The sequence below is a fragment of the Salvia splendens genome, chromosome 3 (assembly GCF_004379255.2).
Source record: "Salvia splendens isolate huo1 chromosome 3, SspV2, whole genome shotgun sequence".
NCBI lineage: Eukaryota > Viridiplantae > Streptophyta > Magnoliopsida > Lamiales > Lamiaceae > Salvia > Salvia splendens.
Window position 1 is genome coordinate 32043747 of NC_056034.1, and position 72089 is coordinate 32115835.

At 37.9% G+C, this 72089-nt stretch overlaps 2 protein-coding genes and 2 long non-coding RNA genes across 6 annotated transcripts in view; 1 reads left to right on the forward strand and 3 right to left on the reverse strand.

Annotated features, from left to right (window-relative positions):
- The first annotated feature begins 15572 nt into the window (after positions 1-15572).
- Positions 15573-18875, forward strand: LOC121793803 (phosphatidylinositol/phosphatidylcholine transfer protein SFH11-like). 3 transcript variants are annotated; one of them, XM_042191838.1, is made up of 12 exons: positions 15573-15753; positions 15872-16210; positions 16285-16384; positions 16452-16718; positions 16990-17067; positions 17370-17471; positions 17605-17654; positions 17744-17852; positions 17937-18005; positions 18264-18386; positions 18484-18525; positions 18627-18875. In XM_042191838.1, exons 1-12 carry the CDS (start codon positions 15701-15703, stop codon positions 18669-18671), a joined length of 1377 nt encoding a protein of 458 aa, XP_042047772.1. In that variant the 5' UTR covers positions 15573-15700; the 3' UTR covers positions 18672-18875. The 3 variants fall into 3 exon arrangements, with proteins under 3 accessions (XP_042047772.1, XP_042047770.1, XP_042047771.1); XM_042191836.1 differs by having other exon boundaries at positions 15574-15753; positions 18261-18386; XM_042191837.1 differs by having other exon boundaries at positions 15574-15753; positions 15875-16210; positions 18261-18386.
- Positions 18876-18976: 101 nt separating this feature from the next.
- Positions 18977-19802, reverse strand: LOC121795289. Its single transcript, XR_006049447.1, has 2 exons — positions 19749-19802; positions 18977-19364 (listed from the first exon to the last, which is right to left on the reverse strand). It is a non-coding gene; the product is annotated as an uncharacterized LOC121795289 (long non-coding RNA).
- Positions 19803-30619: 10817 nt separating this feature from the next.
- On the reverse strand, positions 30620-31721 carry LOC121793682. The gene is made up of 2 exons (XR_006049144.1): positions 31194-31721; positions 30620-30913 (listed from the first exon to the last, which is right to left on the reverse strand). It is a non-coding gene; the product is annotated as an uncharacterized LOC121793682 (long non-coding RNA).
- A 38860-nt stretch (positions 31722-70581) lies between these two features.
- LOC121795059 overlaps positions 70582-72089 on the reverse strand; it is a 2076-nt gene continuing 568 nt past the window's right edge. Inside the window, exons 1-3 of the mRNA XM_042193489.1 lie at positions 72050-72089; positions 70896-71934; positions 70582-70807 (exon numbers count right to left, since the gene is read on the reverse strand). The exon at positions 72050-72089 is cut by the window's right edge and continues 568 nt beyond it. Of these exons, the coding sequence (XP_042049423.1) occupies positions 70727-70807; positions 70896-71768 (954 nt within the window). The 5' untranslated portion in view covers positions 71769-71934; positions 72050-72089 and the 3' untranslated portion in view covers positions 70582-70726. The remainder of the gene's footprint in view (positions 70808-70895; positions 71935-72049) is intronic.

Sequence of the window (72089 nt, forward strand, 5' to 3'; positions counted from 1 at the left end):
AGAAGATGCTTTATGGGCATATCAGACAGCCTACAAGACCCCCATAGGGATGTCCCCGTACCGGATTAATTTTGGAAAGATGTGCCACTTACCGGTGGGAATTGAACACCGGGCATACTGGGCAGTACAACAAGTGAATATGGATGCTACAGCCTGTGAAGAAGAAAGGAAGCTGCAGTTGCAGGAGCTTGAGGAACTTAGATTGAAGTCGTTTGACTCAGCCATGTGGTACAAGGAGCGAACCAAACTATGGCACGACAGGAATCTGAGGACCAAGGATCTCCATGTTGGGCAGAAAGTACTACTCTTCCAGTCGAGACTGAAGCTCATGCCTGGAAAACTCAAGCCGAAATGGACAGGGCCTTATGTCATCACCGCACTCCGTTCTAATGGAGCAGTGGAGATTTCAGGGAGTCTTCCTAACTCTGAACCCTTTATTGTGAATGGGCATAGGCTGAAGGTATTTAGGGCCAATAGTGATGTGGCTGTAGTGGATGAAATCCCACTGCAACCACATACTCAGGTTTCATACTGACCGGTAGGATGGGGATTGGAATTCCACTGGGCTAGCTCCTTTTAGCGTAATGTGCATATGCGGGCAAAGTAGAATTCCAATTTTCCTAAGGAAGATGTAAATATGGTACATATTTGGTAGTTAATTAATTTGAACCTTTGCATGCTAGTTAGTTTTAAGAAAAACCAAAAATATTTTCGGACCTCAAATATTAATTGGGAGTACGTACTGACCATCAGAATACCATTTTGGTGAAACTCCTATTTTATTTAAGTGTCCTTTTTACTTTATTTATAATCTAGGGAAATATAGGGGGAAATCATTAAGGGACGAATTTGAATTTGTAGACTTTCTGCAGCTTTTGCAAGGTGGCAGCGGCTGGAAGGGGCGCGTGAGCAGAGAGAGTAGACACGCCGACCAATCAGGAGTCGGTATTCTCAACCGCCTCTCCCTCGAAACGACGCGATTTGGAACCGCCTATAACCGATTGCAAACCCACAACTGCCCTATTCCAACCCATAACCAGCTGTCTCCCCAATTTTTCACTTCACAATTTCACTCTGCAAATTTTTTCTCTCTGCAAAATTTCCACCGTCACTCCACAAACACCAACCCCCACTTTATACCCAGAATTTCACAGATCTAAGCCATGGGAAGGAAGGCATTCGCAACAAAAATCAAACCCACTTCAACCCGCAGGGAAGAAAAACCAGAATCACCACCACCGCGGGAAGAACGACCACCGAGCCCACAACCGCAACCGCAACCATCGAAGCCGGCTCCTCAAGCACCAACAATGGTCTCCTTGGAAGCAATGGTGGCGTTTCTTCGACAGCAGGACCCCAATAGGGATTGGTCGGCGGCGCTGGCCGGTTTGGGTCAAACCGGGGGACAAGAGAGAGTAATCGGAGAAAGTCCTTCGGAACCGATTGTGCCATCTACAGCAACACTCCCCACCCCCATTGCGACTTCCTCCGGAATTCCACCAGAAATAGAAGCTCCATCGACTGCCCACCACCTAAGTCCTCGAAACCCTCAGAAACTCAACAACATAGTGATTCAATGGAGATTGACCCCATTTCAGCTCATTAGGATTCCGACTCGGAAGAACGTGAAGCGAGGAAAGGTCAGGAACATGGGAGCCTACATGGAGCAGTTGAGTAAGAGAAAACGCTGACGGCGGGAGTCGTTCCCCGAAAAGTGGCGAGGGAGGAGATAGATCTGAACGAATCAGCCAAGAAGTAGGGCCTAATGACCGATGAGGAATTTCAGGCTATTTTAGATGATGTCAATCGGATGGAAGATGACACTGCCGTGGTGGCTGAGGGGCTAGACCTCGCATCACGAGCAATAGGAGAGAGTGAAGAAGCCGAAGAAGGAAACCGCTCGGAAAGCCAAGCTAGGGAAGAAGAGATTATGCCGGAATCACCCCAGCCAGAAGCAGAGAGGGGTGATACATCTATTGAAGCACAGGAAACGAAAGCAAAAGAAACAGAAGCAAGACCAGAAGTACCCAACCCAGTGGCACCTCCGGTGACAAAACCGAAGGCCGTCAAGAGGAAGTTGGTGTTGAAGGGCGAACCTAAGGCTAGACAGCCAAAGCCGCAAAGGGTATCTCAACGATTATTAGGAAAGTGGGCAGCTAGTAAGGCGAAGCCGAACACGGAGGCAGATCCCGTGGAGATCTTGAGTGAAGAAGAGAGGACCACTCCCACAAAACCTGGGGAGGAGTCTTCACTTGTTACTGACCTAAAGGATACTGCAATGGAAACCGAAGCGGTCTCTCCAACACTGGGTGGCCAAAGTGAAGAGGCTGACGGGATGGCTGAGGGTCTGGACCTCACATCCAGGTCAGTAGGCCACAAGGAGACCAGTCCTACTACCCAGGATCCACTTTCGACACAAGCTGAGAATGAACCCGAAGAAGAGAAAGACAAGGATGACGGAGAGGAAGTTAGATACCGTGAAGAGAGAAAATGAAAGGGGAAGGCACCCTATGAAGAAGAAGCCCAACAACAAGAAGCCACGTACAGTGAACACTGGCATAGTCATTACCTAGTCAGTTCAGCGAGTCCAGGAACACCGGAGGGAACAAAGTGATAGTGAATACGCTGCCAGCGAGGAATCAGCCTCCGACAGCGATATCTCTTTGGAGGATGAGGAGTACGCCGAACAACAGCTTCTGGATGATCATCGGGAGTTAGTCCACCCACCGGTAGAGAGATTAAGGTACCCGAGGTGGACAGTGGACTTCACTGACGAGATAGCGGAGGAGATGAAGCTTTTCGACTCGAAGGAGCTACAAAAAGTTTTCGATAGCAAGGATGAATGGAGTAAGCAAGTAAAGAGCGGAAAAGGTACTTCATTTTCCTACTTTAGATGAGTTGGGTGCCCGCGAGCAGTTTCTCTCTTATTTGCACGCGTTAGGATTCGAATGGTTGTTGGAGAATGGAGATCCGAGTGTCCCGGTTAGATTAGCGAATGAGTTTTTCACGACCTTTAGGTTTAAGGTCACCACTGATCTAGATGAGGAATGTATCAGTTTTAGGCTATTTGGCGGAGAGATACGGATGAATCTGATTGAGTGGACCGTGCGTCTGGGAATTTGCAGTTTGGAGGAGGCCATAAGGCCTGAGTGGAGAAGTAGGTAGCGGGAATTCCCTGCAGACATGTGGAATTTGAGCCCCAGGCAGCATGGGAGGAGTTAACTCACCCAGCCTCTGGAGAATTTGCATCCACTCTCTCTCGCTCAATCCATTTCAATAACCCAATCCTACGCCTAGTCCAGCTTCCCTTGGACTTCAATTTGTTGGGACAGTCGAACTCCGCTGTTAGGACATCGATGACGGAGTTATACTTTCTCTGGTGCGCCAAGCACGGAAGGAAGTTACATCTGGGTTTTTGGACCGCCTACCAATGCCATCTAATTGCCACCCACCCAGTGAGAAACCTCACTCCCTGCCATATCTAGGGAGTGTTCGTCAGAAACAACATCATCATCACGGAGGCCGAAGACTTATCCGACCAGATCATGGTGGATCCTCCTGGTCTCTTTGATACACCTTTGTTCGTCCGAACGAACACCGTTTACATGAGGCAGGGCGTACCACGTTTCTACGCAATGGGAGAAGAAGCTATACCGACTGGGAGATCTGCAGCACATCCGGGAACACAAAATCAGTAGCAGAGACAGGAAAGGCTAGAGAAGGCAGTGCAAGAGTTGGCGGAAGAGAATCAAAGAGCAAGAGCGGAGTTAAGCCGTTTGGCAACTGTGATGGAAGGAATCTTGAAAGAGTTGGGAACCGGTAAGTTGGTCCGTGAATCTGGACCGAGTGGCCATGGAGGCCGAACTAATGAACCAAGAGTATCAGAGGAGGTATTAACCGAGACGAAAGAAGCAGAGCAGAAAGAAGAGGCAGAACAAGAGGAAGGAGACGCCGAAGAGTTGGCAGAATCTGGGAACAAACAGTCCGAGAATGAGGAGGAGCAACCGGAAGAACCACCTGCACCACAACCTGCCCCGCGAAGGAGCAGGAGGAACAAGTGACCACCACCCCACCTGACCAATTAGTTTTCTTTTTATTTTCAGTTTTTAGTTTTTCGTATTTTAATTGTGTTTTGTTTTTTTTAGGTAGTATAATCTGTGTAGTACGTGCGCAAACCCCTTTCATAACACTTAGCCTACGCAATAGTCTAAGTGTGAGAAGTAAAGGGTTTGCTATTTTTGGCGCATGTGTTTGTGTTTTTTTTCTGTTTTCCTTTCTTGTATGCAGATCAACTCACACTTAGCCTATTTATAGTCTAAGTGTGAGGAGTTTGTTGTATATACATGTTTCATTTTGTTGGTTTCTGTTTAGATTTTTAAACTCTCCCACTTAGCCTATTATATAGTCTAAGTGTGAGAAGCTTTTAGTATAAGTATGTTTTGTTGAGTTTTGGTATTTCTGTGCGTCAACCATACTGGCCATTACCTTTTTCCACTTCACAGCCCCATCTGAGGACAGACATTGTGAAGTGGAAAGGGGAATGCACTGGCCAGTATGACATTTGTACATATATGTTATCTGTGTGTTTGCGTAGTGTCTAGGTCTAGTTTTTATTTGATTGGGCTTAAAACTCAACTGTCTTGAGCTGACGGTGAGGGGAATTGAGGGAGATAAGACATGCTGGAAAATGGAAACCACCCCCCTTAGTATCTCCTAGTCAGTATGAATGATGCGAGTATGAGAGAAAAGCCCACACTTAGAGCCAAAACACAAAAGCTCTCTTTAAATGTGAGTTAAAAGCCTAAAGTGAAACCACTTTCCACTAATTCAGAAAAGAAAAGACTGGCTGCCACAAGGTGCCTAGGGTGAAGTGACTGCGTGTAGCAACACTGAAGGCAGTAGGAAACCCCCCCTCCTCCCAAAAAAAAATATTTATTTTCCAACCCTTAGAACCCCATTTTCTAGCCAGACACATACCAGATATAACCCCTTGCCCCTGGAATTGTGTGTGCAAGGCATAAGGCAAGAAGGCAACTGACCAGAAGGTGTACAAGAAAGCAGAATCCAACTGGGCAAGAGTGATTGAAGGCCCAAGGAAGAAAATCGACCAGGGAGTCATCCCAGGTCCCAAAAAAAGAAGGAATAAGGGTGGCGAAGCCACAAAGAAAAAAAAAAGAAGAATATGAAGAAAAATGGTCAGAAAAACTTGACCACAAAAAAGAAAGAGAAGGAATATCAAAGCCAGAAGCGCCAGCCAAGAGAAGCAACAACCAAGAGCCCAAATGCACACAGTTCCCCCACATCAAATAAAATAGAAGTTTTTGAACCTTAGAGCCTTATAAACCAAAACACTATAAACCAATAGCCCCGTTTCAAGCCTTTAAGCCCTTCAGTAGCTGCACGTGAAATCTAAGTCCGAAGCAATTGTGGTCGAGCAATATGAGAGAATGCAGTCCTAACATTCCCGGTGAAGGTATGAGTGACTGAGTGAACCTAGTGTTTGGCCGAGAGTTTGGGCGATCTTGACGAGCGGATATACTGACTGGGAGAGAAAAGGGGGGCGGCGGAAGTTCAAGGCTGTCTAAGGCCGGATTGCACCTGATCCCGAGGGAAGGGATGGTTGAAAATATAGCCCAATTACTGTGTTTATGTGTCTAAGTGTTTTAGTTTTCTTTTATGTGTTTGTCTTTGTTATGTGTTTTTCTTTGCGTCATAGTTAGAGTCTAGGGTAGGATAGAGTCGGTCAGGGGAGTAACCAGGCTAGAATTCGACTTACTTCTTTTTGTTTGTTCTTCACGCTTGAGGACAAACATGTGGTATGTGTGAGCAGTTTGATAAGTCGTATTCTAGGCCTTGGTTACTAGTCAGTATGATGTGCATAATTGATTATATCTGCAAAACAGTTGCTCAAAGTGTGCAGGTTGAGTGTTCTAGCCAGTAGGCAAAGCTTCGGATACTTCAGGCGAAAAGAGCATCGGGATGTTGTTATCCTGACCCGTATGCATGCCAAAAAGGCTCGAGATAGAGAAGAAGGATAGCTGGGAAGATCAGCCACAAGCAAGGGGGCAAAAGAGTCATTTCATGTTCGAAGTCTACCCTAAAAATCAAGGGAGGCCTCCCTATAAAAGGAATCCACTTGGAGAGAAGATGGGAATTAGTTAGTTAACTCCTACGCTTAGTTAGCAATTTCTCTTCGGTAGATCCCTCCTTCAGCATTATCCTTCGTAATTCTCGTTCCTCGCCACAGCCATGGTCACTTGAAGATCATCAGTTCGCCGGAGTTCCATTCTCTCGTTCCAGTCAGCACGATCGTAGTTAGCAGTTCCATTGCCCGGAGTGGGAAAAACAATCTTTATTTGCTTTCTAGTTAATCTTGTTTGTTTTCTCTACGTTGGATCTTTCGCATTTCCAGTATTTTGCTTATTTTGAAGTCTTGGTTGTGATCCAAACGTTTTCTAAATGCTATGAAGTTGTTTTCCAGCATCGGTTCATGTTTGTTTTCGTTTATTTCTGCCTAGATAGCTTAGATCTAGCTGTTACGGTAATTTCCAGTGTGGAATCGCATGTTTTAACTTCTGTAGTTAATCTCTCTGAGTTTGCAAGTCTAGATAGCTGTTAGATTTTAGATCTGAATTAGTTAAGTGTGAAAACCCAGTTTACGTGATTTCTGCCACCCTGCATGTTGACCAGTAAGCATAATTGCAGTTTCAGTGTTCGATCATTTGATTCGAAGTTTTAATTGTAGATCTGAGCTGTGAAGTTTGTTAATTTGTGTTTCTCATTCATGAAATCTGAGATTGTTGATCTGAGTTTATTCATGTTGAAGAAGATAACATCTACATCCAAGTTTGAGACCACTTTTACTTTTTAGTTACTTTTACTTTTGTCCTTTACTTTTCTACCTTTTCAGCTGGTACCCTACAGATCTGTCAGTCTAGTCACCTAACTACCTCTTTTCCTCTGATATTCTGTTTAACCTTTTATAGTAAACTAGTACTTTCCATATACTTCCTGAAAACCATGTTCCCCACTTTCCACGTACACAACCGCCTGTCCAACACCTTTCCCACCTCCTAGTCAGTAGAGTACCACCTTAAATTCCAGTCTAGATAAGTCTCAACCCAAAGCGTGGTAGCTAACCAAACCTTTCCAGAATATCACCACAATTCCCAAAACGCATTCATCTCTGTGGATTCGACCCCTACCTTCACTATACTACCCAGTAGAAGAGGGTTGAGGAATTATTGATACCGGGTTCAGGTTTAGCAGGGACTTCCATACTGATCAGTAGGATTCACCCTTTGCTTGAAACGACACCTGCACAAACCTGCTCTTTCACTGTGGTATAAATTACCACCCAGGCAAAGCCAATGTGTTAGCAGATGCCTTGAGCAGAAAGACTACGCCTCAAGTGGCTACTTTCCTCACATAAGAAAGAGGAAGAGCTTATCCGGGAATTCGCCAAGATGCGATTGGAGATAGTAAAAGCCCCGGAGACAGTGGACAACAAGATTTCCACCTTGGTCATAGAACCAGATTTAAGAGCCAGAATCATTGACGCCCTGAGATACGATGAAGCCCTAGAAAAGGTTCGTCTCAGAGTGAGGACCGGAAAGGGAGATGGTTACCGCGAAGAGGCGGATAATTCTCTCGCTTTCAAAAGGAGATTATGCGTACCCAACGAGGAGGCACTTAGGAACGATATCATGAGTGAAGCTCATGAGACACCCTACACTGCCCATCCTGGAAGTACGAAGATGTATCAGGACTTGAAGAAGCAATTTTGGTGGGATGGCATGAAGAGAAGCATAGCATCGTTTGTAGAGAGATGTCTGGCTTGCCAGCAAGTGAAGGCTTTGCATCAACGACCCTATGGGAAGTTGCAGCCTCTCGAGATTCCAGAATGGAAATGGGATTATATAGCAATGGATTTTGTGACAGGATTGCCAAAATCACAGCGAGGAAACACTGCCATCTGGGTGATTATAGATCGCCTCACCAAAAGTGCTCACTTCATACCAATTCGTATCACATACGGATCGGACAAGTTGGCACAAATTTATGTGCAAGAGATCGTGCGCCTGCATGGCGTACCAGTAACGATCACCTCAGATCGGGATTCAAAATTTACTTCTAGATTTTGGATGAGCCTACAGCGAGAGTTAGGCACTCGGTTGAATTTCAGCACAGCATTCCATCCACAGACGGACGGACAGTCCGAAAGGACGATTCAGACATTGGAAGATATGTTAAGAGCCGTGGTGCTTGACCGTGGGGTAAGCTGGGAGACAGTACTTCCACTTATAGAGTTTGCTTACAACAACAGTTACCAGACAACTATTGATATGGCCCCGTATGAGGCACTCTATGGGAAAAAGTTTAGATCACCACTTTACTGGGATGAAGTTGGTGAGAGAAGGATTCTCGGACCGGACTCGGTAGAGGAAATAATAGAAATTGTCCGACAGATCCGAGGAAGAATCAAAGAAGCTCAAGATAGACAGAAGTCCTATGCAGATGCTCGCAGAACGGATTTACAGTTCAAAGCAGGGGACAAGGTCTTTCTGAAAGTATCCCCATCGAAAGGGATAACCAGATTTGGCGTCAAGGGCAAGCTGAAACCACGTTTTATCGAACCTTACGAGATCCTAGAAACAGTCGGCCCTGTGGCGTGCAGATTAGCACTCCCGCCAAGTTTCGGGAATGTTCACAATGTGTTTCATGTATCACAGTTGAGGAAGTATGTATTTGACCCCAAGCACATAGTACACCAAGAAGAAATAGTGTTAGAACCAGATTTGAGCTATGAGGAAAAGCCAGAAGCAATTCTAGACAGAAAAGTTAAAGAGTTGAGGAATAAAAATATTGTAACAGTGAAAGTCCTATGGAAGCATCACGGCCGCGAGGAGGCGACGTGGGAGCTCGAGGACCAGATGAAAGAGAAGTACCCACAACTTTTTGCCTAACCGAGACAAAATTTCGGGACGAAATTTTTGTTAAGGGGGGTAGAATGTAATAGCCGAGACTTAGATTCTCTAGAGTTATGAAATAAAATGCGAGAAATTTTATTAAAGAATGAATAAGCATTTCCATTTCTTGAAAATAAGTACAAGTACAATTTACAGAACCTCAAACTAATAAATTACAATCTTCGGCGATGAGAATAAATGAATCGAGACCCGATGACTAGTAAATAATACATGTGTTGAAAACAAAAGAAAAAGAGAAAAGAACAAAGGAGAGTTCAAAGTGAACTGCTACAACCGAGCAATCCTAGAGAACTTCCTCGGCCCTCGCGACGGGCTGGGAGATTAGGGGATGAACCACGTGGAGCCCGCTTCTCAGTCCTGCCCAAGATACAGCTCCTATAGAAAAATAGACATAGGAGAGATGGAGTGGCAGCTTTCACTAAAAAGGAAAAGGGAGATATTACCTTTTGGATGTTGGAAAGTTGCTGGAGCTAATGAAGCAATTCCAGCCAGCCTACACCCCATCAATGAGCAGCGCGTACCTCTGTTTTGGTCAAGGAAGTCAGCCACAAAAGCCACCAAGGACCTGGTGCACCTGCAATAAAAGACAACAGCTCATAAGTGAGCCAATACTAGACCCCAGATAAAGCCAATTTTGGTTAAATGTGCAGCAATAGGGCACCAGAATAAAGCACCAAATTCAGTTAACTATCAGAGCATGCCCAGGAGCTGTTGACTCAAATAAATGCACGAGTACACCTCCACATATCACCAAAATTAGTTGGGAAGGAGGCCAAAAAGACTCAGAGTTTATACTCTGCAAAGCTGCAGAGGAGGCAACCATCACACAACCAACCAAAGATCCTTTTTTTCAGCCAAGTACATCAGCCATTGTGCAGCTTTCAGTTACAAGCTGTGCATAAATATGCCAATTTCCCCCTCTGTTCCATCCTCCATCACACAACAAACTACTCACCAAATTGAGCAGCAAGTGGAGGAGGGAGGAAGATCAAGGTTAGCAAAGGGGAACGACTTAGCATTGTGAGGAAAAGGTAACCTCACTCAGTCCCGGCTCATTTTATTTTCCATATCATCATGTAGGGATTCAAGACATGTTAGAATGTTACCACTCAGTTTTGGAACAACATGATAGTCATAGAGTATTATAACATAAAGTATATGCATAGCAACCACTTGAACCCTAATAGAAACGATCTCATGTTTAGTGAACAAATAAGACACCAGTGACCATATCAGCTTGAACCCCTAAGTTTCCTCATTCATGTACACCTATGAACACCAAATCAAGAAATCCACACAAACTTAAAAGATCTAGACAACCTACTGCCGTCTCCCTCGAAGGGCGGATACAATCTGTCAAATTCTCAAACCATGGGATAAGAACAAAATCAACCCTAAAGGAATCAACCAAATAGGCTAAGATAGAAGGCTTAGCTTGAGGGTTGAGGATCCCTGGTTCTGGACGCCGGCAGGGATAGCCGCGAGAAGAATCCTCGGAACGACGAAGGACGAGCTAGGGCAGTCATTGTAAGCGGCCAGCAGCGACGGCGACGCGGGTCTGGGAAGTGGGCCAAGTAGCGTCTGCCCCAGCCGAGAGCGTCGATGACGGAGCTAGGTGCTGAGGATAGGGAGCGCCGGCGGCTGAGAAGGACGGTGGACTGGAGTGGTGACGTTCTGGTGGCCCGACGAAGCCTCAATCGACGAGCTAGGGTTCTTCTAGTTTGAGTATGAATTTTCGGGAAGGAGAAGAACATCCGGCGGCGTGAGAAGGGCGCCGACCGGAGCAGCGACCGACGGGCGACGAATAAGGAGGCGTCGCTGCCTTCCCATCGACGGAAATCCCCTTCTAGTTAGGGTGTGCTTCCATTTTGTTTTTGTTGAGGAAATGAATTGAGAAAGAAAGAAAGGGGAAGAGGGGGCCGATGGATTGGAGTAACAGTTGGGCCTTGCCAATTAAAATAGAAATCGGGCCTCCTCAAAGGAAATAGAATCTGGGCCGATTTCTTAAGAAATAAGAATTTTGGGCCTGAGAATTTAACTATTAGAACCATTAATTTGGTTGAAGCCTTTATCCTGGAGTAATTCAAAGTATAAGAGATTAATTCCTAAGCCACGGAAGAGAAGAATTTTTTTCAGCCGTGTTGAAATAATATTCAATAAAGAATTAAAGCGGATTTTATTAGCCAAGTAAGTATTTCAAAATACTTAAAGAAAATAATCTAGGAAATTTGTTATACCCGAACAGATCGATCAGATTCAGAATAAATTAAATCACCGATTTAATTAAAGATTTAAGACTTCTAATTTAGAAGGCAAGAAGTAAGATAATAAGCACACCCTTAGGCATGCATACATGTAAGATAAATAATTACTTAAAGCCTAATTTCAGTATATTAATTTTTGTAGAGGGACGTCGTCGCATGACGCGTAATCTCAGGATAGGAAAGCGCCCGGTTGCAAGAGTTTAAGCAATTGAGGTGGGCCATCTCTTCCTTCTTTTAAAGCGTGTTTTATGTGAAAACATGATTATTTGAATGAGTTGTCATGCCATGTTTTATTTTATGATTGCCTATCTGTTGGCTATGCCAACCCAGTTAAATCGAATTCGGGTCCCAGTAGGTCAGTAAATCCTACTCGGACTAGTGTACACATACGGACCGTGAGCTAGCGCCAGGTTGGCCGGTCCAGGGGTCGTGAGCTAGCGCCAGGTTGGCCGGCCCAGTGATCGTGGAATGTGGCCACATTTCCGATTCACGCATTGAGATATGGTATATCATCAGAAGTTTAAAAGACTGCAGTCTATTTTCAGAAAGAAATAACAGTTTTAGTGACCGGGACTTATTTTCAGAAAAAACTTGGCTGACAACTAAAAGAAAACAGTTTTCGGCATAAGCCCACTGAGTATATCAAGTACTCAGCCCTGCATATTGTTTTCCTTAATGTGCAGGTTGATCAGTCGAAGCAGAGGAGGTGTTGGGACAGAAGACCAAATAAGTAGGAAGATAGCTGGTGTAGTATGTCTTCATACATATTACATCTGTCTTGGTACTCTTCCGTTGCGCAAATTTAGAACTTTCATTTAGCAAAGACAATTTTTCCATAACTACTCTGATTCAGTATGATTTGTACCCTCAACACATTCCAGAAAATGTTTCCTTTGATTTAAGCATCTTATGATGAGTTGAGAAAGTTTCAGTAAGTTTTAGTCGTGATATAGCTACACTTTCTTTGAATAGGGAGATGTGGTCGTGACAGTTATATCAACAATGATTAAGAAATAACAATCACCGAGACCTCGTCTTTCAGTAAATAGCAAGAAAGACTTATCTCAACTGTTAGATCCTTCAGTGCTATACCACACCAGTGTCGTTTATTTCCTAAGGTAAGGAAACATGCGGACTAACACTGCAACCTTTCACGATAGGTAGCCAAAGCCTATCTAGGTTGTGAAATTCTATTTCTCTTCTACAAAGGGCGACTGCGTCACCTTCTGTGAACGTCGTTCACGACCAGTCTACTATGCAGAAGAATTATACTTATTTGCTTCTTATACATTTAAATGTTTGAGAAACATCTTATAAATGCATAAGCAAACACCAATGCGATAAAATTAATTCTACTCGCCTTGGGTTAAAAGTGGATTGTAGAGTTTATTGTATACAAGCAATTCTATTCGTGCAACATGCTCGAAATATGCTTTTCAGTATACCAATCCTAACAGGCCACTCCTCCCTCTAGCCGCCTTCGCCGCATTTCTCCCTTGCGGCCGACGGCGCCCACAGGAAGACCCCCCGGCATGTCTGTCGGGGTCTCAACCTCCTGCGAGGCAAACTCTTGATGCCCGCTGCCCGAACCGCCTTCACCAGACGAGTATTGGCCACTCGTCGTGTGCTTCGTGGGCTTCGAGGTCGAGCCCGTGCTGGACCGCACACCATAGGCTCACCTTCCTTGTCCTTGACGACCTCCCAAACATTGACATATTTGAATTATTTGCCGGTGTCGACGAAGTAGACCCGCAAAGCCGACCTCAGAATGTCGGCTCCCGTGGCTCTGCTTTGGTAATGAGCCGCTTCATTCTTGTGGATGGCGCAGAATCGTTTGACCTCTCTGTCGACTTGGTCAAAGTGAGCGCGGAGCATCTTATATGTGCGGCGGCGGGACCCCTTCGGCTTAATCTGGTGGTAGGCCTCGGTGACCTTTTCCCAGAAGCACTTCCGGGGTTGTTGATTCCCGACGATGGGATCGTACGAGACGCTGATCCAGGCGTTGTACACCGCCAGCGTTTCTTTGGGGCCGTACGGATGCCGGCCTAGATCCTCCTCCTCCTCCTCCTCCTCGTCCGCCTCCGCCCTGGAGCTTCCACCGCCTCGGCCTCCTCCCCCGCCTAGGCCTTCTTCCGGAGTGGGTTCAACGGAATAATCCTCCCAAATCTGGGATAATCCCTGCGAATACTGCGGGGCGGAGGGACGGACGCATGCATCCACGTCAAAATTGGGTGGTTGGTACCCCCCGGCGTCGACGAACCCTGGGTGCCCGGCGTCGACGAACCGAAACCACCCAATGTGTTGTACATGCTCCCCCAGTCGCCGAACGCGTTGAGATCCCACCCGCCGGAGCCGCCACCACCGGAGTTTCCGTCGGCGAACATTTTGTGATGAGATGTTAGATGAAAATTGGAGAGGAAATGGAGATGATTTGAGAATAATAGATGTGTAGTTGTGTGTGAAATGAGGATGAATTAGGAGTATTTATAGAGTAAAAAAATAAAAAATAAAAAAAAATGGAAAACGGCTATAAACGGTAATATTACCGTTTTTAATTTTTTATTTATTTTTTTTATTTAATTCAAATTTTAAAAAAATGAATTATTGCGTCAGCGTGATGATGCCCATTCGCGGGCCGACGAGTGGGCGTCACACATGGCGCCGGGGCGCGCCACGTCGCCTCGGCGCGTGGCGAGACGTCTCTCCATTCGTCACGCCGTGACGGAACACGGAACGGGCTGGGGACGAGACGGGGCGCCGCAATGCGTCACACCGCCGTCTCGTTCCTTCGTGACGGAATACGGGCCACCCGTGTGACACGTTGCGGGTGGCATAAAGTGATAGTCTTATTTTGAACTGATTGTCTTATTTTAAATTTAACATTTAAAATTTAATATTTTAAAATGATTGAACATTTTAAAATGATTGTCTTATTTGAATGTGATAAAGTGATAAGCAACGCTACAATTAAATTCAAAGTCACACACTGGCAGAGGTAAACCATAAACCATTCCGAAATTTAATAATTTAACTCTATACTACAATATTTCTTTCATTGATAACTAAAACAAAATCTTGTACTATATGTTATGTAGGGAATGGAAAAAGACAAATCATGGAATATTTTGAAGAATGAATTGACGAAGGTATGCTATTTTGATATAAATTCTGCAACAAAACAATATAACAGTTTGTAATTTTGCTACTGTATTACTAATAGCCAAGTAATTCTGCAACAAAACAATATACCGTTTATATCAATATTATTAAAATATTATAATAATATTATTAATTATAATATATAAACTTGAAGTTGACTAAAAATTTAAAGTATAAATCAAATTGAAGAATTTCGTGAAGAATTTTTGAATAATCGTAGAAGGAAATACATACCATTTTTGATTGCTCATGTAGAGGAAATAATGTGAAGAATTTTGAAATATCATTGTAGGACACATTCTTCATTGATATAGTCATCTTTTTTCTTTCCGTTTTTGACAAAGAGAACGTTTTGGAAGATGGAGTTGGTTTGAGGGAAGATACACTAAAGTATTTATTTTGTGTAGTTGTAGTTATTATTGTTTTTATTTATTGATTGGTAGGTGAAAAGTATTTGAATTCTTTGGAGTGTTGTCACTGATTTATTTGTTTTTTTAATACTACCATTGAAGTCAATTTATTATATTCATCAAATGGTATTAATAAAGGATTATATTAAAATGCTATTGTTTGTTTTATATTATTGCGTATTAGATTTTTTTGTTGTGTTACATGTTATTTTTTGAGTTGTTATCATGCTATTGGACATTTTTTAATTATTAATAAAAATAATATATATTCTAAATTAGAATATCTTTTATTTTCTTACAGATATGATTAATTTAATTTTTATGAATTCCATATCATATGAATGTTATTTGATCAACAAATTTATTTGTTTTGATTAGTACAATCCATATTGTAATTGGGACTACTGCAGATAATTTGAGGTTGATACTTTAGTTATCATTCCAATTAATAACCCTAATTCAAGTTTATAATATATTTTGCACATCAGATATTCTTATAATTTTTATCCTTTTTTTTATTTATCTTATTTTTTCCTCTTTTCTGTATTATCAATTTTATCTATTTAACTGAATAAATATTTAATCTTAAATATTGTACCTAAAACAAACTCTTCATACATATCTTGCACAAAATATATGATTAAGTATACATCTATTAATTATAAATACAAGAATAGAAAAGTCATGTATATGGCGGGGTTTCTTGGCATTCAAACATTCGCAATATTCCATTGCATTGTATGAAAGCAATCTCAATACTCAAAACCCACGCAATCACCATTTCGCAGATATCTCTCTCTTCTTTTACCTATACAGTAACGCCTTCCACATTTTGTCTCACCCTGCTTCCATATATTCCTCTACCTTATCAAATTCGATGAATTTTTTATTTGCCTCTGCTTACTTAGCAATTAATCAGAATATCAACTCGTGAGTTTTTTCTTTTGGTTTCACTGTCATGGTTGAATTGTAATCAAGCAAAAAGGATCTTAAAAACCGGATAATTTAACTCAGTAATTGCATATTTCCTGATTTTGATGGAATTTAGTAGGTCAATCATGCTGAAACCGAAGGAATTGCTGAAAGAGGTGTTGATTTCAGGGTCGCCAAACCCTAGCAGTAAGTGTACTGAAAGGGGCCCCAAAGCCTTTCACCCTCCCATTGAAACTCACTGGCAGCTACCGCCCGTAAAAGAGAAACGCCCCCGCGGCATCATGAAGCTTCTCTCGCAGCCGTTCAAGTACCGGTGGAGGAGCCAGAGCCAGAAATGGCTTCTCGAGGGGACTCATAATCCGAAAGACGATAAAATTGTTGATGCATTTCGCGAATTGCTTTTTCTCGAGGGTCATTTATCGGAGAAGCATTTGGATTATCATACTCTTTTAAGGCATGTATTGTGATTTCACTCAGTTTTTTTTTTTTTTGTGAATTTGTGTTGATGTACTACTTGTTACGGTGCAGATTCCTTCGAATGAGAGACTATGATCTGATGAAAGCGAAAGACATGTTTGTGCAATATGTTAAGTGGCGAGAGGAGATGCGGATTGACACAATCTTACAGGTATCCATTTTCTCAACTTTCAAATGTTTCGTGTCTCTTAGATGATGAATTCAAAAAATCTACGCAGGAATTCAGCTTTGAAGAATGTGAAGAAGTGAAGAAATGCTATCCTCACGGATATCATGGAGTCGACAGATGTGGCAGGCCGGTTTATATTGAAAGTATCGGAATGGCTGATCTTGACATGTTTCTACGAGTGACTACTATTGAGAGATTTGTGAAGCATCACATATGTGAACAGGAGAAGACTCTGAGCTGGAGATATCCCGCGTGCTCACTTGCTGCAAAGAAACACATAGCTTCAACCATAAGTATCTTGGATGTAAAGGATGTGGTACGACGTCTCTGGCTGCAATACTAGAACATAAGACAAATTTGATTCTAATCACTTTATCAAGTTGGATTCAACATAGCAATACAGAATTGCATCTCTGAATTTTCCATTTCTTAAGTAAAACTTATATAGAATTGGTGATACAAGAACATGAATTTCTCGAAGCAGTAGTAGACAACATGCTAAATTTATTTGTAATCTATTGAAAACTTTCCTGTATCTTGCTGTTACATTTGATAATTTTACTCAGACTTGCAATTTTGTTTGACAGGGAATGAACCATTTTTCAAAACCTGCTAGGTATCTGTTTATGGAAATTCAAAAAATCGATAGCTGCTATTATCCCGAGGTAAATACATTCACTGTGTAAATACACAAGTGCTATCTCATATCTGATATTGTGTGACCAAATGAAAAGGGATTTACATTGCCTACATTTTGTCAGACATCACCTTTTCAACCATTCTAAAAACTTAACCAAAACATAAATAACTAACAACTATGAGAGAATTGATTGCTATAACAGAATGTTGTAATGATTTGAATGTTTTAGACTAATGTGTACTTGTTAACTAATTCAGCAAAGTTAAGCTTGTTTTAGGCATCTCCAAATTCTATGCAGTAAATACCTTCCACTTATAATGTTTGCAGACATTGCATCTGCTTTTTATTGTAAATGCCGGACCAGGATTTAGGGTACTTTGGAAAGTAATCAAAGCGTTTCTTGATGCCCGCACCTTGGCTAAGATCATAGTAAGCACATGTTGTTCGTTTTCCTAGTTTTCTCTGCTTTCTCCCATATCCACTTCATCCACTATATGCACCAAAATGATCATGGTCAGTAATAAAGAATTTCAATGTAAGTTTTCACAGAATAAATATGCAGGTATTGGGATCAGACTACAAAAGAAGCCTAATTGAAGCTATTGATCCAAGGTACTCTACTCCTCAATGCACTTGGTTTAGGAGGAAATATGCTCCTACAATTAGTTTTGTTGTTTTAAACCATGTCTGATGATCAATAGTAATCTCCCGAGTTTCTTGGGTGGTGACTGCACATGTTGTGACACTGGTGGCTGCCTCTTTAGCGACAAAGGACCTTGGAATGATCCTGAAATCACTGCAACGCTTGAGGTTATTCCCCAACGACTTTCAAAAATTATATTCGCATTGATGCATTTTCGTGTAATGTGGCTTAGATTGTACTTTTTCTGCTAGGCAATGCTTTATACCGAGGAGGGTGAGCAGAGGAATTGTTCGAGTGAAAAGAGTGCGTTTGGTCACAATGTAAGCATCTTTTCCATTTGCTACCTTAACTAGTAGCTCCCTGATGTTCTGCTAAATCTCAACGAGCAATTTGCTGAATCACGCTAAAATATTCTTGCATCTTACTGAAATATCTTCCTTGCAGAGCTAACATTTATAGCTATGAAAAACCGAGGGAAAAATGAGATTAGTATTAGTTCATTGAGGTTCCCATCTGTTCTAATTCTCCTTGTTTTTACTAATTTTTTTCCACAAACAAACATAAAACCAATGCAGCAGAATTCTGAATTCGAAGACTCGTCTCCAACAAATGAGATCGCCAGAGACTCTAGGAAATATGTGGATGGGCATTTCTTTCAGAAGCTCCAGGCTTTTGAGCCTGTGATTGAAGATGCAAAAGAAGTATAGTTTTTTTTTCAATAATTTAAAGTATCAAGTAGTTTTTCAACTGTTATTCAATAAAACTCGAGATAAAATGGAATAACATTTCTTTTTGCAGAAAATCAAGATGCTTGAAACTGCATTGGAAGATGCCAAGTTGGTGAGTGAGCAGAATCAATCAACTTATTTTCTAACTTATTTCTTTTATTCATTAAATCAACTAATTTTTTTTACATTTTCTTGATTGCTGCACCTTTCCAGGTCTTAAAAGGACTTTCACAGCATATGGAAGAGCTGAAGAGATGAATAAACTGCCACAAAAACAGTTATTATTACATCAGTAACTGTAAATAAATGTCAAAACATGTGTTGTTTGGTGAATACACACACATTACTCGGTAATTATCGAGGAGATACGATGCTCGGTAAATGTTACTCGCCAAAGCCTTTCTCTTTTATAGTGATATATACACTCAATTAAATATTACTGAATTTTCACTATGAGATTGATATAATGTGTAAAGTGGACAGTTTTAATTTGATCCAAATTGTTGTTAAAGGAAAAATTAAAAGTATACTAAGTTTGTATATTTGGTACGAAAACAAATGTATAAAATAAGGAAATATCTTCTTCATATATGTTTATTTCTCACATAATACATGGTACGCATAACATTTAATGCATAGGAAATAGAGAGTTTAAGTATGCATTGTACATATAATTATTTAGCTATTTATTATGACAAGTTGTGCATGGAATTATAGAAATGGAATAATATGGTCACTAATTTGTTGGAGTCTAACCAACAGTAGGAACCTTCTCAACTATTCCATTAGAGTCCACAAACACCAAAACTCGATCGCAAAAGATAGCCAGAGGGTACGAATCGTCCGGTGTGATTACAACTGCATCAACCGAAGGGTTTTCCTTTTCGATAGTAGCCACAGCGCTGTCTCCAGTCACCCCCACGAGCTCTGGCCACGAGCTCTTACCAACATCTGCATCAAATTATCAAGTCATTTAGGTCTAAACACCAATTTCATGCAATTACAATATACTAAGATTGTTTTAATAGTACTTCCTCCGTCCCTCTATAGTAGAGACGTTTCATTTTGGCACGGGATTTACGAAATTGTGTTAAAAGTGAATTAAGTGAAGAGAGAATAAAGTAGAAAAAGAAAAAGATAGAGTGATGAAAAGAGAATAAAGTAAGAGACAAGATACAATTTGTTTTTTGCCAAAAAAATGATTCAACTAAGAAAGAAGATATATTTTGTTTTTTTGCCAAAAAAATGACTTAACTGTAGTGAGACAACCCAAAATGAATACTACTCAGCTACATAGGGACAACAAAAGGGACAAAGGGAGTACTTGTTACGTACCTGGACAAAATTCAGACATCTCTCTATCTCTATCTCTTTGTTTGTGATTTTTACAGTATATGGAATGGAGTTGGATGGTTGTGCTTCAGTTATTTATAGGGAAAAAGATGATGATGTTGCTTGTCGTGTGATTTGTAAAGATCTATCAAAGTCTTCTGTTTTGAAAGAATTGTGGAAAAGTAATAGCGGTTGCATGCCATTGAACAGAAATGTCAATGATATTAAGTTGACATTCAAAATTTAATAAATCCAGCTAGATGGATATCATCTTTAACATATAGTATATGGGTAAAATCTTGTAAGGAAATGAAAAATTAAACCATGACGGCCGTAAGATGAATTCTTGTTACAAAATTAAGATTTAGGGTGTCCACATTAGTTGAAAGAAAATTCACACATTACATATGTACGTGCGAAGCATTTATAACAGTTTTCGTGAGATTTATAATTGTTTAATGAATCTATATTATAGTTAGATTTCTAACCTTATACCTAATTAAGAAACAATATTTCCGCCAAACAGATTAGCTTTGTATTTTAAATTAAAAATTAAATTTTATTGTAATCATAATAGATATCTATCCGTCCGCAAATAGAAGTCTCATTATTTTCGGCACGAGTTTTAAGAAATTCTAAGAAAAGTGAGTAAAAAAAGTTTGTGGTATATGAATCTCACTTGCATGTATTAGTTTTAAATGAAATGTGAGAGGAATGGGTTAGTGAAATGTGAGACCTATTGCTATTTATTGTGAAAATGAACCGGAACTCCTATTCCACGAAGGGCTGAAATGGAAAAAAGAAACTTCTATTTGCAAACAAAGGGAGCATTGGATATGAATATCTAAATATAAATGACTTCAAATCTCATACTACCTCCATCTTTAAAAAATAGAAACATTTGAAACAACACGAGTTTTAATGCACAATTGGTACAATAAGAGAGGAGAATTGACAGAGTAAGAGAGAGGGGGAGAAAAATGAGTAAAGTAAGAGAGAGAAAAAGAAAAAGTAGTGGAAATAGAGTTAGAAGATTGTGGGGTCCATTTCCTAAAATAGAAAGTGTAGAAAGTGACTACTTATAAGAGGCAACTCAAAATGGTAATAGTTTCTTTTTTAAGAGACATAGGTAGTAATTAATTTAAATAAAGATTATAGAAAATTACTTAATAATTTCTATTATGGCAAAGACATTATGTCTCTAAATCACTATTCTAAAGATAAATATACACAAATTGAGGTGTAATGAATCGCAAACTACATTTATTCTACAGACTAAAATCAGAACCATTAGATTTCAAGATTTGATGCCAACAGATGAAAACTATACCAGTTTGCTAGCAAAGATGTAACTTAAGTGACAATAGGGATTTTCTAGTACTTACCAAGCCAAGTTGTATTCGGTAATAAATCGAGTAAATTTCTACTAGTTCTGGTGACTAAGCAATTACTAAAATCATTTTAATTTTGCTCGGCATGGGTCATGTTAAAATGCATATAGTATCCAATCTAAAACTAAAACCAATCCTACACTATTAGATCTTAAAATGAGTGGATGAGATTAAAGATCGCGTATTCCAATAAATAGTACTCCCTCCGTCCCATAATAGATGTCACATTTTCCTTTTTAGTTTGTCCCACAAAACATGTCACATTTCATTTTTTGGAAAAAGTTCTCTCTCACATTTATATAAATATATTATTTTTCTTTCCACTTAACACACAAAACAACACATCCTAAAATTCCGTGTCAATCCCCAAGTGTGACATCTACTATGGGACGGAGGGAGTAGATAACAACAAAAGGGTAATACAGTAAATCTGTTATAACATAATAATTTTCACGTTTTTATATATCAACATAGTGTTACAAATATCAACACAATGCAGTGACATGAGAATCTCAACACAAGTACCAAAATATATCAACACGGTTTTATCGATATTGTACATGCATTATAGTCTCTTCCGTCCCACAAGAATATACACTCTTTCATTTTTAGTCTGTTCCACGATAACATGTACTTTCTAATTTTGGAAAGTCTTTTCTCTCTAATGAGGTGAGACTCATTCTCCACTAACAATACTTTACCAATTTTACATTAAAACCCGTGCCGAACCCAAAGTACATATTCTTTGGGGACGGGGGGAGTATTTAGATTGTTTGATGCATTTATTGATATAAAATTTGTTTATCAACATATACAAAAAAATGAAAAATTATAAAATTTCATCATCCGATCATCGTCGGAACATATGCAATTGAGATCTCGTTAAAAAGAGGTTAATTTTAACTATCATGTATAAAAATTGACATTAATATCTTTTAAGTTTATTTAATAATTTTTTTAATTTAAAATATAATTCGCGTGATATTATTTTAACCACTAGATTTCGTAATCTAATGGCTAAAATTTGGTCTTAATTCGTGATGGCTGCCACATAGAGTACATCAATAAATATTTCAATGGTACGAGTATTTAAAAACATTTCCTTACTAAACATTCCATTGAAATATTTCTTCCGAGAAAATTCTTTTTGTGTTCCAAGGTAACAATGCACTTCCATATATGGGGTGCTTTTTTTATTTTCCCAGAAAGTGAGCAACGCGTGACACTTGTGTGTCTTTCAAATTAATAAAAAAAAATGCATGAGATTCATGCTCATGCATCTTTCAATTGAATAGATATAGAATCAAAGAGTTCAACGGTCAAATATGCTCTTTCTCTTGCTGCAAAACTGATATGACACTCTCTCTTTTGTTGCAATATAAGTTCGCTGAATTGCTCGGTAAAGTATTTTGTGCTTGGTGAACACTCGCACATTGCTCGGTAATAATCAAGGAGATACGATGGTAGGTAAATTTTACTCACTAAAGCCATTCTTTTTTGGTGTTATATAAGTTTTCTGAATTTTTAAAATAAAAATTAAAGACGTGGCTGACTAAGTGCATTAAACGACGCCGTTTAATTGAATGAACGTGTTTTCAGATACAAAATCATAACGTTATGTAAATACATGAACTTTCACCAGATTTTTATTTTTTGAAACCATAATTTATTTTTAAATATAGATAAACGAACTTAGCGTTCTTAAAATCTGTCGCTCGACGAGAAATTCCAATTAAATTCTTATCCAAATAACAAATTTAGTGCTTTCTTCATTTTTCTAACCAAAGACACCACATTTCGCCTTTAGCTTATGGTGTTGATATGTTAGCATCAAGTAGATAGTAATATATCATTCGTAAGGTTGATCGAAATTGTTGTTAGAAAAAAAAATTAAAAGAGCACCAAGTCTGTGTATTCAGTATGCAGAATCAAATGTAAGTACTCCCTCGGTTCCAAGGAAGATGACCCCTTCCTCGGGTGGCACGAGATTTTATGTAGCTTTATTTTGTGTGTTAAGTGAAAAGAGTTGAAGTAAGAGAGATGAAATAAAGTAGAAATAAAAAGGTATTTCCATTTTAAATAATGGATCATCTTGGTTGGGACAAACCAAAAAGGAAAGTGAGTTATCTTTAATGGGACGGAGGGAGTATAAAATAAGGAAATATATCTTCTTCATATATGTTTATTTCTCACATGATACATGGTACACATATACACGTAACAATACTATTGTATAGGAAATTGGAAACATAAAATTGAAGTATACAATGTACATACAATTATTTAGTTATTTATTATGAGACGTTGCATGCACATGGAATTATAGGAACTTAATAATAATATGGTCACTAATTTGTTGAAGTCTAACCAACAGTAGGAACACTCTCAACTATTCCATTCGAGTCCACAAACACCAACACTCGATCGCAAAAGATAGCCGTAAGGTACGAATCACCCGGTTTGATTATAGCTGCATCAACAGACGGGTTTTCCTTTTCGATAGTAGCCACAGCGCTGTCTCCAGCCACCCCCACGAGCTCCGGCCACGAGCTCTTACCAACATCTGCATCAAAATATCAAGTCATTTAGGTCTACAGTTATTATCTCTAAACACCAATTTCATGCAATTACAATATACTGAGATTATTTTAATACTCCCTTCGTCTCAAGGTAGTTGAGTCAATTTTTTTGGCAAAAACTTTATCTACTCTCATACTTTACCCTCTCTTCATCTCTTTTACCTCCCTCTAACACATCAATTTATTGAATCCCGTACCCAAAAGAAATGTTCCAGCTATCTTGAGATGGAGGGAGTACTTGTTACGTACCTGGACAAAATTCAGACGACATCTCTCTATCTCTTTTGTTTCTCTTTTATACAGTGTATGGAATGGAGTTGGATGATTTTGCTTCAGTTATTTATAGGGAAAAAGATGATGATGTTGCTTGTCGTGTGATTTGTAAAGATATATCAAAGTCTTGTGTATTTTAAAGAAATGTTGAAAAGTAAAAGCGGCTGCATACCATTGAAAAGTGTAATGTAGAAATGTCAATGATATTACGTTGACAACCAAAATTTCAAAAATCCAGCTAGATGGATATTATCGTCACGACGGCCGTAATGACTTGTAAGGAAATGAAAAGATAATTCATGAGGTCCGTAATATGAATTCTTGTTACAAATTTAAGATCACATTACTTAAAAGAAAATGCTCATATACATTCGTAAGTGCGAAGCATTGCTAATAGTTTTCGTGAGATTTAGAATTGTTTAATGATTCTTTAGCATTGGTCGCATTAGAGGTGTACACGGTTCATAAACCGTCAGTTTTGGTTCGGAACCGGCGGTTCAAGGTTCAAAAAAACATTGAACCTGAACCGACCCGACATGGGATTTGGCGGTTCCGATTCAGGCCCGAAACTGGCGGTCCAAGTCCACGGTTTCTGACCAGTTTTCAGGCCTACATCTGCCGCCCCACGCCTTCCACTTGGAAAGTCGCCGAAACCAGCGTGAACATGTCTGAACCAGCGGTTTATGTTGGAAAACCGCCGGTTTCCTGCACCCCTATACCTGCAATGCCTGAAAAGCCTATGTCCTCGCCGAAAACCTACTATGAACCGTTGAACCAATGGTTCAAATTGGTGAACCGGCGGTTCCGGTTTCTAAAAATTATGACCATGAACCGAACTGTGGGAACCGCCTAACCGTTCGGGGGTTGGGAACCGTCTAACCTTCCAACGGTTCGGAACCGCCTTTTTGGTTTAAGCACCTCTAGGTCGCGTTAAATGCAAAACATCTCCTTAAATACATAACACAAATTAAAAGTAATAGGTCATTGTTCTTTAGGGTTCAAAACAAGACATTTTTACTTCATTACAAGAACTTTGAATTTTAAGATGAAGTAAATGATACTACAAAAATGACCTAGATCATTTTAAAATCCAAATTTCCTATAAAAAATGAATTAACAATGACCTTATATATTGTCTTATATGATCTATTTTTTGATTCTGCGTTTAAAATTAGTTCTGTATTGAGCACAAACCTCTACAATATAGTCGAGTTTCTAACATGACAGTGAAAACCTTTTAAATCGATATTAGGGTACATTAATCGAAAGATACAATGTGATTTTGGAAAAAAATAATCCCTCAGTCCCATAGGACATTAGCGAATGACACAAATTTTAATTTTTATTTGGTAAAGTAAAGAGAAGTCGAAAAATTAGTTGCAATAGTCCTATAGTGGACGGTGTAACCCATAAATGATAAAATAATAAATGAGAAAGCTTTCCAAAAATGGATATAGACCATTTTATGAGACAGACGAAAAAAAATTGAGCCTACTTTTATGAAACAGATGAAATATAAAAATATTATAGCAAAGAAATTTTATGTCTCAAAATTGTGATCCTTTTAAAAAAATACACCCTCCGGTGCCTAAAAATTGAAATTTTTTTTTTCCTTTTTAGTCCGTTTCTTAAAAATTGAAACTTTCCATTTTAGGAAATGAACCTCACAATCCATTAACACTAATTTAACTACTTTCTGTCTTCCCCTTTTTTCTTTATCCATTTTTGCTCTTCTTCTCTCTTACTTTATCAATTTTGCATTAAAATTCGTGCCGTTTTCAAAATTCCTATTCTTAAGAAACGAAGAGATTAAAACTTTACAAACAATCAAACAAAAATAAATGGAAGTCATATTATTGCCTAGCTAACGCCCTTACATTGGAAGAATAATTTAAATTGATTTTAAATGTACGTGTAACTATATTGAAAATATTGCGTTATGATATATGAAATGTGTCGAAAAAATCTTGAAGAATTTGTTAATGAATCATATTAATCATGATATGATAATGAATCCCTAATGAAATAGATTAGATTTGTATTTCAAGTTAAAAAAATTAAATTTATTGTAATCATAATAGATAGAGGGTAAAAATGTCTAAACATAAATTACTTCAAATCTCATAATTAATTAAAAATAATAGAAAATTACCTAATAATCCTTATTATGACAAATACATTCAATCTCTAATGAAACCACTACCCTAAGGATCATAAATGCACATCAATGCTACATACAATATCGCAGCCTTAATTTAAATTAGTTTTTACTTAATACAGAGTATGTTATTTACTAATTACCCTTTTTATATTTTAAATTCTAAAATAAATAGACATAAAAATCATTAAATATGCGATGAATTGACTATTCAATCAAACTTAATTAATCTTAAGTAAGGTTTAGTGAATTAAAAGTTAATGAAGTTTTTTTTTTTCAAATATTTTGGGATATTTGAAAGGTGCCTTGTAGACTTGTAGTATAATTATATTTGGCCATCAAAGACTTTTAAGCTAACAAACACCCTTTAGAGTTTTGCTGCCATTATTTCTGAGAAATCACAAACCTTGTACACATCATGCATGTTCTTCTTCTCTTTTATTTTTTTAGGAACTAAATTTTGAATTAATAATTGCACCTCAAATGGCACTACGAAACAATCAAGTCTTAATGAATAAATGTGAAAAATGCAGTCCCTACTTCCTGACATTTTTATGTATAGAGGAAAATGTGGAAAACATAAAAATTCTAACTTTCAAAATTCTCAAAGTTTTAGGTTAGTTCACCGCTGGCCGGGATTTTTGACGATAAAAAATAAATAATACTGTATGAACATTATGATAAATCCACACTTAATTTGCAGTCATATTATAATGAAAAAAATATTATAATTTCCTGTACTTCAAATTTTTGGTGATGTATATAATTCAACTTCTAGTATTTGTATTCTCATTTCTAGGTTAAAATCATATTTACATTATATTTATTTATATCTGAATATAGAATTTATTAGTCTAGTAAATATGTTGTCATGACATGAAATGTACTCTCTCCGTCCCAACTAAGTTGAGCCGTATTTCCTTTTTGGATGTCCCAACTAAGTTGAATCATTTCCTTTTTTTGACAAAAAAACAAAACATCCCATCATTATTACTTTATTCCATAACCTCTTTTACTCTCTCTTTATCTTTCCTACTTTCTTTATTCCCCTCTCTTACTTTTCAACATAATTTTTTAATCTTCGTGCCTAAAAGTTTTGACTCAGCTTAGTTAGGATGGAGGAAGTATTAATTATTTTTGTCCCACTTTCTATGAATAGATAGCTCGATTGATCGCGACCGATGACGATTAAAGAAGGTGGGGAAGAAAGAAGAACATTTGGCACAATCGATCCTAACTTGGAATAAATGGAAATAACTTGAAAGAATCGGAGTATGATAGGATCTTGAGTTCTATCGATGGTTTGAGAGCACTCATTGCATGGAAATTTGAAAACAAGAAGACGAAACCCTAGCAGCAACTAGGGTTTTGGTCAAAAACTTTAGATTTGAGAAGTAGAATTTTATTTCTTATTCCCTCCATCACTAAAAAATAAACAATTTGAAACGACATGAATTTTAAAGTACAATTGATAAAATAAAAGAGTGATAGAATGAAAAGTGATTGGAGTATTATTGGTGGAGAATGTGACCTAACTCATTAGAGAGAAAAAAGTTTCCTTAAATAGAATTTGTTTATTTTTAAGGACATCCCAAATAGGCAAATGTGGTCTATTTTTAAGGGACGGAGGAAGTATTTCTCAATGTTTTGACTCTCTAATGAACTATAGTATCTGTAGAGTTCGGAACATGCTTGATTCAACTATGATTCGGGAATGAATCAAGAAGAAAACCCAAAAAGAAATACTCAAATCAATCATAACCATAATTAAATATTCGACAAAAGGAAACAAATAAATTAAGTAAAACATATCTCTATCTAGTACGAACTAAAATCCCGTTACGGTGCAAGTCTTGTAAAGTTCTGTCTAGGCCTCCTTGTCTTTGGCTCATCGACGTTGGCCTCATCTACTGTTGGTTCACGACGCTCGGTGTCTCTGTCGTTGTGCTCAAGTTGTGGGCCTTCCCCTCGCAGTGCGGCGCTTATGTTGGGGTCCCTATCAACTCCCCCCCTCGTTAACTATGGCCTTGTTCTCAAGGCCAAACGATTGAAAATGACGCAACAGGTCTTCCTTACGCTCCCACAAAGGCATGGCTAGGTCCGCAGAACAGTGCACCAGCTATTGGCAATGGGGTAGCACCTCGCGAAGAATAGTGCGTTCGGCAATCGCCCGAACAGGTACGTCAATGGGGCGACCCCTGTTGAAGTTTTGTGGTACCTGATGCACCGCAGAACCGGACAAATGGGGCGTGAATGGTTTTAGGAGAGAGACGTGGAAGACGTCGTGTATGTGGCTCTTGAGGGGTAATTGAAGACGATAAGCTGCCTCCTCTATGCATTTCATTACCGTGAAATGCCATGAAAGGGCCTACTCTGTTTAGCCGGTAAAGGGGGACCAAACGAGACTTGGCGGTAGGATTGCCAGCGAAGTAACACCTTATCCCCTACTTGAAATTTGACGTTATTCCGGTGCTTATTAGCTGCTTCGGCCATCTTCCGCTATGAATGCGCCAAATTATTCTACAAAAATTGTAGTAAGGTCGTGCAGAACCCTAGAGTCTTTGCCACAACATTTTTCTATGGTACTGCCAGACTACTGAATTATTAGGTTGTTCCAGCCCATATAACGCCTTGAAAGGAGACATGCCAATATTATTATACTATAGTGGATAATAATAATATTCTGTTTGGACGTGTATTAAATTGTGGCTCAATTTAATTAGTAAAAGTCCAATAGGTTTGGCCCAAATCCAACCTCCATGGATCCCTAATCTGGACCATCATAACTATATATTAAGAGACTAAATAGAAGACTAATTAATTGTTTTTTTTATCATTAATTAACTAAAAATTTCGTGCTGCCCCTCTGGGAGTGGAAGAAAAATAGGTTTTTGAGAAAACTAATATTTTGTCTTCTTTTCTAGTCTGAGTCCTTTTGATTCTGACGAGCTTTGCCCACCCAAAGGTCAGATTGTGAGTTCGAGATACAGATTAGAATATTCCTGGTTGAGTATTCATGTGGAGAAGGCGCAAGCAATCATCAATTATTCAGAGAATCTGTTCGGTAATTCTAAACCGTAGGAATTCATGAATTATGGTTTTTATTCCTTGGTTGTGAATTATATGTGTTCTAGCATACAACTAATTGTTTAACATTTAATTGATCCTATAATCAGTCAAATAGATCTGTATGCATGATTTATTTGTTTATGCATGACTTCTGCTGCGCAAGGGGAACCAAACCCAGCAATTGGTATCAGAGCCAAAAATTGGCTCTGATTATATGGATTAATTTCATACGATGTGAATTACTTGAATGCATGAATTTCTTTCGTTGTGTATTTGTTGTTTATTTTTGAATGAACTTCTATGGATGAAGAACGATGGATATATGCGCTGCGTTGTTGGAGAGAATCAAATCAATGATTTGATTCAGCGAATATTGTAATCAAATATTACTTATATATTATCATGTAATATGTAATTTGATTCATATCATATCGCGTATTTGTCACCATCGTGAATCTGTTCAGACGCCCATGGTCGGAGTCACTGCGGTCGGTGCAGCTATTCGCCGGTACTACGGCGGTCAGCAGCAGCTGCAGTCCGACGGCTGCATAAACAACAAGGTTGGCAGGACTTCCACGGCAGCAGCAAGAACAGCGTTGGTGGCACTTCGACGAGCAGCAGCTGCAGCGGCAGTCCGGGATCGGAGGTGATAACGTAGCAGCGCACGGACTGTCGGAGGCGCTTCAGACTGGGTTCACTACAAAAAAATCGCCAATTAGTGACGGAAATATCCGTTACTAATCAGTGAAATTTATTCACTGAACAGATTAGTGACAGAAATATCCGTTACTAATCAGTGAAATTTCTTCACTGAACAGATTAGTGACAGATCAAGTTTTAGCAGATCCGTTGCCAGTAAAAAGTTTTAGTGACAGATTTTTCCGTCACTAAAGTTACTATGACGGAACCACAGGCGACTGCTTCGCATTAGTGACAGATTAATCTGTCATGACTGACACTTTTCAGTCACTAACTCCGACACTAGTTGTTGAGCTATTGGATGCGTCACTAATTCCGTCACTATTTCACGTTTTTTTGTAGTGGTTACCTAGCGAGCTGGGCAGCCTATCGAGTGGGAGCCCGTTTGTAACGCCCCGCTTTTTGAAACTTAATTTTCGAACCCTAAAATTTTTGCATTTAATGCTTTTAATGTGGCGAAGTCCGTGGATTTCTTAACGAGTGAATTTTGGTTTTTTGAGACCTAATTTGATTTGGAGTTTTGACTATGCGTTGACGAAGTCAATTTCTTTATCACATGACATGGCTTTTTGAACCATGGGTGCTTGGTGAACTTATTTGTTTTGCGAACTGAAATCGCGATGGTGAAATCACAATATGAATGTAATCATTCCTTCCGTGAGGAATATTAATTGGATTAATTGATCTCAATTCCAACAGATTATATAAATAATATAAGTCCAATCTTGTGATATATAAATTGTGGGCTACACAATTTAAATAATACATAAGGGTCTTGAGCCCAAATAAATTAAATCCTACACTAAATTATTCCAAGAAAATAGAAGATCTCAGTGCAGCTTGTACTACTCTCCAAACTTCCGCGTTTTCTTCCAAATCTTCTCTATTTGAAAATCAGTTAAGGCAGCATTAATCCCATTTTAAATTGGCAATCAAATCACCCAATTTATATACCTCCCATGGCGGTTACACCTTTCCTATCTGTTTTTTTTTCCCATTCTGCAAAATAACACCCCCAATTTTAACCCAATTATCAATTAAGTTGATTGATTTATACAAATCGAATCCCACATTTTACTCCCCCATAATCACACGCTTAGTACGTAAGCCATCTCAACCCTAACCTGCTATTCCTATTTCCACCGCTTCTCACACGCTCTTTCACCCTCAAGAATTTACAAGAACATGGTGTTTCGTTCACAGTCACCACTCAATTCCGGGTAATCTCACAAAATATCCCCTCCTTCTACTCTACAAGTTTTGGAAATCAACTTATTACCTTTTTTTTACCTGTCAGAAACCGAGAGCTTAAGAGAGGGAGTTTTTGTTCTACCAGCTAAGGTATTATACACTACACCAAATTCCAATTCTTTTTTTTGTCAGCATCCATGTAGGCTACACCACCATATACCACAATCTGAATTCAATCTAATAATCGGGAAATCAAAGCAAAACGAGTAAATGAACAATCTGTTAAAAATCGAAAGTTATAACTTATCTGCGGGGTAAATCGGGGTTGTTTCGGGAGTGGAAACGGAGCGGACGAACCTTGACCCTGCAGCGGAAATATTTTGGGGATCTGTTTTCGATTTCGTTGGAGAGAGATGGAGTTTGGGGTGTGTTCTGTGTTGAGGAGATACAATAGAGAGGGAGAAGGGGTGACCGGCTCACCGGCAGTTTTGTGGGGAGAAGAGTTTCTGCTTTGTTTACTTATCGATAGTGAGTATATGTGTGCTGTGTATGGAAAAGGGAGTATATTTTTGCTCATTATTAAATTCTTTTCACACTATCTTGCAAAGGGGGAAATTGATGCTATTCTTTTTAAAACATTTATTGTTAGTTGGGGTTATGTTAAAAAAAAAAAGATGGAAGGGGAGGCAGTACGTGTATTTTGAAAAAAAGGGAGCTTTTTGACTTTTTACTCCTTCCGTCCGTCTTTAGAAGTCTCATTTATGGACGACAAGAGTTTTAAGAAATATTAAGAAAAGTTGGTGGAAAAAAGTTAATGGAATAGACATCTCACTTGAATATATTAGTTTTAAATAAAATAGAGTGAAATAAGTTAGTGGAAGGTGAGACACTATTACCATTTATGATAAAAGTGAACCGGGATTCCTATTCGCGGACGGACTAAAATGGAAAAACGGGACTCCTATTCGCGGACAGATGGAGTATTTGCTAACGTGTTTTAAAATGGGAGTACGCATGTTTTCCTTTTATTTTGTTGGTTGGGTTTGGACATTTATATTCTTATTTTCTGGTGGGTCGGATTGAAACTAATTAAATAATTGTGAGTCTAGTAACTTTTGGAAAAATTTCGTAATCTTGACCGAGAAAATAATTGGGGACATAGGATGCATGAATTTTATTTATTTATTTGAATAGTTGTGTTGATTTATGCGTTAGTTAAATGCTAAATGTGTTTCTTTGCAAGCGAGACGTGATATCAGGGGAAAAGAATATAATTTCGGATTAAGCACTCGAGGTGAGCTTTCTTTTAAATAAGGACAATATCCTAACTATTTTATCGACGAGAATAAAATGCGAATATGTTTATCATGCCGTATTTTGGTTTTAACGTGCCTATCTGAAATGGTTTTGCCATTTATAATTTAAATCTAATTCGGGTCCTTGTAGGGCCGCAAACCCTACTTGGATTAGTGTACACCTATGGTAGACCGTGTGCCAGGGTACAGGTTGGCCGGTCTAGTGACTTGGTTTGTGGCCACATTTCAAGTCATGTATGAGCAAATATGGTTGACTCCTATGGGAAAATGGTCGACCGACCGCGATTTTGAATGATGGAATATTTTGGTGCCTCGGACATTTCTAAAGCTAAAACCCCGATGGTTACCTGAAATTGACATGTAAATATAAATATTTTTGATAAACTGTTTTCGGCATAAGTCCACTGAGTATTTTTATAGTACTCAGCCATGCATGTGTTTTCTTTATGTGCAGGTTGAGCGGCGACGAGCTGGGGTGGTGTTGAGTCGAACCTTAAATTATTGTTGGTTTTATTTTGAACTCCGAGGAGCGTCGTGTCTTTATACATGGCGTCACTCTTACTCTTGAATGCTTCCGCTGAGATAATACTCCCTCCGTCCCGGACTACTTGCACTTATTTCCTTTCTGGGCGTCCCAAGTTATTTGCACTCTTTCCATTTTAGTAAAAAATATCACCTACAGCCGCAATTGTTGACTTTGCTATACACTCATTCCTTAATCTCCGTGCCGAAAAGTAAATGTGCGAGCAGTCCGGGACGGAGGGAGTACTATTTTTCACAATTATGTTTTGAACCTCATTTACTCTTGAATTATTAATTATGATATCTATTGACCCTGGATTGAAATATTAATACATTACTCTGTTTTTTGCATCGTTATTTGAATATCAAATATTTTGGTCAAACTCTTTATTGAAACCCTAGAATGTTTCCCTTTCTTAAAGTCCTATTAGTCGCGACCACCCGAATTTATTCAAAACAAATTATATTTGTCGAGAAGTGTAAAATTTATTTTATCAAGGATAAATCCTAATAGATTTGATACATCCTAAGTTCTTATTTTAAACAATTTAAGATTTTCTTTAACCTTAAAATGCTTGGATTTTATCTTCATCTTATGGATTTGGAGAGATTTGTTTCTATCCTGAAATATCCTAGTATGATTTAGATAATGATAATCCAAGGTCAGTTTTATCTTGAATTTTAGGATTTGATTTTATCATACAAAATCTCGAACAATCTTAAGAGGATTTAGATGGATTTTGTTTTGTCTAGATAAATCTTAAATGTATTTGGATAACCATTCTCTAAGGTAAATCTTATCAAATTCAAAATTTCTGTTTTGAATAAGATAAGAATTAATTATTAAAGTAAATCTTCCTAGATTTATTCAATAATTAAAATAATTATCAGGTGTGATTAATAACCATGAATTAAATGGATTTATCTGTTTATTTGGTGTTAACCTGTTTTAAGTGGATTATCTGTCTTATATGTTTATTTGATAATTATGCAAAAACCATGTTTGTGATTAATAACCATGAATTAAATGGATTTATCCGTTTATTTGGTGTAAACCTGTTTTAAGCGGATTATCTGTCTTATCTGCTTATTTGATAATTATGCAAAAACCATGTTTAAAATGACTAAGCGATAATTACAACAGTGCGTTGTATATGGTCTCCAAAAAATTGGTCTACATATGAAACATTTTCTAATATTATCACGATCCACCTTAGTGGTAGCAATAATCCTACGAAATAGCAAGCTCATAAGATTAGACTTCTTAACAGTAAATTGTTTAAACTAGAAGCATGTTTCTAATATTATCATGACCCACCCTAGTAGGAGCCATAATCCTATGAAATTGCAAGTTCATATTTTTAAACATATTTATAAGATAGCTATGAAATTTTGTTAGTGGCGTACAACCTTCCCTAGAAGGAGTATCAAAACAGAAACGAAATTTCTAGATGCTAATATTTATGGTAAAAGCTTAGACAATATTTGGCAGTCATGCCACCTAAGTGGTCTCTGGACTATTTGTCGATATTGTGACCAGGAAATTGTTGGAATCCGAATTTGTATGACCTCCCTAGAGGCGTACTTATTTTGGTTTTGGCAGTTGCGAGATACATAGATTGTTTTGTGGTTGTTTGCAATTATGTATCAAGCATGGTATTTAATAAATAGTTTTATTTCATCTCAGCCAAATTCTTAATAATGTATGCGAACCTTAAAGAAATCAAACTGGATGGCCAAAATTATGTAGACTGGAAATGTTAAATGGATAAGATTGAAAACTTAAAGTTTGTACTCACCAATTCATGTCCTTCATTTACTCGACAAAATTCCATAAAGAAAGTTTGAGAATGCATTTTATTCATGTACTTGACAAGTTATTTAAGGAAGAAGGTCAAACTACTTTCTTTTTAAGTAGTAAGACAAGTCTTAATTTATACCGATGATAAAATGAGATCCAATGAGGACGTTGTCAAGATTCTATTGGAACATCCAAAAGAGATAGAATATTTTGATGAATCTTTTGATTCAGTTAATCAAATAGTTTCTACACTCAGTTCATTGCCAAATGTAATAGGAAGTGATTATATGAAGGTTGTTACTGAAAAGTTGGAAACCTTCAGCATTATATTCACTTAATTACTATTGGAGGAAGATAACATGATAGTTGGCGAATTCATTAAGGCTGCATCTTTCCTATGTCTTATTTCAATCGAACAGAAGACGGGCAATGGAAAGAGGGAAGAGCATTAATGCCTGCTGAAAGCAAGAAAGACAAGAAAAATTATGTGAAAAGGCAAATGGAAGATGCATTGTAAGTTGGATTGACCTCTTGTGTAGAAGGACAATGGCTTAGATAACAATGCAACTTCTAAAAGAGAGATCTAGATCCAGTTGTGCAGTTGTTGCAGTGAGAGCTATTTATTTATGCTCACTATATTGTTTTGTTTTGATGTGTAAGATTTTGTTTTATTGATACAGTTTAGTTTAGAAAGAATTCAGTTTCAGTTTCTAAACTTATTTATGATCAAGCGATGTTCAATGTCACTTTAAAATGCAAGCATTATTAAGAAATGTGATTCAAATATCTATCATAGTACCATAGAAAAATAAATTATACATCATAGTTATTCAAACTATATAAATACAATAAGATTGAGATTTACACAATAGTTCAACTTCTTAAACAATGAATGATAAAGTATTTATGACACTTAGACATAAGGCCAAGAAAATACTTAATTATTATTCAAACTGATTTTGTCTAACTCAAGTCACTGTCGAGATTTTAACTACTTGTTTGTTAAATAGCTTGAAAGTCAAGTAAGTCTAGTTGATGCACTATAAGTTAGAATCTTTTGGTGGTTCAAGGGATTCAGAATACTTATAGAGGTGTAACATGAAAAGACTAGCAAGTCTCAATGGTTTAAACCATAGGAGACTAGCAATGAGTTAAGATCAATAGTGGAAGTTAAATCCTAGTTGACTACTCCAAGCATTCTTCTAAAGAATGTGATAGTCATATAAGAAGATATCGAAGACTCTCCAAGACAAACTCGATAAGTGAACAGTTGTACTAAATGACACCTTATCATTGATGAGATATACGTTGAGAACAACGAGTTATACCTTAAAGAAACTACCATAACATCAGTATCTTTTACAACACACGAGTTGTAGATGACTAGAGGCAAGTCTAGTCCAGCACATCTCAAGGTGTGGAGTTATTACAACACATGTTTTAGAAAAAAGCATCCAAGTAATTGGAATTGTGTACTGAAGTATGTTTTAAGGTTATCTCAAATGATAGAAATGGTATAAGTTCTATATTCTTCAAAACTAGAAGGTATTTGTTTATACAAATATTGGATTCTTGGATGAAGATTATGAGAATAACTATAAGCCTAACAAGCATGATAATTCTTAAAATAATGAGAATATTTATTTTCCATCTTAATCAATAAGTCATACTAAGAAAATCAACGTTTGTACCTAAGATTGTAAGAATCATGTCGTAGTGGGAGCGTTCTTTGCGAACATAATAAGTTCATAGGCCTAAGAGAGTCTATAGACTCAGTCTTAGATCGACTTGAACATAATCCTTGTAACTACAAGGTGAAGGGGTTGGCAGCGGAAGCGTGCGATTCTAACGGATCACATAATACTGATCTATTTAGCAGATTATTTAGATAAATTCTATTCGCATAATTATCACATGTATCATGCTCATAACTTGAATTTTAAACATGCTTTAGCACAAACAATTCCTAAAACATGCTTACTACGGAGTTAGCCAATTCACCTTTGTTGCTTCACTTAAGAATCGAAGATGGCTTGCGTCTTCTCCACGTGAAGATCTTGAGAACTCGACCTCAGATCTTCTGACTGGTGTCCCGGACTGTAGACTGATATTTGTGTGGGCAAATCTCACCAGTGTACTAGGACTTAAATAACGAAGACAGAAACCTGCTCACGGAAGGAGAGCAATTTTCAATCCTTTCTCAATTATGAGAAAGTGTATTTTCTGTCTCCTTTCAATCCTTTCCACGAAAATTATAATGTGGAAAGTGTATTTTCTGTCTCCTTTATTCTCATATTTATGTTAAGTTACATATTGGGCCCAGTCAGGGATCTAAGAAAGAATTTGGACATGCTCTAACCCAATTAGCTTTTTACTAATTAAATTGAACCCACAATTTAATACAAGCTTATATTGGAATATTACAAGCAGCACACTACAGAAGTAATATTGCAAGCATTTCCAAATATGAAATTACAAGTATTTCGGGTTTCCTTTTGTGTGTGTAATTCATTTCCCGTGCTTAAGATAGAAACATCCATTAATTAATCAATGCCTGCTATGAACTTAATTAATTAACATATTTTAATCTCCAAGAGTGGACTTAGCAAGAAACTATTATTTATTATTCATAGAGTAATCAAACTCCAACTAGCTAGGTTCCGAATATTAACACCTTGTTTCGAGCTCCTCTTGTGGATGCTATCAAACGAGACTCTCCTCGCGCACGATTCAACATAATAGCAATCCTAGCACCGCCAGATAATGATCACCACTACCCAATATACCTGGATCGTTGGGTGACGAAAAGCACCCTTGGTAAGTCAAAGTAGTAGATACTCAATATCGTATGCTCAATGCTAACGTACATTGATTAAGAAATTAATTATCAAGACATCGTCTTTCAGTAGATAGCATAAAGACTTGTCTTGCTATTAGATCCATTCAGTGCTATACCACACCAACGTCATCTTATTTCAATAAGGCTTAGAAATAATCGGACTGACATTGCAACCTTTCACGATAGATAGTCTAGGCCTATGTAGGCTTAGAAATAATCAGACTGACCGCGTACCTTAAATTGAGCGCAGCCCACAACCGGTCTACTAAACAAAGACTTAGACTTTGTTATGTTCGCTTATACATTTAAATATGCAATAAATATCCATTAAATGTAAATCATAACAACATCATAACAAAAATAATCTGTTGCATTCATTGGAAAATAATAATTAGAGTTTTACAGCATTCAATCACTCGAAAGGTGATTTCTAGTATACAAACCCTAACAATCTCCCACTTATACTCAAAACAGCTTTCGAGTATACAAAACAGTAGTGCACACGTCTAAATTTCTCCCACTTATACTGAAAGCGAGTTGAGTTCTTGAATGAGTCGAGCACCCATCCCTTCAACGTGGCCCCTCGAACGGTTTCACCGCCAATGCCTTTGTAAAAGGATCTGCCAGGTTGTTCTTTGATGCAATCTTGACCACTTGTATTTCTCCTCTTTGCACTATATCCCTGAAGATATGATACTTCCGCTCTATGTGTTTGCTCGCTTTGTGAGCTCTCGGTTCCTTCGAATTCACCACAACACCAGAATTGTCACAATAAACAGTGATGCTCTTGGGCAGATTCGTAACCACACCTAAATCCATAAGGAAGTTCTTGAACCATACTGCCTCTTTTGCAGCCTCCGAAGCGGCCACATACTCGGCTTCCATGGTCGAGTCCGCGATGTATTTCTGCTTCACACTCTTCCAAATTACGGCTCCACCTCCTAAGGTGAACACATATCCTGAAGTAGATTTTCTCGAGTCCTGATCAGCTTGAAAGTCTGAGTCAGTATATCCCAAAGGACAGAGCTCGACTGCATTGTAAACAAGAGCATAGTCCTTAGTCCGTTTAAGGTACTTGAGTATGTTCTTTACGGCAGTCCAAAGTCCTTGGCCCGGAATAGACTGATATCTTTCCACCATGCCAACAACAAAGCAAATATCAGGTCTCGTACAAAGCATAGCATACATTAGACTTCCAACCGCCGAAGCATATGGAATCCTTCTCATTGCTTGTATCTCATACAACGTTTTGGGGCACATCTCTTGAGATAGATGGATGCCATGTCTAAAAGGTAAGAAACCTTTCTTGGCGTCCTGCATGCTAAAACGACTAAGTACTGTGTTGATGTAAGGTTCTTGAGATAAGCACAACATCTTCTTGTCTCGATTCTGAAGAACATTGATTTCGAGGATGTGTCCCGCGTCTCCCATATCCTTCATCTCGAACTGGTTTGACAACCAAGTTCGTACTGATGACAACATTTTTTTATTGTTTCCAATTAGAAGAATGTCATCTACATATAAAACTAAGAACATTATATTCCCCTTTTCAACCTTCTTATACACGCAGCTTTCATTTGGGCACTTTTCGAATCCAAACTTTCGAACAGTTTGATCGAAACACTGGTTCCATGATCTAGATGTCTGCTTAAGACCATAAATAGCCTTCTTAAGCTTCCAAACCATGTGTTCTTTTTCCTTTATGGCATATCCTTCGGGTTGTTCCATGTAGATGGTCTCCTCAAGACCGCCGTTTAAAAACGCAGTCTTAACGTCCATCTGCCATACATCCCAATCCATATAAGTTGCAATAGACAATAGTATCCGGATCGATTTGAGCATGGCCACCGGGGAGAAGGTCTCGTCGTAATCGACACCTTCCTTTTGGGTATACCCCTTGGCCACTAGTCTTGCCTTGAAGACTTTAACTCGTCCATCGGGTCCACGTTTACGTTTATATATCCACTTACTCCTAGTGGCAGTACAACCTTCTGGTAGGACGGACAAATCGTAGACGTCTTTGTCTATCATAGATTGTAGTTCCGAATCCATTGCTTTCACCCATTCGCAATGATCGACATCTGCCAGTGCCTCCGCAAAGTTCCAGGGATCTAATACATTGCTGTCTGGTAAGTGATCCATAGATTCCCCCAAACCAATGTATCTATCGGGCTCATGAGAGACCCTCCCATTGCGGCGCGACACTACAATGCTTGGAGTAGAAGTTGAAATTTTGGGAATTATTTGTACACTTGGTACTTGTTCTTGGTTAATGGAACTTGTGACAGAAGTTAGCTCTTCAAGAGCCACTTCACTGCTGGGTTTATGATTCATTACATAGTCTTTCACTAAGAATATGGCGTAAGTGCTCACAATAACTTTCTTATCTCAGAGACTAATGAATTCATAACCTTTCGTCCCTCTAGGGTACCCTATAAACAAACATACCACCGTCCTTGATCCTAGCTTAGTTGGATCCTTTTCCAATACATGAGCCGGGCAACCCCAAACCTTGAGATCTGCTAGATTGGGCTTGCGCCCAATCCACAACTCATAAGGAGTAGTAGGTACGGATTTTGATGGTAAATTGTCTAATATATGGCTTGCAGAAAGCAAGGCATGTCCCCAAAACGAAATAGGTAGTCGTGCATAACTCATCATCGATCGGACCATGTTTAACAAGGTCATGTTCCTTCTTTCAGCCACGCCGTTCTGCTGGGGCGTGCCCGGCACAGTCAGTTGGGATTCAATTCCCGACTCCGATAAGTAGTCCAAAAACTCAGCACTGAGGTATTCGCCTCCACGATCAGATCGCAGGCATTTGATACTCTTACCGTGATACTTCTCCACTTAAGCCTTAAAGTTCTTGAACTTGTCAAAAGACTCTGACTTGTGGGTCATCAAATAGACATATCCAATTTTCTAGAAGTCATCAATGAATGTGATGAAGTATTAAAAACCACCTCTTGCTTCAGTAGAAATTGGTCCACATACATCGGAATGAACGAGCTCAAGTACTTCCTTGGCCCTATAGCCCTTAACCTGAAAAGGCCTCTTGGTCATCTTGCCTTCTAAGCGTGACTCACACTTATGAAAAGGTTCCTCCTCTAGACCTTTAATAAGATATTGTTTAACAAGAGAATTGATCCTCCTTTCATTGGCATGACCAAGTCTAAGGTACCATAAGTACGTTTCGTTCATTGAACTTGAAGGTTCCTTTGAAATTTTTGATGTTGTATTGAGTTCTGATTTGCGATTATTAAACTGTGTAGATGTGATTGTGTACAGATCGTTTTTCATGATACCACGACAGATATAAGAACCATATTTCTTAATAACGCAGACTAAAAGAAATCGAATATCCATAAAAAACTAATTTAGAAACTGAAAATTTCTTCTAAAAGAAGGTATCAATAAAACATTCTTCAAAATCAAAAATCTATCACTACTAAAGCGCAAATAAACGTCTCCCACTGCAACGGCCGCCACTTTTGTAGCGTCGCCCAGCTGGACTTCGATCTCACGATCATGTAGCCGTCTTGTCACCTGCATTAAGTCAGGATCAAAATAAATATGATCAGTGGCTCCTGTGTCAATAACCCAAGTGCAAGCAGACGTTGATGCCAAACATGACTCGACTACTAAAGCTTGGTGCATACCTGTAGCCTTGCCCTTTTTAGGACAGTCTGGCTTCCAATGCCCATTTTCCCCACACTTGAAACACTTCCCCGTGGGCTTCTTGTTAGCCTTCTTCTTCTTCTTTTTCTTCTTCTTTCCCTTAGCCATCTTGGCCGCTTCTAAGTTCGGTGCCTGCCTTTTTCCTTTGATAGGCCTAGCGCCAGAGGAACGAGGCGCCGAAGTCATCATGGCCGCCTTAGCCTGGACCATAAGGACCTCTGCCGACTGAAGTTCAGTCAACAGCTCTGCCAAGGTATAGTTCCTTTTGTTCATCTCGAAATTGAGTTTGAACTGCTGGAAGCTAGGGGGAAGACTTTGAAGGATAATAGTCACTTGGGACTCGGGATCGATCGTCCCTCCCAAGACCTCAATCTGGTTGAGGTTGCTCATCATCTCGAGGACATGGTCCCTCACTGACGTGACTTCCTTCATTTTCTTCGACATGATACTCTGAAAGGCTTGAGACTTAGTCGTTCGATTCTGAGTACCAAATGATTCTTGAGATTCTGCATGATCTCGGCGGCTGTTTCCATGGCTGAATGCTGATGCTTGAGTACTGAAGACATAGAAGCCAACATGTAGCACTTAGCCATCTCATTCGCCTTATGCCACCGTCTGTGTGCATCTCTGACTCCTACCGCAACATTAGCTGCCGGCACTGGAGGTCGCGGGGTTGTGAATACAAAGATGTACTCATCTGCTGTAAGAACGATGTCCAAGTTTTATTTCCATTCTATGTAATTTTGGCCCTCGAGTTTTTTTTCTTTAAGAATTGCAGAAAGAGGATTGAACGACATCTTGACGATTTGATTTGCACTATAAAACAGAGTATTTACTATTTGTCATAAACTTATGTAAGATGTTTGATTAGATTAACCATAAAACTTTTCAAAATCTTACAACTGTAAACTTGAAATTTTGTACCCTCAAGAGGAAGTCAATACGCATTAAAATCTTATATTATACTGGTCACAACATCGACGAATAGTCCAGAGACCACAGAGTGGTAAGACCGCCTAATGTTGCCTACGCAAGACCACCAAATTTAGCATTACAGAGTCTCATTCCTACAACACACTCCCATAACAATGCTCATGTGCTGCTAACAAGATCAAGCTATCTCATAAATCCAGTGCGAACTTCTGAATCTCGCAGTTTCTTAGGATTATTGTCCCCACAGAGCAGGTGGCGATAATATTGGAAACCACATTCTAGTTCATACTATTTATTTTTTAGAAGTCCACCCTCATGAACTCGCTATTTCTTAGGATTATTATCCCCGCAGAGCAGGTGGTGATAATATTAGAAAAAAGCTTCATGAATTGCAGACCAATTGATGGAGACCATATACAAACGTTGAGTTCGTAATTATAGCTTAGATATTTTGGGTTATGGTTTTTCTTTAATTATCCTTAGCCTTGAAGCAGTTTAAAGCATAATTAAATTCTGTTGGTATTTAATATGCTGGATAATTAAATCTTTTATTGTATTGGTATCTTCCATTAGGAAATTATTATTCTAGAATTTAATTCTTATTCACGTCTACTAAAAGATATATCTAAAATAATTAAGTTATTTAATTCTTAATAAGACATGAAAATTAAATTCAAATTATTTCCATGTTCAAGATTAGGAAGAGAAGATTTATTATTTAATGTATTCATACATATCTATCCTTATTAGGATTCTAGATATATAAATATTAGGAAACTATTAAATTATTCTCATCCATATCATCTAGGAATAAAATAATATTATTTATTTCCATAGATATAGATAATAATAAAAATATTCCTAAAATCTAGATAAATATTTCAAAGAGAATTTATTTCCATTATATAATACTCCCTCCGTCCCGGGCTACTCGCTCATTTCCTTTTCGGCTCGGAGATTAAGGAATGAGTGTATAGGAAAGTCAAAAATGACGGTTGTAAGTGAAATTTTTTACTAAAAATGGAAAGAGTGCAAGTAACTTGGGACGCCCAAAAAGGAAATAAGTGCGAGTAGTACCGGATGAAGGGAGTAATATTTTAATGATATCGTTTAATAAAATAATTAAATAATCTTTCATCATTATCTCATCACACGAGGTTCGCACGAACGATGAACGATGAAAATTCGACGAGTTCATCACCGGATCACGACGCGTCGACCATGACCACGCCTCAGCCAGCCGCACGAGCACACGGCGACGCAGTCGCGACGGGTGGGGTGTCTGTTCGGCCAGCCCGTCGCCTCCATCTCGTCATCTCGGTCCGTCGGGTGACTGGTTTCTCGGCCAGCGGCTTGCACGTTGGTGCCGCTGCTCTCGGCCGATGATCGTCGTCCGCCTCGGCATACCGAGACCTGAAGCTCCCACTGTCTCAGCCAGCTGCGCGCACGAAGGCGCGTCGCTCTCAGCCACGGCCTGGAGCCTCGTCTCGGCTGTCCTTCCGCTTAGGGTTCGGGGTGGTGTCTCGCGATGTCTCGGTGGTTCTCAGATGAAACACCACGTCGCGCCATCCCTTCGCGTCGATCCTGGCGCAGGCGCCGCCTAAGGTTTGGTCTCGGTTGGCGGCACGCACGAGCCCTTGCTCGTCTGCGTGTCGCCCCGTGACCATGAACCCTTGGCTCCCAATCAATCGACAACCCTATTCCCGATTGCGCGTGGCGCGATCCGTCTCGGCGCGAGCGCCGACGGATCGCACGTCTCGTACGATCGAAAAATTCAGGTTCTTTGATTCGATTGTTCTTGAGTTCAACATGCATAATAAATAAACAAAACACCTAGAACATGCTTCGCAATCAAATAACACATGCATACATGAATTTTGCGAAATTTAAATCCAAATAATCAGAGCCAAAACCTGGCTCTGATACCAATCGAAGGGGTTGGCAGCGGAAGCGTGCGATTCTAATGGATCACATAATACTGATCTATTTAGCAGATTATTTAGATAAATTCTATTCGCGTAATTATTACATGTATCATGCTCATAACTTGAATTTTAAACATGCTTTAGCACAAACAATTCCTAAAACATGCTTACTACGGAGTTAGCCAATTTACCTTTGTTGATTCACTTAAAAATCGAAGATGGCTTGCGTCGTCTCCACGTGAAGATCTTAAGAACTCGACCTCGGATCTTCTGACTGGTGTCCTGGACTGTAGACTGATATTTGTGTGGGCAAATCATAATAGTGTACTAGGACTTAAATAACGAAGACAGAAACCTGCTCATGGAAGGAGAACAATTTTCAATCCTTTCTCAATTATGAGGGGGACGAAAATTATAATGTGGAAAGTATATTTTCTGTCTCCCTTATTCTCCTATTTATATTAAGTCACATAATAGGCACAGTTAGGGATCTAAGGAAGGATTTAGACATAGCCTCACCCAATTAGCTTTTTACTAATTAAATTGAACCCACAATTTAATGCAAGCTTATATTGGAATATTACAAGCAGCCACTACAGAAGTAATATTGCACTGCCTTTCCAAATCTGAAATTACAAGTATTCCGGGATTCCTTTTGTGTGTGTAATTCATTTCCCGTGCTTAAGATAGAAACCTCCATTAATTAATCAATTCTTGTTATGCACTTAATTAATTAACATATTTTAATCTCCAAGAGTGGACTTAGCAAGAAACTCTTATTTATTATTCATAGAGTAATCAAACTCCAACTAGCTAGGTTCCGAATAATAAAACCTTGTTTCGAGCTCCTCTTGTGGATGTTATCAAACGAGACTCTCCTCGCGCACAATTCAACATAATAGCAATCCTAGCACCGCCAGATAATGATCACCACTACCCAATATACCTGGATCGTTGGGTGACAAAAAACCCGCACCTTTGGTAAGTCAAAGTAGTAGATACTCAATATCGTATGCTCAATGCTAACGTACATTGATTAAGAAATTAATTATCAAGACATCGTCTTTCAGTAGATAGCATAAAGACTCGTCTTGCTGTTAGATCCATTCAGTGCTATACCACACCAACGTCATCTTATTTCAATAAGGCTTAGAAATAATCGGACTGACATTGCAACCTTTCACGATAAGTAGTCTAGGCCTATCTAGGTTGTGAAATTATTATTTTTCTTTGTTCAAGACTGACCGCACACCTTAAATTGAGCGCAACCCAAAGCCGGTCTACTAAACAAAGATTTAGACTTTGTTATGTTCGCTTATACATTTAAATATGTAATAAACATCCATTAAATGTAAATCATAACAACATCATGTCAAAAATAATCTGTTGCATTCATTGGAAAATAATAATTAGAGTTTTACAGTATTCAATCACTCGAAAGGTGATTTCTAGTATACAAACCCTAACACAAGGATGCATTGGCTCATCAGATAATCATTTTTGAAAAGACGATGGATTCTGAATAATAATCTAAGATAGACAAGAAAGTTTGCAAGACTTGCGATAGTACCCATAGACTATTTCAGCCAGTGTGAGCTAGTGGATCTGCAGGTGTAAACATTGATCTCAAAATGCTAGAATAATGGCAAAGGGTTATACCAGAGATAATCATATTCTTGCCTGCCATTATGCCTAAATCGATCTATATATTGTCTATTGTAGCCTATATAAATTAGGATGCATGTAATACGATTGTTAAGACAGTTATCTTTGGTAGAAGTCTCGAGGGGATCATCTTCATAGAACATTTTAATGGTTATTTAATACAGGGCAAGAAAGACGTGATTAGGAAGCTTATGTAGACCATTATGATCTTAGGCAAACATCTAAATTATAGAACATGTGTTTCATCCACGTTGTCAAATCTTTTGAATTTGATCAGTGCCCTTAACATAGCTACAAGTACAAGAAACTTGAAAGTGCACTATATATGGTATTCTTGGTACTCTACGATGATGACAACTATAAAAGTTGATAAACAACTGAGAGTGTTATCTAGCATAGGAAACTGGTTGTCTACCCAGTTTAAGGATGAATGATTTAAGATAAAATAGTTACATTCTAAGCATCTAAATCTTTAGATGGCTAGAAAAGAATGTTATGTTTTCTGAAAGAATCCTACATCTACACAAAACCTAGACACTATAGCATTGAAAATTCCAAGAAATTTTTTTACTTCTCTAGATGGAATTATCTTGTTTCTAGTCAAGTGTTTTTAGACACTGAATGAGATCAAGAATAATTAGACAAGTTCTGTAATTGGAAGTCTCATGTATGCTATGATGTGTATTAAGTTAGATATTAGCTTTGCCGTTGGCATAGAAGCTTGATATCATTTTAACCATGGCCAACGACATAGGATTGGGTAAAGAATATACTATAGTACTTAAAGAAGACTAAACAGTATACTCTAGTTTATCAGACATACATGTAAAGTCCTTTAGGTTACATCGACTCGATTTTATAATTGATCGATGATCGAGTAAGTCATTCTCTGACTATGTGTTCACTTTAGGAGTTGAAAACTGGGTCATGAAGAAGTGTGATTATATAACGGACTCTATCATGAAAATTACAAGTGTGGTTTCATCAGAAACTGCTAAGGTAGTTTTATTCTCAGTAACTTCCTAATAGCTTTGACCGTAATTCCGAGTATGTGTATGAGTATTATACTAATTTGTTATGATTACTCAAGTCATATGTCTAACTTGATGGAAACACGAGCTGATAAAGAGCAATCACATAGAGAGAGAGTATGAAATTAATTAAGGAAAAAATGCGCAGCGGGACATTATGGTTACCAAGATATCATAAGAGAACAACTTGGCAAATTTTTTCACAAAATGCCTGTATGGCAACATGTTTTACACATGAGGTGAAAAGTATGGTAGTTCGATGTATCATGGTCCGAGACCTACTTAGAGTATAAGTGGGAGAGTTTTGGAAGTGGGTATACTCGAAAGCGTGATTTTGAGTATAAGTGGGAGATTGTTAGGATTGGTATACTGAAAAACATGTTTCGAGCATGTTGCACGAATAGAATTGCTTGTATACAATAAACTTTGCAATCTACTTTGAACCCAAAGGGAGCAGAAGTAATTGTATCACATTTGTGTTTTTTTGTGCATTTATAAGATGTTTTTCAAACATTTAGATGAATAAGAAGCAAACAAGTCTAATTCTTCTGCATAGTAGACTAGTCGTGAACGACGTTCACAGAAGGTGACACAGTCGGTTCTTTGTAGAAGAGAAATAGAATTTCACAACCTAGATAGGCTTTGGCTACCTATCGTGAAAGGTTGCAGTGTCAGTACGTATGTTTCCTTACCTTAGGAAATAAACGACACTAGTGTGATATAGCACTGAAGGATCTAACAGTTGGGATAAATCTTTCTTGCTATTTACTGAAAGACGAGGTCTCGGTGATTGTTATTTTTTAATCATTGTTGATATAACATTGAGCATACGATATTGATTATGCACTACTTTGATTTATCAAATGGTGCGGATTTTTCGCAATCCAAGAATCCTGATATCTTGGGTAGTGGTGATCAATGTCTAGAGGTGCTAGTATTGTTATTGCAATGAATTAACTAAAGATATTAATTAATTAATTAAAGTCAAATAGCAGACTTAAATTAATTAATAAATATTTATATCTTAAACACGGGAAATAATAAATTAAAGAGGTAAATCCCGGATTACTCGTAATTTAGGATTGGACAGGCATTTAATATTATTATACTATAGTGGATGATAATAATATTCTGTTTGGACTTGTATTAAATTGGGGCTCAATTTAATTAGCAAAAGTCCAACAGGTTTGACCTAAGTCCAACCTCCATGGATCCCTAATCTTGCCCATCATAACTCTATATAAAGGAGACTAAATCGAAGACTAATTAATTGATTTTTATTATTAATTAACTAAAAATTTCGTGCTCCCCCTCTAGGAGTGGACGAAAAATCGGTTTTTAAGAAAACTGTTATTCTGTCTTCTTTTCTAGTCGAGTCCTTTTGATTCTGACGAGCTTTGCCAACTCAAAGGTCAGATTCTGAGTTCGAGATACAAATTAGAAGATTCCTGGTTGAGTACGAAGATCTATATGTGGAGAAGGCGTAAGCAATCGTCGATTCTTAGGAGAATTTGTTCGGTAATTGTAAACCGTAGGAATTCATGAATTAGGGTTTTTATTCCTTATTTGTGAATTATATGTATTTTAGCATGCAATTAATTGTTTAACATGTGGTTAATTGATCACATAATCAATCAAATAGATCTGTATGCATGATTTATTTATTTATGCATGACTTCCGATGTGCAAGGGGCACCAAACCCCACCAGAGAGCCCTATTGGTGACCTCAGACTGGCCATCAGTTTGAGGATGATACACTGTTGTGAACTGCAACTTCGACCCACTCAAGGTCATTAATTCCTTCCAAAAATCACTAAGGAAAATAATCTCTATGAGAAAAACTGTGCTGCTTGACCACCGTGTTAAAAACAAGCCCTCCACCCTCAGGGTATTAAACCCGACTCGTAGAGCGCCAAATATGGGCATATTTTGACAAATGGTCAAAACTACCATAATTGTTGTATAACCATGTGACGGAGGGCAGTCCAACTATGAAATCCAAAATTGTCAAATCACAAACCGGTGTACGTCCATGCGCATGCCCGACCAATAGATCGTAGTTGTGACGTGGTCAAATGTGTGCTCCTCCCCCAGACGTCCTGCGATTTTCACACTGTGTGGCTTATCCACAATCGCCTCACGAGCTGCGGAAATCCTGCTAAGGTAGAATCGTCACTTGAAAAACAACATCCTGTCAGCTCTGGCAACCTAGCATTCTTCCCCCAAATCGTGGCTAGGACCACTGACAGTGGGCACGTGTATGTTGCGAACAACATCGGCCCGTACGAGGGCTACTCCTAATCGCGCCTCGAAAGGGAGTCAGCAAAACAGTAGGAAGCTCCCGATTTGTATTCGATTGTGAATTTAAACCCCATGACTTTCCGGATGTAAAATAGTTGGTCTGGAGTTTGCACTATTTGAGATAGAATTATAAGAATTCTTAGTAATGAATCCATCCATATTCCCATGACAGGCCAGAAATAGTGTTTGACTTCCAGTTTTAACACAAACAAAAAAGGATAAGGGGTGCTTTCAGCCATAGAAACTAGACCCAAAAGGATTTTTATAGAGAATACAAGTGGAAAGAAGGTATATAGAGGGAGGAACCCTTCTTGGGACCTAAGTCTTCCCACAAAAACATGTGGGCAACCCTATGCTATTTTCACCAAGGCAAGCACTCTGTTGGCTCTACATTTTATGAATACACAACCATAAATACATAACTTTACTTGACTTAATCTAATAGAAGAAATCAAGAAACTTACAAATAAGAATTTTGATGAACTCCCACTAAGGAGATGTTCACAAAGTAGTCTTCAATTTCAATATTCAACGGTCTAAAATAGCAAAACCTACTAATGGGTCTTAATAGCCCCTAAACAAGGAAAGGAAACACAAGTTTTAAAAGATAAACCTTAAATCTGTAAGTCCTGCCCGGTCTGGGTGGAAGTAGCAGTAGAGCCACCTGGACTGCTCGTCTCCTCTACCCTCATCGTGCATTTGGCGCATCTTCACCTTGGCCGTGTAGGCATGGTCCCTAATCCACCCAGCCCGCTCTGCCTCTCTGGCCATCCCCTGCTCCCGACCATTTTTCACTCGGACCGGGTAAGCGTGGCCCAAAGCCACCCAGTCCGCTTGGGCTCCCTGGAATCGCCCTCTCTTCAAAGCGCGACTTTAGTAAATTGGCCGTAACTCCCTCCATCGGACTCCTATTATGAAAATATTGGTTTGAAAACCGCATTGAAGCGTTAAATGGGGCGACGATATTCTTATTGTCGCCAATATTATTTTACAAAAATATTGCTTATTATGAAAAAAATAAATTGGGTTGATCAACTTGTTGGGGTGGAGCCAATGAATAAGTGCTATTTGGGGTACCAAACTGCAAATATGATGGAAAGGGTTTTAAGCAACAGACCGTTGCCATTCCAACTGTGATGAGTTAGGGCTCCAGCATGAAGCTCACTTGCAGCTCGATTGGAGTATATAAGGAGCTGGTCATTCCCTCCGCGAGCTCAATTAATTGAGTGAGTTCATTTTCTTTGTGAGATTCTACTTGTTCTAGCTAAGAGAATGCCGAGAGCATAGTGAATTTGAGTGAGCTTGATTCAATTGTATGAGAGTTCGAATTGTATGTTTGAAGTGATTGAATAAAGGTTTTGATTGTCTTCTCCTTGGACGTAGGTCTTACGACCGAACCACGTAATTCCCTTGTTGTCTTTGTTTTCATTCTTATCGTCGTCTCATTCTTTGCAATTGATTTGTTCTTGAACGTTTTGGGCTGCATTCACACAACTAATTTTATTGTAGCGAGCTTAATTATGATGTGTTAGGGGCTTATCATTATACAGGGAGAACGATACAAACATTATCTAGTTTAATCACATCAATTTTATACACTTTGCATCTGATTGATATATACTAGCTATACGTAATACGTACATAGTTAAATTTTTTTTTTAGTTTTTTAGATTTGACACATGTTCGATTATCAAGTACTCCATTTTTTCACTTGAAGTATAGGATATCTACGTACTATACTTTATAAAACCCTATCTAGTTTGTGGGCCTTTTGCATTTGATATTTTAGGGGTCAGCTTCTCCAACTTGTAGTGCAATTTTACGTGCGAAATGTTTCTCTCGTCTCGAGAATTTGTAGAGCATTCAAAGTTAAATGTTTGTCTATATATAGCACAATACAAGAAAAATTTAATCGCAATATATATAAGAAAAATTTTTGCATGTAAATTTATAATTTTTTAACAAATTATATTTTGCATGTCAATTTAACGTTGTGGTAATTATTGAACACTTCTGTAAATGAGATCATATTATGGTAAAACCAGAAAACGCAGTGACACTATCACACTAACATTGTTAATTGTGGTTATGTTTGTTCCGGTTTGTAGCCGAAGATTTGTAAAACAAATAAACTCACAGAGTTGTGATATATGCAAAACTCAATCTTGTTGTAGAACCATAGAACCACACTCGGAGATCATTTTTAGACAGCACGAAGGTAATGAGTAGTCTGTTTTTAGGTCATGATAGTAACCATGACCCAAAATGATCTAAAAATGCCATCCGTTTTTTTCAAATCCGGATTTTATAAAATGATCTAAAACAAACTAACAATAACGGGTTCAACAGTTCGTCACTAAAAATTAGTTCGACATTGATTATAACCCTAAACTCACATACTCATAATTTATTTAGATGGTTATGCAGATCTATCCAACTCGCGTAGTTAATAATTATAGCATGTAAAGCTCAAATGTTCATACTAAGGAATTAAAATCATATTTCATGAATCTCTACAATTTCAAAGTTACCTTTAGCTTCTCCTGTAGTTCTTGTTAGAGTTTAGTATACTATAAAACATTTTTCGAATATTTGTATATGTAGTAACTCTTTATCCATTTTTATCATATTTATGAGAAAGAATATTTTGTGATAATGTGTATTTGCTTATGAATCGTGTGTTGTGAGAGTCCAGTCTAATAATATCCCCAAGAAATGTTTGGAAAATGTTTTATCATTCAGAAAACTGGCCAGCTGGAATTTATTCCATGAATAATAAATATGATTTATGAACTAGACCACTCTTAGAAAAAGAGATTAATTAATAAGAGTCAGATAGCAGACTTGATATTAATTAATGAATATTCATATATTTAACACGAGAAATGATTTACTAAAGAGGAAGTACCGGAATACCCGTAATTTCGGTTTGGACGGCCGGTCAATATTATATCTATAGTGGATGGTAATAATATTAAAGTTTGCACATGAATTAAATTGTTTTCTAATTTAATTAGTGAAAACCTGTAATGTGGCCCAAATTCAATCCTCCATAGGTCCTTGGTCTGATCCAAAATAAAAATTTTATATGAAGAGGACAAGTGCAGAAGACAGTAAACTAAGTCTTCAGAATTTATTCAGCAGAAAAATTCGTCGATCACCCTCAGTTAGAGTGAGAGTGATATTTCGAAAATTAGGGTTCCTTACCCTTGTGTTTTCTGTCTTCAAATCTTTGCAGGTGTTGGGACTAAAATGAGAAAAGCAAACTTGCCGGCTGGAAAATGGGGTTAGAGCTTGGTTTTTATGCGACGCATTATGAATGTCCTTAGAGTTTAGAATACTAATTCTACAAACTTTTACAAAATATTAGTCTTTTTTGCATTTAACATGTTAATCATCAAATATTTTTCTGCTTAATGGATTCATTGTTTTTGTAGTACATTATTTCGCTATTTACTTGATCTAGTCTGTTAACTTCATGTTTTTATTTGTTTGGCTTTTTCTAATTTTATTTGTTGAATATCCTACTATGTATTTTGGTTTTTAATTGCAACCTGCATATAAAATTTTGAAAGTTCTAATTTTGGTAATAAATGTTACTCCCTCTGTCCCAACTAAGTTGAGTCATATTCCTCTTTAAGATGTTTCAACTAAGTTGAGTCAGTTTCTTCTTTTGATGAAAAATAAAACATCCAATTACTCTTACTTTATTTAATCACTTACTTTACTCTCTCTTTATCTTTCATAGTTTATTCATTTCTCTTACTTTTCAACACAAAATTCTTAATCTTCGTACCCAAAAGTTTTGACTCAACTTAGATGAAACAGAGGGAATAATTATTAAGCATAGTATTAGTGAGAAATTAAAGCTATTTAGTGAGAAATTAAATATATTTAAACAATAAAGCTATTCAATTACTTATTAAATAGTAAGGCTATTCAATAAAGCTATTCTATAGTATTAAACAAATAAGTTGTTTATTTGTACATTACAACTACAATATACAAAATGTGCATTGTCGTCTTTATATACTACTTCCTCCGTTCCATAGTAGTAGATGCATTTTTTTCTGGCACGGTGATTAAGAAAAATGTGTGCTATGTATTAAATAAAAAGATAATAAAGTATGAAAGAGGAAAAAGTAGAGAGAGAAGAAAGTAAGAGAGATGGAAAAGTAAGTGAGAAGAAATGTGTTGACTTTTAGGAAATGACTCCACTACTATGGAACGTATTAAAATGACAAAATGACTCTACTATTATGAAACGGAGAGAGTACAAGTTATCTTGATATTTTGATGTGTGTCATTCTTTCATTCATTGATTTAAAAATGAACACAAAACTAGCCAAGAAAAGAATAGGAAGTGTTCTCAATATTTGCAGACCTCATAAATCGCGGAAACTATTTTTTTGTTATCATGTGACCCAGTCTGCGGGTGACAATAGCGTATCTGTATTATATTCCATGTGTTTCATGTTAGTTTATTCATTTTTATTTTGGGAAGTTTTAAGATAATTGAGTCATTTCTATTTTTGGTAAAAAATAACAATCTTTCTTACTTTATTCTCTCTTCATCTCTCTTACTTTATTCACTATCCACTTAACACACAATTCTTAATCTCCGTATAAAAAAGAAACGCATCATATATTAATATATAACGGAGAGAGTACTACAAATGCATTCATGTAAAACGGTTCCTTGTTTCTTACAGTAGTTCGTTCATGTTTATAATGGCATGCCTTAGAGATAAAGGGACAATTATGGAACAATGCATGATTTACAATATTTAACAAATTCAAACTTATACTTCCTTCGTCCAAACTCACTTTGACTTCACACGAGTTTCAAGAAATATAAAGGAAAGATGATTAAAAATATTAGTGGAATGTAGGATATATTATCAAAACTAATAAAATGGAGTGACACAATTAAAAAGAGAAAACTAAAATGAAAATTTGCGACACATAACAAGCAGTGGAGGGAATATAATATTTGTTCACATTACCACAAAATTGTCTAGAAGTGATATAATTTTAGTGACACCAATTGAACGTGTATATACTTTATTTTTTTAGTAACAAAAATTTTAGTTACATCTATGATGCATCTATATGCTAATTTTGCATGTAAAAGTGTTAGTAAATCTTCTTACTTCCTCTAATTAATTATGTCACTAAATTTTGCGACAAAATTTCATTTTATAGGGCACATAATAGTAGAGAGCAAATTTTTTTTTCTAGGTTTAACCGTCTTTTTTTTTATCAAACAAGGATTTATTTCTTTATTTCATCATACCAATCAACTTACAAGTTGATGCAATTCCAGCGATGGATGTCGGGAATAGCTTGAAATTCACATGGTGCTTGAGAATTGACAAACACGGATTTTGCATGTTTATAAGGAATAGATCTGACTCGTTTTAAATGTCAATCATGCAAATTATGTTCTTAAATGACATATGTTATAAATTTGGTATTTTTGACGTGTTTTTGGATAAATAATAGAAAAAGACAGAAAAAGGTGCAAAAGGGGCTAAGGTGCAACAGTCTCAGTTCAAATCGAGTTTCCCAGAGGTTTTGAAGTCCAATTAGTGATTAATGCATACCATTCTCTTCATCTTCGAAAGAGCTTCGCGTAGATACCTTGCACGTCTCAATCAGAGTTATGTGGAGAAATTTATGAATATTCTACGATCATTGCGCAGTGCAGTCAAAGCTAACGGAAATTTAGGCGAAAATTTAGGGAAGAAAATAATTTATTGCCCACATCTCTCCCATTTCTTGAAGGGCACGAAAATCATAAAAAATAAACATTTTTCCGACCTATAAATACCTCTTAACCTAATTCATAATCTTCATATCAAAGCCTTCAATCCTTCCCCCCTTACACATTCTTCCATTCCATATTCCACACATAATTCATCCATCTTCCATTGGAGCAGAGCTCTGTAGATCCAGGCAAGAGAAGACTGAAGATTGAAGATTCAACCTTGAGTTTTATCAATTTCTTTAATGTCTAGTACTACTATTATTATTTTTACTACTTGTCTATGAGTAGTTAAACATCCTTTGCAGTTAAACATCCGTTGTAGTTTTTTTATGATGACTATTATGAACCTATTTTGATTTATTGAATTGAACATTTTCCTAGCTCTTGTGATTGTTTTGCTTGTTCTTGTACTTTTATTGTTATTGTGTCTGATCAACTTTAGAACTATATCCGTTTAACTAGATTAATCGAGAGTTAGCTTATTTTACGTGGTAAAAGGAACGAGTACAACAAATAGGTTTATCTGCACTCGAGAGGGGGGACCCTTTGTGAGGACTTGAGTCTTAAAAACTTAAGGAATTAGAATCTAATCTATTAGAAGGAGACCTTGATAGTTAGAGTCTAATCTACTGGATAAGTGCACTCGAGAGAGGGCTTATCTAGAATCGTGACTTTCCTAATTAGTTTGCCGTCACCACACTTTAGTGTTTTTTTGTGCTAGGTGAATACACGCACATTACTCGGTAATTATCGAGGAGATACGATGCTCGGTAAATTTTATTCGCCAAAGCCTTTCTTTTTTATTGTGATATATACACTCAATTAAATATTACTGAATTTTCACAACGAGACTGATATAATGTGTAAAGTGGACAGTTTAAATTCGATCAAAATTGTTGTTAAAGGAAAATTTTAAAAAGTACACTAAGTTAGTATATTTGGTACGAAAACAAATGTAGTTATAAAATAAGGAAATATATCTTCTTCATATATGTTTATTTCTCAAATAATACATGGTACGCATAACATTTAATGCATAGAAAATAGAGAATTTAAGTATGCAATGTACATAGAATTATTTAGCTATTTATTATGACAAGTTGTGCATGGAATTATAGAATTTGGAAAAATATATGGTCACTAATTTGTTGGAGTCTAACCAACAGTAGGAACCCTCTCAACTATTCCATTAGAGTCCACAAACACCAAAACTCGATCGCAAAAGATAGCTGGAAGGTACGAATCATCCGGTGTGATTACAACTGCATCAATCGAAGGATTTTCCTTTTCGATAGTAGCCACATCGCTGTCTCCGGCCACCCCTACGAGCTCCGGCCACGAGCTCTTACCAATATCTGCATCATCAAGTCAGTTAGGTCTAAAATAAGCCTCCCTAACAAGATCAGAGCATGTATGCGTGCTCTTTGGATGTATGCATAATCATGCAGCCCATCACCCAACGGTATCGTCGCTTGGTGGATCAGAGATGTCATCAACAAACCACCGTGCTTCGTTTCTGTTTCAGCGTCAGGTATCCATCCAAACACATCTCTACACTTGCTGGGCCAATCTTCATATCCAACAGAGTAGTCACGACCAGTGAAAACACGACCGTCTGCTCTCAAACCCAACAGGCTTTGCACATCCTGTAAGGTTACAGTAACTTCACCAACTGCAAGGTGGAAACAGTGTGTCTCAGGCCTCCAGCGCTCGATCAAGGCAGTTATAAGCTCATTGTCCATCCTCATCGGCCTTCCACATTCAACCACGCCTCTGAACCCCCATACATCAGGCCAATACATCAAATTTTCATGTATTGGCACTGCCCAAACCTTACTCTCCGTCCTACGAACTCTCAACACATTTGTTGTGCCATTTGCCAACAATGAGGCTGAAATGTGTTCGTTTTGATGAAATAGTAATGATGGATCCTCAGGTCCATAACATAACTGTTGTTCGGAACTTGCAGATGCCATCTACTTCAAAACATTCACCCAATATTCAATTTTTTTCATAAAAACTCAACAATCTAACTAAATTGCAACTTCAATTGACAACAACAATCTATATTCCAATTAGGAAACATCATCAAGATTCAAATTAGTCAACAAAAGGGGCGCAATTACAAAAACTGAATCAATTACTTCCACCCATTTAATTATATTCATATGAAATACACAAATTACGGAAAATCGACCAAAAAATCCATCAATTTCATCATAAACCCTAATTTTGCTAAATAATATCCATATGAAATACACAAATTACGGAAAATCGACCAAAAATTTCCATCAATTTCATCATAACCCCTAATTTCATCATAATCTCTAAGTATAGGCAACAAAACAACAAAAATCGACCAAAAATCCATCAATTTCGTCATAAACCCTAATTTTGCTAAATTACGGAAAACCTGCACAAATTAAGCCATAAATGATGTATTTAGCCAAATTTAAGAACAATTACCGGAATATGGTTGCAAAATGGTGGAAATTCGCCGGAAATTGCTGGGAATCGTCGCTTGGGTCGCGACTTTCTATCTGTGATGCGAAGTGTTCTGCCTTCTCTGCCTGTTTTAAAACCCGCCGGAAGACGCATAAGCTTTATGCGTCACTAGCCAAAGACGCATAAGTGTTATGCGTCGCTAAGGAAAGACGCATAATGCTTATGCGTCACTATTTAAAGACGCATAATGCTTATGCGGCACTAAACAACGACACATGATGGTTATGCGTCACTAAACAACGACGCATGATGGTTATGCGTCACTAAACAACGACGCATGATGGTTATGCTTCTCTCCCAGAACGACGCATAACGGTTGTGCGTCACTCTCTGAGTCGGAATACAACTAAAGCTCTTCATTAAAATGGAATTCCATTAACATGCATTACCAAAAAAAGAATTTTTCCGATTTTTGGGGTTTGAATTCTAAATGTGAGACTTATTGTAGTGACCTACACCTCTTGCTAAATGCTTAAGTTCTCAGTGTTCTTGGTTTAAGCAACTCTAATTGCTATGTGGCATACTTGATTGTTGAGCATTTTGTTGTTCCTATCGTTTGCTATGATGTTGGATCTAGGACATGCTCCTATCGATGTAAAGGTGGTGTTGTGGGGATTACCTTGCTCGGTGATTCCTTTCAGTTGCGGGGCTGCTCCTTTCTCGCTGCCTCTCCTTCCTCCCTTGCTGCTCCTTTGTTCCTTGAACCTTTGGGAGTCGAAAAGTGGGAGGAATAGGGTGGTGATGGGTGGTATTTATAGCAGAGTCCTTGGCTAGTGAGGGCTGATCCTTGGGAGCTGGATTCTCCAAATCCATTTAGGGGTTGCCTCCCCTTTCATATTTTCTTAATAGGCTTCCATACCTAAATTGGTGAAATTTTTGGGAGAGTGGCCCATGGCTGATCTCACTCTCTATTTTGTCACTGATGGAGGGATTTGTTTCCCCTTTTTGATCTCTTGATGAGCTCATTTCTCTTATGCCACTTTGTTTCTTCCTAAGCTTGGAGGAGATACTTTCTTCAAGATTTATTTCATGCTTTTCCATTTTCATGAATAAACTTTTTTCTTGAGTTTTGTTGATGGAGGAATCTAACTATTTTTGTAATTTCCTTAGGACAACTCATGCTATCTCTAGGAGACTACAAATTGACCCCTTGGCATGGAGTGTGGATCAAGAATCGAGATATATGTAGAAGGGAGTCTCAAGGAAGATTTGAGGATCTTGTAGTTGTCTCTTTGCTCACTTTGGTTTGATGATGTAGAGTGACCTTTTGTAGCTTCTAAATTTCATACACAAAAGTAGCATGTACTCCCATCTTCACATATTCACATGTATATGCATTGTAGTACTTTTTGAAGGTGACAAACATTGTACATATATTTCTTTTTGTAGTATTTTCCTTGAAATTCTTTGCTACTTTCTTTCCAAAAGTGAAGCCTTATATCTTTAATATTCCAATGAATTGGTATACCCTTTTCCTCACTTTGTATATCCTTGTACTTTATTTTCCCCAAACAAAATACTATTTTAGTCCAATATATTCAAGATCCCACAATACGACCTCACACGAAAAATTTTGCTTTACGCTTCAAAACCTGGCGTGAAATTTTCGGGGCGTCACAGCCTAGCGTCCTAAACCTGGAAGAATAATTTAGATTGATTTTGATTATGTATTAATAAACTCTCTTTGCCCCATGTTTACTCTTGAAGCATATATTTTTTTCACTTGTTTTTAAAAAATGATAATAAATACTCAATTAAAATATAGAGAGAGTAACGTAAGAGAAAAAATAATATAGAGAACTCTTCTTTACATTATTCTCTTTCAACTTTACTTTTTATCTACTTTAACTATTTATTAGCATCATTTTTTCAAAACGACTGTGAAAAATAATACTCCCTCTGTCCCATAATAGATGTCACACTTTCCTTTTTAGTTTGTTACACAAAAGGTGTCACATTTCATTTTTTGGAAAAAATTCTCTCTTACATTGATATAAATATACTATTTTCTCTCTCCACCTAACACATAAAATAACATCTCTTAAAATCTCGTGTCATTCTTCAACTATGCCATCTATTATGGGACGGAGGGAGTATCAAGTAACGTGGAATGTAGAGTATGAATTGCATTAATGATATACTCCCTCCGTTCATTGTTACTTGAGTCATTTTTTGCACTCATTTTGAAAAAATGATAATAAATAGTTAAAGTAAAGAGAGAGTAAAGTAAGAGAGCGAATAATGTAGTGAAAAGTTTCTCGTTTGTATTACCTCTCTTACTTTACTCTTTCTCCACTTTAACTATTTATTATATAATTTTTCTAAAATAAGTTGAAAAAGAAATGACTTAACTAACATGACACAAAATGTATCGATGAACCATGAAGAATTTGTTAATAAATCATAATCATGAAATGATAATGAATCCCTATACGACTTAATAATGATATATGACGATGATAACTTAAGTGACAACAGGGCTTTTCTAGTATTTACCAAGCTAAGTAGTACATGTTCGGTGATATATAGAGTAAATTTCTACTCGTTACGGTGACTAGAAAAACATTTTTATTTTGCTCGGCGATATTTGTGCAAAAAAAAATTCGGGAAGTTTGAAGAGAACCTGTTGCTTGGTAAAATTATTTAAATTAGTAAAAATCACAATAAATCTTATCGAGTAAGTTATTGGCGGTAGCATTTGAGCTAATTTAACCCCTGAATGTTAATGATAATATACCGAGTAAAGTGGGATCAACAATATTATTTACATAATTCATTAAATAAAATATATTATTGAGCAATAGAATTGTTCCATAAAATTGGAGAAAGAAGAAGGCTATCAAAGTTTGCTTCGGTACATTATGTTTGTTGGTAAAATTCATAACTCGTGAAACTCAGCGGATTTTTTAGAGCATTTACAGACAATATTTGTTTTGCTTGATCATAGGTGTACCGAACACTCTGCCAACTGCACTATACGACACGTTGATTACAATATTTATTTTAATAATTCATAAAATGAAAAAATACCGAGGATAAAAGTAGTTGGTACAATTGTCGAAGAAGAAGACGAGAAAGTTTGTGAGCATTTACCGAGTACAAGATTACTTTATTTATTGTATTTATATTTCCGAGCAATAATTCTCTAGCAAAAATGTTAATACCAAACACCATTTCCTAAGATATTATATAAACATTACAAACATCTATAAATATTAATACATTGAGTATATAAACAAATTTTTTAATGGTACGATTATTTTAAAACATTTCTACTAAACGTTCCATTGAAATATTTATAGATTCTTCTCGGAAAATTCTTTTTGTGTTCCAAGGTAACAATGCGCTTCCATATATGGGGCGCTTTTTTATTTTCCCGGAAAGTGAGCGACGCATGTCCCTTATGTGCCAAGCGTCTTTCAATTGAATAGAATCAAGAGCTCCGAGCAGTCTAAGAATATACAATTTTCCAAATTTCACCTTCTCATCAGCTCTTTCTCTTGCTGTAAAATTGATTCACTCATGACACTTTCTTTTTTTGTTGTGATATAAGTTTACTGAATTGCTCGGTAAAGTAGTTTTGTGCTTTGGTGTTAAAAAAACTTAAGGTTATGTAAATACATGAACTTTCACCGGATTTTATTTTTTTTCAAAACCATAATTTTTTTAATCTTAAGGTTATGTAAATACATGAACTTTCACCGGATTTTATTTTTTTCAAAACCATAATTTGTTTTTAAATATATATAGATGAACTTACCGTTCTTATAATTTGTCGCTCGACGAGAAATTCCAGTTAAATTCTTATCCAAATAACAAATTTAGTGCTTTCTTCATTTTTCCAACTGTGCGGAGCAAACCATATCCCACATCGGAGAGTGAACAAAAGTTGCAAGCATGTATATGGGCTACCCAAACTTCATTAGTATAATACTTTTTGGGGAGTACTCTAAGAGAAAAACCATGAGGGCTTTGCACAAAATGAACAATATCATAACTATTAGAAAATTGGCTTGTAATGACACCTAAATTTGACACTAGAAAACTATTGTTCTTGCACTTCATCTATATTGTCACTTCAAGCAAGTGTAGCGTAGGTAGATGTAATAACAGTTAGGCGTAATAGAATGTGTATTATTGCACTCAAATAGCGCCATGAAATATAGAGTGTAATGTCACTTGAAAATGGCAATATATATTCTTAGACTACACTAATTTTTGAAAGAAAATTTACAAAATACCCCAATAAATATTTATTATTATAATTTCACCTGCATTTTATTGAATTTACATTTTTCTCATACAAATCTCTATAATTTATATTTTATCCTTGAAATATTTATAAATTATGTTTCAATCATTCAAATACTTATAATTTACATTTTTACTTTCAATCTACAAAATATATTAAATTATTTTCAATCATTCAACAAAATTTAATAAACAACTCATTCAAATAATATGGAAATTTTTAATAATATCTAAAGTAACAAATCATCTTACACCAAAATCTTATGTGTTTAAACACAAACTAAACACAAGTGTTGGTCATCTTTTACTTATGTACAAACAATACTAGTACTAAAAGTTATTGTCCTAATCCTCGTGTTTCCTTCGTCGGTCTTCTCTTTTCCAGCTAGACCATCCCTCGCAGCCTCATCACCTTGTTTCCTCTATTGATCTTCTCTTTTCCAGTCAGTACCTTTGCCAGAACATGCCCCATATAGCAATAGCAAAACAATTCAAATACAACACCAAGTAAATGATGCTCGCAGTAACAAACATCTTCAACAATAGAGGTAAATACAATACCAATCGATCTGATATTTGTTTCCTTGAGAGTAACAGCAGTTTCCTAGTAAGTATTCATAGCAATTTGTATATGTAATTGGGTATATGCGAATATAACTTTTAAATGCATACCTTTCATTACTCAGATTCTGCATGTTCTCCCAACATAGATCTTCACTTTCATACCTCCCAAATGATATTGATCCCCAAAAGAAAAGATTCTGTTTGTTCATCCAAAAAGAGACAAATTAAGAGAAAAGGAAACCACCAATAAACTTTTGATTATAAAGTAAATTTTGCTATTTGCTACAAAGTAAATAACAAGACTCTCTTCCAAAGACAATGTCGTCTAAAATAACCATAGTCTTGAAGCATATAAAGAAAGTTATTCATAAATGAAGTCACAAAAGATACAAAATTTCCCAAATCCACAATCATTCAAAACACGAATTATTCCAAATGCAAATAGAGTATGTATATCATTCATTTTTTTCTCCAAATCTCAAAATCTCAGCATCAGTTACACAATTAAAAAATGAGTATAAAGTATGTTGAAAGATATGAGTATTATTCATTCAACTTGTTCAGAGAATTATAATAGGTACGCCTCCTTTAAATAGGCCAAGGGTTACATAAAATTGGCAAGATTTGCCATAATACTAATTCCCTAATTAATTTTTTTCCTTGCTTACCTATTTTCCTTACTTACATATTTTCCTTTCTAACACTCTCCCTTAAGTTAAGTAATGGGATTACCGATACTTAACTTGCCCAATACCTCATGGAAGCTTCTTGCATCGACAGCTTTCGTGAGTATATCCGCCAACTGATCTTCAGATCTCACAAAAGGAAGTTCTACCGTCTTGGCCTCTATATTGTCCTTGATGAAATGTCGATCCACCTCGACATGTTTTGTCCGATCATGCTGAACTGGATTTTCAGATATACTGATTGCCGTCTTATTATCACAGAACAACTTACATGACTTCTGTGAGTTTAAGTTCAACTCAGTCATCAATTTCCTCAGCCACAAAATCTCAGTCAACCCTCTCTTAATCCCTCGAAATTCAGCTTCTGCACTTGACAAGGCTACCACTTTCTGTTTTTTTGCTTCTCCACGTGACAAGATTTCCTCCCACAAAGTTAAAATATCCAGCAGTTGATTTTCTGTCATTTGGGTTCCCTGCCCAATCAGCATCCGTGAATCCATGAATCTCTAAATGTCCATGATTCTCGAATAGAATCCCATGGTTCGCTGTCCCTTTCAGATATCGAACAATCCTCAGTGTTGCTTCCCAGTGAGCTACTTGAGGTGCATGCATAAACTGACTAACTACTCCAACTGCATAAGCTATGTCGGGTCTAGTGTGGGATAGGTATATCAATTTCCCAACTAAACGTTGATATCTCGTGGGGTGAGTGGCTTCAGCTCCTTCAACTATCCGCAGACCATGATTCTAAACCATAGGAGTATCTGCTGGCTTACAGTTCAGTAGTCCTGTCTCGGTTAACAAGTCAAGTACATATTTCCTCTGACTGATGAAGATCCCCTTATTTGACCTTAGCACTTCTATACCCAGAAAGTACTTTAGTAATCCCAAGTCCTTTATTTCAAACTCTGCAAACAAATTCTTCCTTAGCTTGCTTATTTCCTCTTCATCATCTCCCGTGAGAATCATGTCATCTACATAGATGATGAGGCATGTAATCTTTCCTTCTATTTTCTTCAAGAATAATGTATGATCAGAGTTATTTTGTTCATACCCATACTTCTTCATTGCCTCAGAGAATCTCCCAAACCAAGCTCTAGGTGACTGCTTTAGCCCATATAGTGTTCGTTTTAGTTTGCAAATCTTTCCTCCTTCGAAATCTCCAACAAATCCAGGTGGTGGCTCCATGTAAATGGGCTTCTTCAGTTCCCCATGTAAGAATGCGTTTGTCACATCGAACTGATGTAGTGGCCATTCCCTGACTGCCGCTATTGAGAAGAGCACTCGAATAGTACTCATTTTTGCTACCGGTGAGAATGTTTCATCATAATCAACTCCATAAGTCTGAGTGTATCCTTTGGCCACAAGTCTCGCCTTATACCTTTCAATCGACCCATCTGGCCTCCGTTTGATAGTGAAGACCCATCTGCATCCCACAGTTCGAACTCCATCAGGTTTAAGACATACTTCCCATGTATTGTTCTTCATCAGAGCCCGCATTTCTACTAGCATTGCTTCTCGCCAGTGAGCAATTTTCATAGCCTCCTCGGCCGTATATGGGATTTCTTCTTCTTCGTAAAGTGCTGCTTCAAATGCCCTAGCCATCTCTGTTAGATTTGCTTTAGCCAGATTCGCCATAGAATATCGGCTTCTACTAATCCTCTCAGGACTGTATCTCTTAGCCGGGACCCCACGAGTAGTTCTGTTGGGGAGTATATAGCGGCCGGTATCACCATCAATTGCTTCATTCCCATTCTCGTCTACACCAAAAGTGTCAGGAGTAATAACTGTATTATCTGAGCTAGTTTCAGGAATGACCTCGGATATCACTGGAGGAGGACTCGATTCAGGCGTAGGCGGTTGAGGAGGCTCTACAGCAGATGTGACTGACTCGGCAGTGACACTAGCTTGTTCTGTTGGTTCCACGTTCGAGATACTTGGATGTGGCATCGGAAAACTGATGGGTTCAATTTTATCACACTCCCCCTGAATAGCACTCCCCCCTGACCCCGAGGTTGGGTGTGATAGGAGTATTCACTTTCTAGAAAATTACATTTCATGGTTGTTATAACCTTCCTAGACCCCGGGTGATAGCATCGATAGCCCTTCCGATTTACCCCATACCCCAAAAAAACACATTTTATTGCACATGCAGAAAATTTTCCTCTTTCGTGTTTCGGTACATGCACATAAACGGAACAACCAAAGATTTTGAGCGGAAGTATGAGAGGTGGGGGAATATCAGTAAGGGATGCGAGAGTCTGCAAATGAGTTTTCATACCCAAAATTTTTGTAGGCAAACGATTAATCAGGTAGACAGCAGTGGCAACAGCTTCAGGCCATAAAAATTTAGGAACATTTGAGTCAAAAAACAGGGCTCTCGTGACCTCTAGGATTATCCTATTCTTTCGTTCAGCTACACCATTTTCTTCAGGAGTGTAAGGACAAGTAGTTTGATGAACTAACCCCTTTTCTTTAAAAAAATCAGTCATGTCTTTGTTAATAAATTCCCTACCATTATCGGATCTAAGAATTTTGATCGTGGTTTGGAATTGTGTCTGGATCATTGTAAAGAAACGGGTAAATTTTTCAAAAACGTAAGATTTATGCTTCAAAAAATATACCCAAGTCAATCTAGTGCAGTCATCCACAAAAATGAGAAAATATTTAAAACCATGATCACCAACAATAGGAGCTGGACCCCAAACATCGGCATGCACTAGAGAAAAAATAGTCTTAACACGAGTATCACTTGATCTAAAGGATTGTCTGTGGTTTTTTGCCAAAACACAAGATTCGCAAGTAATATCCTTAAAATGGGAAAACTTTGAAAAAAGCAATTTTAAATACCCCGAGGATGGATGCCCCAATCTGCTATGCCACAACCAAGCTTCCCGATTTGCAGATCCGTGAGCAAGCATCGCGGTGCCACCTTGTTGAGTAATCTCATCCACATAATAAAGACCTTGACGCTCAGTGCCACGCCCAATTATCCTCCTCGTCCTGATATCCTGTAATACACAGAAATTTGGATGCATTAGTAACGTACAGTTTAATTCTTTCGTCACGTGGCTGATAGACATAAGTTTATGAGATAATTTGGGCACATAGAGGCAATTTGTAAGCTTCAGGGTTGGGGATATTTCAATGGTTCCACTCCCACCCACATCGGTCAACTCTCCATCGACAGTTTGAATTTGGCTTTTAGTTGCCCCATTAAATTCACAAAAATCTTTCAGATCGTAGGTCAGAGTATCAGTTACCCCACAATAAAAAATCCACTCACTCTCCTTAGGGTCAATTTTACTTTGGGCAATGCATGCAATAGGTATATTTTCCAAGGGTGCAAAACGATTTGGGATTAAGACGGAACTTTCAGACAGTTTTGGGGTCAAACGTGGAATATAGTTTTTCTGGGGTCCTAACTATAATTTTCCCGGGTCATATTGCATATATTCTGAACTATAAGGACCAGAAATTAAATTACTCATGCGTTGGGGTTTATTCTGAAAATCAAATTGGGGATCGGGGTTTCTCAACCCCAATCCGTTACCTCCATATGACCAGCCTCCTTTCTTCTCCACGAAGGCTGCCTCGCCGGGCCTGCCGCCTCCACCCGGTTGAGGACAGGTATCTCCTGCTCTCCCACGGGTGTTAGTCATCTCCCTATTCCCTGCTCCTTGCAGAAATAATCCGCCTCCATCTTCGACTCCGATGGCTAATCGAGCTTTAGCCTTTTGATTTTCATCCCACCATTCCGGAAATCCAACGAGGAGGAAACATGTATCTCGAGTATGTCTTTGTTTTCCGCAATGAGAGCACCAAAATTTTGATTTGCCGGGTTTGAAACCGCCTTGGCGATTGGGCTGTTGCGCGGCGGTTCGTGGTGGTGGCTGTTTTGGTCGCGGTGGTGGCTGGTTTCTGACAGCGAACCCGTGTCCGACTTGGCCCGATGATGATCCATCGTTGATTGCACCGGTCTGGAGATCGATGTCTGCTGCCGGCATGATTTTCAACCGCGTAGCTTCTCGTTTTACCAGACCGTATGCGGTCTCGGTTGAGGGGAACGAGGTTTCCTTGAGAATATCCCTTCGGATCCCGTCATATCTTGCATTCAAGCCTGTTAGGAATTTGAACAGCCGTCTTGTTGCTACATACGTTCGAAGTTGGCTAATCCCCTTGTCGCAGCAATCCACAGGTTGATGTTGGCATCGGTCAATTTCGACCCAGATTCCGTGGAGATGTCGCCAATATGTTTCTAGCCCATGTTCCCCTTGCACGATTCGGCCTGCCTTTTCCTCTAGATCGTACAACAGATATGGATCTGCAGTACTTTCGAATGTAGTTTGTAGGCTCTCCCACAGAGCTTGCGCGGTTTGGTGATGTGCAAAGTCGACAACAATTTCTGTTTCGACGTTGTCAATTATCCATGAGAACACTGTCATATCGGCTTCCTCCCATTCTGTGTACCCCTTCATTCCAGGTTCCGGCGGCTGCGGTGTACCGGTGATATACCTGTTTGCTCGTCTTCCCACGATGGCTACTCTCATCAGCCGTTTCCATAGGGGATAATTCATCCCGTTGAGTTTAACGGCTAGAGTAACATTATTACTCATCTTTAATCGTGTCCCCTCCATATTTAGTTTCTCTTCATCGTCTGACATGTTGCAGGTTGAAAATAACCGCCTTCTTGGTCGGGAAAGGTATTAGGCTATGATGATTTTGTTATGAGCATTTGCTCTGGTACCATGTTGAAAGATATGGGTATTATTTATTCAACTTGTTCATAGAATTACAATAGATACGCCTCCTTTAAATAAGCCAAGGGTTACATAAAATTGGCAAGATTTGTCATAATACTCATTCCCTAATTAATTTTTTTTCCTTGCTTACCTATTTTCCATACTTACATATTTTCCTTTCTAACAAAGTATAAACTATAAACCCAACAACTCACCATCTTTATATGCACAACGTGATCCAGCCTCCAAAAAAAATATTATGATCAATTCATAAAATGCTTAGAAAACGTAAAGCAAATCCCAAATCATCAGGTTTGAGTGGTTCCATTTCTTAATCTTTCCCAAATCATCAGGTTTGAGTGGTTCCATTTCTTAATCTTTCCAAGCATCTGAAACGCCACAGACAAAAACAAAAACCGAATATTTATTCAATTCAGCCCTGCAAAAATTCTGAAAACGTATAGAAATTACAACTGCAAAAATTTCCCTTATAATCGAATTAGAGTTATAGAATGGCGACTTGTCAAAATTTCTTCTCCTTCTTGACTTGCCAACTATCTGTGGTTTCTAGGGTGGGTGAATTAGAACTGGATTTTCATCTCAATTAGGTTTTCCTATTGCCGCTATTTCTTTATTTCTGAAACTAGATGTATTAAAATTTAAAAATTGGGGTGCGTAGGTGACACCAGTCTTAAAGTGACAACTTGACAACAACGTAGCATGCAATCTGCGATACATAGGCAATCAACTCGGCATATGGTTCCAAGCAATGTGCGATACGAAATCAGAGCACTATAGTGAAACCATAATTAAAATGACAATCTTGGCAATCAATATGCTGTACATAGGCAAGCAATCTATGATATATAGGAAAGAAACTCGGTATATGGTTCCAAACAATCTGCGATACAAAATTGAGATAATCAAGCAATCTGCGATACATAAGCAAGCAAGCCTGCCACATGGCAAGCTAAGATTGAATGTGCCTCTAAATCTAAGTGTCCTCATTGGTGGTATGTTGTTATTTTAAATATGGTTGTCATTTTAATACAATCCTTTAAAAACTAGTCCGAAACTTCATAAGTACTGGACTTTAAAAAAAGAGTAAACTGCACAAAATGGCCCTAACTTTTCGCTGTGTAACAGCAGATGCCCCTAACATTTAAAAATCCTATCACAGGTATCTAACAAAATATATAATCACAAATCGTGTATATTTTGCCATTTTCCGGACGAAAATGCCCAAATGGGGCTGAAGGGCAGTTTAGACAAACAGATTACCCACTAAACCTGCACCCTATGCTGGACATAGCCTGCATGTGTAAGTCCTGTCTTGTCAAACAGAATAGTAATTTCCATTCTCCTATTTTCTTTCATCTTTCCCTCCCTCTCTAAATGATCTGCATTCGACACTGCCGTATAAACACTCTGTTTCTTTCATATTTCATTTTCGTTGGCTTTCATATTTCCCTCTCTGAATATAATAGGCGATTTTATGTTGTTCGGCATCTGGGAATTTAGGGGATTGCATTTGTTGGCAGAAAGTTCGGCATCTGGAATTTAGGGGATTTCATTTCTTCGGCATCTGGAATTTAGGGGATTTCATCTGGATTTCGCTGAATTTAGGGTATCCACAAGGGTTTAGGCGATTTCATATGGAATTTTATTTTGCAATTGTTGGTTGATTTTTTTTGTTGTAGGGTTACTGTCGGGTATCTGAAAAACTAATTTGCAATTCTTGGTCGAATGTAATGGTTGTAGGGTTACAGTAGGGGCATCTATAAAATTTTGCAATTCTTGGTTGAAGTTTATAGTTGGGCGGAATTATGATTTCAGTTTTTGTGCTATATGCTATCTTTTGGTGAAATTGCATTGCTGATTTGAATTTGTACTGTCGAATTGAATTCAGGTCGTGTTGCAATGTCGTCTTCTTCTTCTTCTTCTTATTCTTCTTCTTCTTCTTCTTAATCTTTCGGTTCAAGCTTCAATTGGAATTGGCCTCGTCCCGAAACTGTGAATTGTAATCACGATCTTGAGGCTGAGCTTGTGACATCTAGGACGACTGCTAACCCGGGTAGACGTTACTATCGATGCCCAATATGGAAGGTTAAAATCATGAATTTTGTTCGTTTTTCCATTAATTTTGTTGGCAGAATGATTAATGAGAAAGTATTATGCAGGAAGATGATTGCAAGTTTTTTCGATGGAGTCTATCCCCAAGCCAAGACAGTTACTTTCAGAGAGTGAAACTTGAGCGAGACCAATTCGAATTTGAAATTCGAGCCAAATCGCTACTTGAAGGTGTTCTGCAAGAGAAATTGCGCATGAAAATTGTGGAGTTTGAAGCCTTGAAGTTACAACTGGGCATGAAAACTGAAGAGTGTGACGCATTGGCGCTAACAATTGGTAAAACGGCAACAACTCTCCGACAGTTAAAAATCACAATCTTGTTCTTATGTATTGTAATTTTTCTACTGTTATAACAAAGCTATGTCGTGTTCACTCCTTCGTTATCTTCTGATGTTGATTGATTAAGTTTTGTTTTCATCTATGTCTGAAATCACGAATGAGGTTACTCGACTATGACTGAAATCACAAACTATGTACACCAATGAATACAAACCGACGAAGTCCTCTTTGACTTTCAAATGCCTGATGTTGATTGATTACTTTTTGTTTTCATCTATGCCTGAAATCACAAATGATGTTTCTCAACTATGACTCAAATCATATACTATGTACAAAAATGGATACAAACCGACGAAGTACTCTTTCAAATGCCTGATGTTGATTGATTACGTTTTGTTTTCATCTATGCCTGAAATCACGAATGAAGTTTCTCAAATATGACTGAAATCACATACTATGTACAAAAATGGATACAAACTGACGAAGTACTCTATCAAATGCCACCAAAATATGTCATGATATCATTTCCACCAAAATACTAGAGTAATTTGTTACAAACTGTCTGTCACATACATAACATACATATCATATCATCACTGCCATCAAAATATATCAACACTGCCAGAAAATATTGTTCACCCATCCCAAACAAACACAAAGTTTTAAGATTAAGTAAGTCACGTCAATCTTGATCACCGCAGCGGCCGCATCGCTGAGGCTGAGTCCGGGTCCGAGTCCTTGATACCGGATCCGAAACATTAGGCTGCAACAATTAATAGTATAGTAAGTATATATGAGAAAGCACAGTGTACAAGTAGAGGATGTAGGTGCAGATGCTTATTGCATAGTACCTCTTGGCGTCGGCGATTGTTTGACGACTCAGGCAAAGTACTCTCACCATGTTCACGCGACCCGTTGTGCTGTGAAGTCTCACTAACTTGAGAACGGGCATCTGTCCGAGGATCATTGCTGCATGTCCTCCTATTATGACCTTCTTGACCGCACCGACGACATTTCATCACGAAGGTGAGATGCAATGACTCACCTCCGTCCGCATGAAGACGAATCTGGGGCTCCTCACGTCTCAGTTTCTTCGGCCTACCACGCTGTCGCTTTGACCTCGGGGGCGCCAGTTCCACCGCACAATCAGAAGTAGTCTTGGGCCAATTGTCCACTCCATTGATGGGGTAAAGGACATTATCGTACAACATGATCATTGTTGACTTCAAATAATAGCGGGAAATGAATCGCGTCACGTCGTCACCCTTCATGTTGATTGTTGCGATAGCATTAGTGCACGGGATTCCGGTTAGCTGCCACAATCTACAGAAGCATATAAAATCGCACATGGTGACAACATATTGGCCAGACGGCCCAGTTACTTGGTATGAAGATTGTCCGTTCCATGTAGCCCTCCACGATGAAGCCCGCGCGTACCACTTATCAACAAGCTCCTTGATAACAGGAGGGACTGCGTGATCATAGCTTTTGATCCACTGGCCTCTGATCTGAATTCTTTCCATTTGACTTGTTCGAATGTCCTCCAACATGTTGATAATTGCTTTCTCTCGAGCCAATACAATCTTCGAATTGAATGCCTCACAAATGTTGTTGAGGAGCACATCAACAAGTGTGTGGAGAGAAAAATGCCTTGACCCACTTTTCTTTGCGAGCAACTCGAGAAAGCCACTGATGTGCTTGGGGATACTCGGTCTGCAAAGCATCTATCTTGTCCACATAATGTTTGAGGGTGGTACTCGAGGCAATCTCCCATAACCAGTCTTTGAAATTTTCTCTGACAAATCTCTTCTTGAAATTGTTGTATATGTGCTGAACACAGAAGTGATGCTCGCTCTGTGGGAATTCCTCAACAATCAACTTTGCAAGGCCCTGATGCAACACAACAAAACAAAAATTACCACAAAATCACAGTTCTAGTACATAATGTATTGATCAAATCACATACCAAGTACATTATGTAATATTGAAATCACGGCAGCCATACCTTTTGTTGGTCAGACATAAACACATATCGTGGGCCATTT

Coding starts and splice junctions, on each gene's coding strand:
- LOC121793803 (XM_042191836.1), top strand. CDS start 15,701: ATGAATTTTTTATTTGCCTCTGCTTACTTAGCAATTAATCAGAATATC. Junction 16,211..16,284: donor GATTATCATACTCTTTTAAG/GCATGTATTGTG, acceptor GTTACGGTGCAG/ATTCCTTCGAATGAGAGACT. Junction 16,719..16,989: donor TCTTGGATGTAAAGGATGTG/GTACGACGTCTC, acceptor TTTGTTTGACAG/GGAATGAACCATTTTTCAAA.